This window comes from Bactrocera dorsalis, chromosome 1 (genome assembly GCF_023373825.1).
Source record: "Bactrocera dorsalis isolate Fly_Bdor chromosome 1, ASM2337382v1, whole genome shotgun sequence".
NCBI lineage: Eukaryota > Metazoa > Arthropoda > Insecta > Diptera > Tephritidae > Bactrocera > Bactrocera dorsalis.
In genome coordinates, this window is record NC_064303.1 from 70,818,119 (window position 1) to 70,890,207 (window position 72,089).

At 38.9% G+C, this 72,089-nt stretch overlaps 2 protein-coding genes, 1 long non-coding RNA gene and 3 pseudogenes across 3 annotated transcripts; 3 read left to right on the top strand and 3 right to left on the bottom strand.

Moving 5' to 3' along the window:
- Window positions 1-7,538: 7,538 nt before the first annotated feature.
- Window positions 7,539-10,534, top strand: LOC125775499 (NADH dehydrogenase [ubiquinone] 1 alpha subcomplex subunit 9, mitochondrial-like; annotated as a pseudogene).
- A 19,876-nt stretch (window positions 10,535-30,410) lies between these two features.
- Window positions 30,411-32,354, top strand: LOC125775564 (uncharacterized; annotated as a pseudogene).
- LOC109580053 (uncharacterized) lies at window positions 32,220-34,082 on the bottom strand (annotated as a pseudogene).
- A 12,037-nt stretch (window positions 34,083-46,119) lies between these two features.
- On the top strand, window positions 46,120-48,761 carry LOC105222307 (vacuolar protein sorting-associated protein 11 homolog). The gene has a single exon (XM_049462463.1). The coding sequence runs from the start codon at window positions 46,239-46,241 to the stop codon at window positions 48,609-48,611; it is 2,373 nt and encodes a 790-aa protein (XP_049318420.1). The 5' UTR covers window positions 46,120-46,238; the 3' UTR covers window positions 48,612-48,761.
- An 899-nt stretch (window positions 48,762-49,660) lies between these two features.
- Window positions 49,661-52,269, bottom strand: LOC125777871 (uncharacterized). Its single transcript, XM_049453960.1, has 4 exons — window positions 52,251-52,269; window positions 51,643-52,179; window positions 51,406-51,579; window positions 49,661-49,929 (listed from the first exon to the last, which is right to left on the bottom strand). Exons 1-4 carry the CDS (start codon window positions 52,267-52,269, stop codon window positions 49,661-49,663), a joined length of 999 nt encoding a protein of 332 aa, XP_049309917.1.
- Window positions 52,270-53,092: 823 nt separating this feature from the next.
- LOC125775690 (uncharacterized) lies at window positions 53,093-54,204 on the bottom strand. The gene is made up of 3 exons (XR_007421295.1): window positions 54,078-54,204; window positions 53,326-53,514; window positions 53,093-53,232 (listed from the first exon to the last, which is right to left on the bottom strand). It is a non-coding gene; the product is annotated as an uncharacterized LOC125775690 (long non-coding RNA).
- Between the last annotated feature and the right edge of the window lie 17,885 nt (window positions 54,205-72,089).

Genomic DNA, 72,089 nt, shown 5'->3' on the forward strand with positions numbered 1-72,089 from the left:
CTTCATAAGAGATGGTTTGTGCCACAGCCCGTAAACCCCCCAACAATGCATAATTAGATTTAGAAGATCAACCAGCAATTATAACAGTATACACTCCTAAACTAGTACAACATAAAAAAAATAGTAAGCCCAAATTAAATGAAAACAGCTTAACAAATAAAGGAATGCATAATCAAGCAACCATAGATAAAAATAAAGAAAATATAGGAGAAAAATAGTAAGAGATATAATTTGATAAAAGAGGATGAGTTTGTTCCTTAGTAAATAACTTAATCGCATCACAAAAAGGCTGAGGAATTCCTATCAACCCCACTTTATTTGGTCCCTTACGAATCTGGATATAACCTAAAACCTTACGTTCTAAAAGAGTTAAAAAAGCTACTCTAACTAAAACACAAATTACCAAAATTAAACTTCCAATAATTGATAAAATAAATTCTATAAAAAACAAGTACTATTTGTAATATAAATTACATAAATAAATTCTAAATTTATTGCACTAATCTGCCAAAATAGTATAATATATTAATCATATTCCTTATATAAAATATTATTATTCTAATACCTGGTCCTTTCGTACTAAGATATTATAATATATTAAAGACAGAAACCAACCTGGCTTACGCCGGTCTGAACTCACATCATGTAAGAATTTAAAAGTCGAACAGACTTAACATTTAAGCGGCTACACCTAAAAATATATCTTAATCCAACATCGAGGTCGCAAACTTTTTTATCGATATGAACTCTCCAAAAAAATTACGCTGTTATCCCTAAAGTAACTTAATATTATAATCACTACTAATGTATCAATAACTCATAAATTAATGATTTTAAATAATTAAAAGTTCATTAAATTTTAATATCACCACAACAAAATACTTTAAATTATAAAAATAAAATTAATCTAAAAAATCTAAACAACATAAAGTATAAAGATTTATAGGGTCTTCCCTCTGCTAATGGTAGGCACCTTGTCGTGGTGCAGGGGCTTAAACCGCAGCACAGCACGGCATCTCCCATCCACCATGGATGATGCTGATTAGCATCTCCCCTGGGGGATGGCGGAGGCCGCATGTGTGCGGCGACCAAGAGCTACCTAATCCAGGGTGTTATGCGACCCGTGCCCATTGAATGATTTGCAGCCAGGAGGTAAATTCGGCTGTATTCGTACGGAGCCTTCCCAACACCGGGCCGCCTTGGGAAGTAACGGTGGCCTTACTGCGTCACGGGGCTCTGGCGCAGCGGACTTTTAGATTCCCCTTTCGAAGATTAGACCGGGAGGCCCACAACACAGGCCAAACGGTCGTAAGAACAAGATGGAACAACAACAAAAGAACAAACAAACAACGGCAACAACAACGGCAAAAACAACAACGACAACCGAAACAACAACAACAACAATCGGAGCAACGGACAGAAGCAGCAGCAGCAGTAGTACCACAAGCAAGAGTGGCCCAGGAGCTAGAAGAAAATTTAGCTTCCTGGATGCCCTGTCGCCTAAAGAGCGAGCATTCTTCGAGGAGCACGCACGCGACGACGACGATGTGCCCTCTTGCAGCGGTACACAGCGTAGTGAGTCAATAAAGACCACGGTAAATCGCGCAAATGTGCCCCCGCAACCCCCTCGAGCAGGATCGACTGCAGAGAGGAGGGTGGTTTCACGAAAGTGGAATCAAGGGGTGAACGTAAACGGAGACGGCAACGAGGGAACATTTCACGTACCCCGGAGCCAGGACAGCGGAGCGGAGTCACTCTTAAGTGGTACCTAAGATTCCTGGAGGACGGCATGACACCAGAGTCAGCTGAAAAGCGGGCTCTGAGTAGGAGCAGTGGGAATAACCCCTCCCAACAATGCACAGCGCACAGGTGCCAACGGTGGATCGGCGGCAACCAGACGCAGAAATCGAAGGCGTCGCCGATCTCGCGCTGCCTCGCTGGAGGAACGGAGCGAAGCAAGGCCGGCGCCCCAAGAGGCACCTAGAATGGAGAAGAGGAAGAGTGGCCAAATAACACCTCAGGAGCCACCTAGACCAAAGAGGGTAAGAGAGGACAAACCACAGGAGGCCAGTGGAAAGCGCTCCAACCCCAACCAGCAGCCAACCGCAAGCCGCAAATACGCAGAGGCTGTGAGCAGCATTCGGATGGCTGTGTTGCCCCGCAACTACCTGGCGGAGACCCTGGGATCCGAACGACTGACGGCTCTCCAGGACTGCATTGTGGATGCCCTGTCTGTCGGCGAAGGCTTCACCGGAGCCTTTAACGGCATATTTTTCAAGGGCGGCATGCTGCTGGTTGACTGCCAAAATGAAAAGTCGGCCACCTGGCTACAAGGGATCACACCAAAGTAAGGAGATTGGAAGGGTCCGGCCCTGTGTGTAAGAAGGGGTGAAGAGATTCCACAGCTACACAGCATGGTAGCGTTCTTCCCTAGAAGCGCAGACAAAGGCTACGACATCGCGCTCAATCTGGTAAGGAACCAGAATGAAGGTTTAAGTACCTCGGCGTGGAAAGTCGTATTAAGCAAAGTTGAGGGTTCTGGGTGGAACCTCAACATAACGATGGACGATGAGTCCTATAAGTACATTCAGCAGAAGGGATTCAGGTTGAATTTCCGCTTCGGCAAGATCGTTGTGAGGCCATGGAGGCCCAAGACCACGTTATCAAGCCAGGGAGCTACGACGGGGATGACCGAAGCACCGGCTCCACCCGTAACCCGCCCAGCAGCGCATGAGGCAACTGCGGCTGTGGTTTCGGGAGGGCAAACTGAGTCCCCCAACGAACCCATCTCGGCTGGGCAGGTTGAGACCACCGCCGCGGTTGTTGACAATAGCAACGAGCTCCCCAACAAGCAAGGAGGTACGCTGCCATCAACCCAGGAGCTTCTGGAGGAGCTGGAGATGCAGGCCGCGGAAGACATCGTGGACGAAGACCTGCCTCTTACAGAACCCATCTTATAAGCTCTAGAACCGGCATGGAAGTGGCTCAGGTGAACCTGCATCACACATCGGCGGCCTCGGCGGTCATCGTGAAGAGGTTCATCTCGGATAACCTGAGCATCCTTCTAATGCAGGAACCCTGGGTTTTCAGAGGAGAGGTAAGAGGCCTCAACACGAGAAATAGCAAGGTAATCTGGGATCTGTCCAGCGAGAGACCCCGTTCCAGTGTAGTCGTTAGAGCCGATATAGACTTTTTCTGTATTTCAGAGTTTCTAACGCAAGATCTGGTGGCGGCGCAGGTGAAGGACAAGGAAGGGTCTGACTTCGTCCTCGCATCCGCGTACTTTCCGGGAGAGACAGCCACAGCAGTGTTCGCAGGGAGGTCCTAGACATCACCCTAAGTAACGACAGCATGACCGGGCTGATCTCACAGTGGCGGGTGTCAACAGAGCCCTCACTGGCAGATCGCAGGATCATCCGTTTCGTTCTGGGGGTGGCAGTCGGGGACCGACCTCCGACTCGTACCACGCGAAATACGAACTGGGCTACTTTCAGAAAAATTCTAAGCAATAATATAAGCATAAGCGTAGTGGGGCAGGCGAATGGTAGGTCCACCGCAGATGGACTGGAGAGCAGACTGAGTGCCATAAACCAGTCCATTGTGGACGCCTATCATTGTGCCTGTCCAGTGAAAACGACCACCAGCAAACAAAGCTGCCCCTGGTGGTCCAGTAAACTCTCAGCCCTCAGACTTAAGGTGCGCAGGCTTTTCAACAAAGCCAAGCGCACAGGCAGCTAAGAGGACTACAAACGGCACCTAACAGTCTACAACAAGGAGATTAGGCTTGCCAAGTCAAACAGTTTCAGGAAATTCTGTGATAGCGTCTCCTCGACCCCTGAGGCAGCTAGACTGCACAAGGCGTTGTCGAAGGGTAAGACGGACACAGTATTATCCTTAAAAGACAAGACGGGACTTATACGACAAGCGCGGAGGAAAGGGCAGATACACTCCTACAAACGCTCTTCCTGGGGACAGTTCAAGCGGACCTAACGCGTACAGAGCGGGTAGATCCACGAACACTGCTCTGTACCAACTCACGTCTGAGCTACGGGGTTCACTGGACAATGGCGAGGTTGCGATCTGCGCCTTCCTTGATATTGAGGGTGCCTTTGATAATGCGTCCCACACTAGCGTTATCAAGGCACTCGAGAGAAGAAACGTCAACCCTACGATACGCAGACCGATAGAAGCCCTTCTGCGCACGAGGGTTGCAGAAACATCGGTAAGAAATAGTAAGATACGTCTTGGCACCACGAGGAGTACTGTCCCCTCTGCTATGGAGCCTGATAGTAGACGAACTACTCGAGCTGCTCACCAGCAATGGAATCCGCTGTCAGGGATACGCGGACGACGTTGTCATAATGGCGAGAGGCAGATTTGAGAACACTCTCTGTGACATTGTTCAAAGGGGCCTAAACCTGGCGAAAGGATGGTGCACCACGGTAGGGCTAAACATCAACCCAGCAAAAACCACCGTGATCCCATTCACTAGGCGGAGATCTCTTCCGGGCCTGAGGTTCCTAACAATTGGGGGCACAGAGGTGGAAATGTCAAAAGAGGTCAAATTCCTTGGCCTCACCTTAGACTCAACTTTGAGATGGGGCAAGCATTTGGACTTAACGTTGCCCAAAGCAACTAGAGCGCTCATGATATGCAGACGCCTGGCCGGCAGATCATGGGGATGCAAGCCTAATATCATCAGATGGCTGTATACCATGATAGTAAGGCCTATCGTCACCAATGGAGCGGTTGCCTGGGCCGGCAAAGCAGCACAGTCCTCTGTGATTCAGAGACTAACAAAGCTGCAGAGACTTGCATGTGTCTGTGCTTCGGTGGCAATGCGCACATGCCCCACGGTGGCACTGGAAGTCATACTAGAGCTCACACCGCTGCATCAGGTGATCAAGCTAGCAGCAAAACACACCATGCTGCTAATGTCAGCAGAAGGCTGTGGAAGAGGGAAGATAGTGTCCTCTAAACAGATGGATGCTCTAGCGGAAAGCACACCGAGAGAGGAGAGGGAGCGGTACTGGCGGCAGGCAGCAAGTATGCATCACGCCAAGCTGCTTCTAGGAGGATATAACTTCTCCAGGTTCAAAGAATTAATGAACCTTCCCCATGAGAAATTCCGTCTCCTCGTCGCAGTCTACACAGGGCACTGTACACTCAGGAAGCACCTGTCCAACATGGGCATGGTCTCCTGTGCTACCTGCCGGTTCTGCGACTTGGAGCTAGAAACACCAGCACACCTATTCCTGGATTGCTCAGCAATCTGTGGAAAAAGGCTCAAGGCCCTGGATTCCGTATATATCAGCAGGGATCTCATCACCTCACTGGCGCCCGGCAAACTACTGGAACTGTTCAGGCTGCTGGGGCTCTGGGAGGTCATGTGATATAGAGAAGGGCACGTTAGACCCTAGGTCGCGGTGCAGAACCTCAAATTTTATTCTATTTCTAGGGTCTTTTCGTCTTTTAACTAAATTTTAACTTTTTAACTAAAATATAAAATTCTACTATAAATTTATATGAAACAGCTTATACCTCGTCCAACCGTTCATACCAGCCTTCAATTAAAAGACTAATGATTATGCTACCTTTGCACAGTTAGAATACTGCGGCCATTTAAATAAACTTCAGTGGGCAGGTCAGACTTTAAAAATAACTCAAAAAGACATGTTTTTGTTAAACAGGCGGGTAAAATTTTTGCCGAGTTCTTTATACACACTTATCATATAAAATTACATAAACAAAAAAAATACACTAATTCTATCATTATTCCTTTTTATACTTAATTAATAAAAAAAATTTTATAAATAAATTAAAATATAATAAATAATATAATTCATAAAATAATTTATAACAAGCTTTATAATGATTGCTAATTCTAAGCATACATTTTATACTACCACTATTAGTTTTTAATAATTTATCTTAAGGCTTATCCCTTAAAATATTCAAATAAATAAATTTTTCAATTAAATAAATAACCAAAAAATCAAAAAATATATTAATTTAAAAACAAAATAAATTAATAAGTAAATTTTGATCAATTTATATTGATTTGCACAAAAATCTTTTCAATGTACGAGAAATGAAATGCTTTACTGAATAAGCTTTAAATTGTCATTCTAGAATCTAGATACACCTTCCGGTACATCTACTATGTTACGACTTATCTTACCTTAATAGCAAGAGCGACGGGCGATGTGTGCATATTCTAGAGCTAAAATCAAATTAACAATCTTTAAAATTTTACTATCAAATCCACCTTCACTAAACATTTCAAAATTAGATCCGTTTAAATAAATTTATTGTAACCCATCTCTACTTAAACATAAGCTACACCTTGATCTGATATAAATTCTTATAAGAATTATAGAAAATTATTATTCTAATAAAATATTCTGATAACGACGGTATATAAACTGATAAACAAACTTAAGTGAGGTTCATCGTGGATTATCAATTACAGGGCAGGTTCCTCTGAATAGACTAAAATACCGCTAAATTTTTTAAGTTTCAAGAACATAACTACTACTACCTTAGTGATTGAAATTACATTTTAAATAATAGGGTATCTAATCCTAGATTATAAATAAAATTTACAAGCTTCAAAACCTCCATAATAAAATTTTTTAAATTTAAAATTTCACCTAATAAATTTAATATTATTTTTATATAAATAAATTTTAACTCACACTGAACAAATTTTATTTGCATTATTTGTATAACCGCGGCTGCTGGCACAAATTTAGCCAATACTCTATGAAATTACTATTTCCAAATTTCTTTGATTAATAATACTATTTACTGAGAATATAATTAAATTTTACTTACTATTTAAATAAACAAAAATACACGCAAAAACTTACATATGAAATAAATCAATAATAAAATTCAAAGCCAAAATAAAACTTTAATATTAATTAAATTATTAAATAATATTAAATAATAATATAAATAAACATTAAACTAAATAACATTAATAAATCAAAAAAAAAATTAGATTAGATGAAAATAAAATGAGTTAGTAGTATCTCCTAATCAGCAATTACCCCCTAAGTAATATACCGTTTTTGATTAAAAAAATTAGATGAAAATTAACCTTTTATATAAAATTAATTACACATAATCTTAATGTTAATTTTTTAACTTAATTTTAAAACTAACATTACTAGTATCAATAAATACTAATAATAAAAAAAAATTAGTATATAAATTGAAATAATAATTAAATTAAATAATAAAAAAAAATCATATTGATCATTAGTAGTTTAATTAATATTTAAGTTTCATCTAATTTTTTTTTTTTTTTTTTTTTTAATAAATTTTATAAATATTAAATTTATTTATAAATACTTTATCATATATTTATTTTAGATGAATATTTATCTTTTATAATTATATAAATATTAAAAATAAATAAACGATATACCAAGTTAAGATTAATATATATATATATGTATATAAATATTTAATTAATTAATAGATATCTATATTCATATAAAAAAAAACCTTAAGATTCATAGATGAATAACAGTATTATCAATTTATTAGTATATAATATAATCTAACATTATAAACATTGTTATAAATTAATATTAAAAATAAATTTATTATAATCATTTATCTATTTATATGAAGTTGATCTTTTAATTCTCGGAAATGTCTATATTGGAATTTTAAATTATCTAGATTCATAAAAATTTATTTTTTAAACTGTACTTTTTTTATTTATTTAAATATTTAAATATATATTTACAATTAAGCTATATATACAACTTAAATATAAGTATAGAAAAAAAAAATTAGTTGAAAACAGCTTATTTCATTTGAAATAAGTTAATTTCATTCAATGAATTGCCTGATAAAAGGGTTACCTTGATAGGGTAAATAATGCAATTAGTATTGCATTCATTACAGTACTTGTCCAATAAACTACGAACGACAGCAAAAAAAAGAAAATATATATATATATATATGGCGACAAAATATTGAATATGATTCAATACAAAAATATAATAATTTAAGTTTAATGTATATAGCATATAAAAAATAATTTTTTTCTAAAATAAGCCAAATATTTATGTTTTTATTAATGATTAAAGTTAGAACTATTTTTTTTCTTCGTTCGTAATTTATTGGACAAGTACTGTATATTTAATAGAATTAAACTATTTCTAAAAGTATCAAAAACTTTTGTGCATCATACACCAAAATATATTTATTATTTATTACAAATAGTATTAATTATAAGAAAGTACATCTATTAAATCAATCCTAATATTAATTTCAATAAAAAGATAAGCTAATTAAGCTACTGGGTTCATACCCCATTTATAAAGGTTTAAATCCTTTTCTTTTTAATTTTTAATAATTCAGAAAAAATTATGTTTTTTTTATCTTAATAACAGGAACCCTAATCACTGTATCCTCAAATTCTTGATTAGGCGCCTGAATAGGGCTTGAAATTAACTTGTTGTCATTTATCCCCCTAATAAATAGTAACAATTTAACATCTACAGAAGCCTCATTAAAATATTTTTTAACCCAAGCTATAGCCTCAGCAGTTCTACTGTTTGCTATTATAATAAGGTATTTAAATAATTACCCGATTATTCAAGATAATTCTTCTTATAGTAATTTAATAATTATTTCATCCCTACTACTAAAAAGAGGGGCAGTACCCTTTCATTTTTGATTCCCCAATGTTATAGAAGGGCTTTCTTGAATAAACGCTCTTACCCTAATAACATGGCAAAAAATTGCTCCTCTAATATTAATTTCTTACACAACACAAAATACCTTTATATTTATAGCAATTATTGCCTCAACTGTTACAGGATCATTGGGTGGACTTCAAGGTATAGGAGGAGTAAGGTCACTATCAGCTGATGTTATGTAAACAAAGGCACAGCTGAGAGGTGCCACTGTAGAAACGCCAAGTGTAGTCCGGGGTTGAGTTTCTATTTGAATCCAAGATGGCCGACTTTTAACCGGAAAATGGTTGCATTGTGTTATTTTCTTAAAATTTATGGAAAAGTTGTCCCAAAAATATTGGTTATATGTAAAAGTTTAATATATTTTCAAAAGAAAATCGTTTTATTTTAATATGTATTCTTAAAGATGAGAACAATATGAGCAAATACATGAAAAATTAAGCTTTTTATTTATGCCTCTTTTTAACTGTGGTAAGTCAATAAATGTTCACCACAGAAAAATGTTACGAACAAATAAGCAACCATGCCGAATAGTGGGGTCTAGATTATACTCATTCACAACCACATTTACATTTTTGCCATCGTAACGAAGGTTTTTGCAAAGACAATTTGTTTTAGTTTATTTCATGGTTAAATCCTTTGCGATGGTTTATTTAGTTATTTGAATTTATAAAAAGTGTTTACAATTTTCATGGGACGATAAACAACAGATCGGCTGCGATTTTATTCCAATAAAAGTACGAAATAACCAAACATGGCCACGTTAATATTGCTGCGTAATGGGTCTGGTGCTGTTACAATTTTATGATTTAAGAGATGAAAAAGAGATACGCGATGCTATGAAGTACTCAAATGTAGTTATCAAATTAGTTGGTCGTGAATTCGAGACAGAATTTTAAATTCAATGACGTGTTCGTGGAAGGTGCACGTCGCATTGCTAGGTAAGCTAAAATTAAAATTTATTTTAAAAGATTTACCATGCATTTTTTAATTTTTTTTATAGAATCAGCAAAGGAGCTGGTGCAGAACGCTAGTCCCAAACCAATGAGCTTTGTGCTTGAGGGTGAAAGCAACTTTTTGAAGAGCAAATACTACGGTGAGCACATTCGGATGTTGCATAACCTATTCTAAATTACACTTAGAATCCCGGTACTGCTGGTCAGGTTTATCAGGCTGTTGGGTAGGTTTTGAACAAAATTGAATTTACATACTTACTAATAGCTAAACACCCACCTTGCAGACCAAAGCGTTACCAGTTGAGCGAATTAATTGACTGGTTTCATCGTGTTATGCGTAAAGATGAAAAATGGTGGGGATACCGTCATTAAGACATGTGTTGTGATCCTACCTTCTTATTGAAAGCCAAGTTCACGAATGTATTACCGATGTCGTTCCCTCCAACATACCGTGGTTGAAGAATTTTGGTGTACAATCCATGGAAGAGCAAGTACCATGAGAATTATGACCATATCGTGCTGCGCAATATTATGATGCCGAATTGGGGTGTGGGGGGAACCAGCTCCACCAAAACCGATAGAACATCGGGATAAACTACGCAAATAATAAACAACACTCATCAAATGAAAGTTGGCAGCGTCGGTGACTAAGCAGCGATTTGAAAAAGAAACATTTGCATCTACGCGAATTACAATTCGTCTTTACATCTAGTGAATTATGGTCGATTATGAATGGTGTGGAAGTTGATATTTAAACTTTAAAAAACAAATAAATGTAATTTGGCTAATACTGATATTTAAACTTTAAAAAACAAATAAATATAATTTGGCTAATAATGAGCCGCTATTAAAAGTTAAGGAATTTGAGTTGTATTTTTAATTGGGCCAAACAAGTTATTATCGATTTGAATAACTTCAAACGGAATATATTTCGAACAATCATTTATTTTTTTAAATACTATGCCGGTATCGCTACTGAGCATGGCAAAATAGTGTTGCGTGAGCTAATTTAAACTACTTTTTACTACTATATAGATATTGCAAATTCAAAAAATAATTTCTTTAAGAATCCTTTTTATTTAAAAACTTAGCTTAGAACTAAAAAATAGTGTGGTAAATCTGTTAGGATAATCAAACACTCCATTTGGGAATGAGTAGGATTCCTGATCGGCGGCGTATAGCTAAATTCTGGCATTTAAAACGTGTGCGTAGTTTGTGATTACAAAAATTTATAATTAAAATATAGAAAACATGGCTATTATAATTATCTCCTGATTTATCTTACAATAAAACAATGTGTTTTACTGTTCAGACGAATTGTTATGGTACGTAATATCAAATTTTTCACAATAGTTATCTCTTATGGTCCACTCATTATCAAATATAATTTCCATTTTGTCCATGAATAAGTTAACTAAAACGCTTAAAAATATATAGCATATTTTTCTATATCATGAAGGTATAATTAATTTTTGTTATAACAGCTAAAAACTTTACTCTATAACAAAAATTGAAAATAGTATTTATAAATGTACAAATATAGTACTAAAAATTTATAATTTAATATTATAGCATTTTCGCTTTCTGCAACCCGTTTTAACCTCTATGGCTGAGCTCAGGCCACCAAGGGTTACAGCCTGGCGAACTGTTGACGGCCTAAGTTCTTAGGTTAGCTGCGAATACCCAATAAGCAGTCCCTGACCAAGAGCGACAGGAGAGGAGGGTTCGGCTTAAAAGACCTGAAGCATCCTACGAATCTCCGGTGACGAGGTGACTCGATGCCGCCTCAAAATAAGCATCCACAACCCCATAGAGGGTGGCCTCGAGGGATCACCTACCCACGAGAGGGAGGCAACATAGCGACGAGGGACGCTACAACGGAAATCGTAAGGAAAATAAATCCCCAACTGTAAATGCTCGGCCGGGGCAACAGACCGCAGATAGCAAACCTGAGAAACGCAGGTTAGCTGTAAATAACAAATACAGCCCCCGACTAAAATAAAGAGCACAGCAGAGACGACAACGCAAGAAATCACGCAACGAAGTAGGACCACGATTTTGACACACGATTTGGAAACGTTTGAATTTGGGCTGACGGCTGTGGCATTCTGTTACCTCAGTATGCAAGAGTGACATCTCTCGCCACCCTTATTCACCAGAGGTGGCCATGATGTTGTTATTGCGAAAGTACACTTGAGGGGTAGGTTAAGGACTGTGAATGGCTTTTTTTCTATGGTGAATAGGACTTTCCCTACTCCTCTATACCGTGGTGGACTTAATCAAACTTCTCTACGAAAACTAATAGCTTTTTCATCAATCAACCACTTGGGATGAATATTAGCAGCCATACAAGCAAATGAATCAATATGATGTATTTATTTCTCTTTTTATACATTTTTATCATTCAGATTAACCTTTATATTCAACAACTTTAAAATATTCCACATTAATCAATTATTTAATTCATTCTTCAATTCTAAAATCCTTTAATTTATTTTATTTTTAAACTTACTTTCACTAGGAGGGTTGCCGCCGTTTATTGGATTTTTGCCCAAATGATTAGTTATTCAACTATTAGTGTTAAAAAGTCAATATATATTAATAACAATTATAACAGTTATAACACTTATTACATTATTTTTTTACTTACGACTATGCTTCGCAGCATTTATGCTTAATTATTATGAAAATAATTGAACTATTGATATAACTATTAACAACATTTCTTTTAAGCTAATATTAATTTTATCATTTATTTCTACATTTAGTCTAATCTTAATTTCTATAATTTGTTTATTCTTATAAACTATAGTGTAAGGCTTTAAGTTAATTAAACTAATAGCCTTCAAAGCTATAAATATAAGTATAAATCTTTTAAGCCTTAATAATTTTTTACTCCTTTAGAATTGCAGTCTAATGTCATTATTGACTATAAAGCCAACTTAAATATTAATTAAATTACTAATGATTAGATTAATATAATAATGATTAAAAAGAATAAATTCTTATAAATATATTTACAGTCTATCGCCTAAACTTCAGCCATTTAATCGCGACAATGGCTATTCTCAACAAATCATAAAGATATTGGAACTTTATATTTTATCTTCGGGGCCTGAGCAGGAATAGTTGGAACATCTCTTAGAATTTTAGTTCGAGCTGAACTGGGTCACCCAGGAGCATTGATTGGAGATGATCAAATTTATAATGTAATTGTAACAGCTCTTGCTTTCGTAATAATTTTCTTTATAGTTATACCAATTATAATTTGTGGGTTCGGAAATTGACTTGTTCCTTTAATATTAGGAGCCCCCGATATAGCATTTCCACGAATAAATAATATAAGATTTTGATTATTACCCCCTTCCCTTACATTACTATTAGTGAGAAGTATAGTAGAAAACGGAGCTGGTACAGGTTGAACAATTTACCCACCCCTATCATCTGTTATCGCACACGGAGGAGTTTCAGTTGATCTAGCTATTTTCTCACTCCACTTAGCCGGTATCTCCTCAGTTCTAGGGGCAGTTAATTTCATTCTTCTTCTTAATTGGCGTAGACACCGCTTATGCGATTATAGCCGAGTTAATAACCGCACGCCAGTCGTTTCTTCTTTTCGCAACGTGGCGCCACTTGGTCCTTCCAACGGAGTGGAGGTCTTCCTCTTCCTCTGCTTCCCGCGACTGGTACTGCGTCGAATACTTTCAGAGCTGGAGTGTTTTCGTCCATCCGGACAACATGACCTAGCCAGCGTAGCCGCTGTCTTTTAATTCGCTGAACTATGTCAATGTCGTCGTGTATCTCGTACAGCTCATCGTTCCATCGAATGCGATATTCGCCGTGGCCAACGCGCAAAGGACCATAAATCTTTCGCAGAACTTTTCTCTCGAAAACTCGCAACGTCGACTCATCGGTTGTTGTCACCGTCCAAGCCTCTGCACCATATAGCAGGACGGGAATTATGAGTGACTTATAGAGTTTGGTTTTTGTCTGTCGAGAGAGGACTTTGCTTCTCAATTGCCTACTTAGTCCGAAGTAGCACCTGTTGGCAAGAGTTATCCTGCGTTGGATTTCCAGGCTGACATTGTTTGTGGTGTTTACGCTGGTTCCAAGATAGACGAAATTACCTACAAGTTCAAAGTTATGACTGTCAACAGTGACGTGAGTGCCAAGTCGCGAGTGCGTTGACTGTTTGTTTGATGACAGGAGATATTTCGTCTTGCCCTCGTTCACTGCCAGACCCATTTCTTTTGCTTCCTTGTCCAGTCTGGAGAAAGCAGAACTAACGACGCGGGTGTTGAGGCCGATGTTGTCATTACAAATGAAAAATAAATTAGGTATTGAATTTCTCATCTGCAAGTATATTCAATATGTCTACAGTGCAAACGGCAATAATTCCAAATTTCAAATAGCTTCTACCCAAGCTACAAATTAAAATACAAAATATTTACCTACCATCAAACATAAAAATTTCTCCCAATGAGTTGAATACTGATACTAATTTTGCGAACAATATTATATTAGGCGATATAAACGGGTGACATGCACTATGAGGCCCCCACAATACCAACTCCAGAGGAATAATGTTTGAAAGTTATATACTACAAAATAATCTGTGTATTCTTAACAACGGAAAATATATTCACTATTCCACTCACCATACCATGGATAATATGATACGAGACTCTCGCATTGGCTCTTATTTTTTCCTCAAACGCGTTCCCTGATTATTTGACAGCGAAAGAGATCAGGGAATTTCGATCAGCTGATTTCAGAAAAGGCGAGATGCCAGAAGTAAACCGCTTTAATTACTTGACGAAATTAGTGTGAAATGAAATTTCATTGAACTGTGCGAACATATTTTGGCAAAATAAATATTTATGTAAATTAATTAATGATTTTGCATTTTAACATTTATATATGTATGCATTTTAAAAGTGTTTAATTTAGCGTTTTGTATAATTTATTAAATATCCAATCTAATATTTTTCAGCAGTGGCATCATTGGCAAATGTTATAAAAAATGTGAGTTTTGACAACTCTCTCTCGAATCAAAGAATCTCGTATCATATTATCCATGACCATACTTTATCTGCGATTGACATTTCAGCATGAGCATGTAGTTTTTTATCGAAAGAGATAAATTGTGACACGGTGGATGATACGCCCGGTAGTGATCATCATATAGGGAAAATTCTGCGAGTACTATCCACAACCATAGATTCAAAAGGGCAAACGCAAACTGGAATCCGTAATTAAGAAACGAGATTTACCATAAAAAATTCCTCTCTAGTTAATCGGAGATTAAAAGTTAATCTCAGATTCCCAACTAGATTTGCGGTGTTATTCCTAATTTTATCGATAATTTTTGCGAAAATGGGAGAAATGTCAAATGACAAAGTAAACAAAAATGGCCGACAGCGAGGGAAAGAGGTTAGTAAACTTCTTTTTAATAAAATTATTATTTAAAATATATGTGAATTTGTTAATTTTTCAGGAAAAAGAGATCAAGGTGGAACAAAGAGGAAGTTCAACTTCTTTTATGTTTGTGGGAGGAAAAATTGGCACAGCTTCGTAGTGTAAAACGTAATTCTCACATTTTTAAGGATATGTCTGTAGAAATGGCCACAAATGGGGCATGTATATTCCGCGAATGAAATTCGTGTGAAAATACATAATTTGACAAATAAATACAGGTAAGCTTATTTAATTGCATGTGCATTTACTCATATAAAATTTTCATAAAATTACAAGAAATTTTTACAGAGATGAGACATGGGAATTCTACCCTAAAATAAATAGTATCACCGGGGCTATAAAAGCTTCAATTTGGAAACATTGGTGGAGGAGAGCACAGGTTAGTAAAACAAAACAGCCATTTTAAAAGTTTATATTTATTTTTATAAACAAATTTATTACAGTTCACGAAGTTGTAGACTGTGCATCACCTGTGGAACCTGCAAGGAAAAGAAAATAAACATACTTCAAATAATATTCAAAATGAATTTTTGGAGGAATTCCGGGCTTCAAATAGAAAAATTAAGGCGAAAATTGAAGCAATTAAGGAGGATGGCAGGGAGGCCCTTCAAATTGAAAGAGAAAGAAATGCCATCCTCGAAAAATTCTTAGAAGCATTTAAGCAAAGCATATAATAACATATTCTTGAAAACGTGAGAATTACGTTTTACACCACGAAGCATATATCTAGTCCAGGAGAAGATTTTTGTATTATATATATATCTACATATATTAATATCATCGGCCACAACACCCGCGCCGTTAGTTCTGCTTTGGGTCTGGTAGTGAAAGAGGGCAAGACGAAATATCTCCTGTCATCAAACAAACACTCGCACTCGCGACTTGGCACTCACGTCACTGTTGACAGTCATAACTTTGACGTTGTAGATAATTTCGTCTATCTTGGAACCAGCGTAAACACCACCAACAATGTCAGCCTGGAAATCCAACGCAGGATTACTCTTGCCAACAGGTGCTACTTCGGACTGAGTAGGCAATTGAGAAGCAAAGTCCTCTCTCGACAGACAAAAACCAAACTCTATAAGTCTCTCATAATTCCCGTCCTGCTATATGGTGCAGAGGCTTGGACGATGTCAACAGCGGATGAGTCGACGTTGCGAGTTTTCGAGAGAAAAATTCTGCGAAAGATTTATGGTTCTTTGCGCGTTGGCCACGGCGAATATCGCATTCGATGGAACGATGAGCTGTACGAGATACACGACGACATTGACATAGTTCAGCGAATTAAAAGACAGCGGCTACGCTGGCTAGGTCATGTTGTCCGGATGGATGAAAACACTCCAGCTCTGAAAGTATTCGACGCAGTACCCGCCGCGGGAAGCAGAGGAAGAGGAAGATCTCCACTCCGTTGGAAGGACCAAGTGGAGAAGGACCTGGCTTCGCTTGGAATATCCAATTGGCGCCACGTAGCAAAGAGAAGAAACGACTGGCGCGCTGTTGTTGACTCGGCTATAATCGCGTAAGCGGTGTCTACGCCAGTAAAGAAGAAGAAAATTACGAGTATATACATATATATATGTGTATGAATTTTTTTATTTTATATTGTTATGTATGTATCAGAGACCTGCACGAGTAATTAAAAAAGTAACATGTTAGCAAGAGGCGATGCCGATGCGGCGAGTACACGCTACGTAACGGTACTTTGGCATCGTGGGCATCGGCATCGTGGGTATCGGCAGCGCGGCATCGCCGATTATTATTATGTTACTCAATTAGTATTGTGCGCGAAGAAAAGAACTGGCAAACAAATTAAGTTCATATTAAATATTTTTTATTTTTAATTCGTTGCTTATTTTGATCGAAAATAACGAAATATATTTAATTTATTTTTATTTATTGAAATAATTTATGTTTAAATGAAGAGAATTTTATTAATTTTTTCCTAATATAAGGTAAATACGAAAGAAAAATCACAAGAATTTGCTTTTATGAATGTATGTACTTCGTTTCATCTGCCATTGACGATACCAGATAGTAATCGTACGATGCCACGATGCCGCGATTCCGATGCGCAATGTTACCTTCGCATCGTGGTAATCGTCAGAAGTGTTACTTAGTAACGTAATCGTGCGATGCCTACCTTAATCGTGCAGGTCTCTGGTATGTATATAAATTTTAAGTTTTTATTAATTATTTTGTTTTTCTTATAAATTATTTTCTCTTGTTAATGAATTAATATTGTTATATTGTGATATATTAATATGAAAAATGAATTGACTGTAAATGAAAAAATTAACTGATAAAATAAAACACATAAACTTACATAGAAATAGAGCTATAGATTTTCTGATGTTCTCTGCATTAGGGTCGTCGGTTCCAGAAATGAATAATGGATCAGGTGCTCTCGTGGGTGTGCGCTTTCGAAATTTGTTTGCATTTGCAATCATTTCGTGTTTATGTTATCATTCATTTCATTTACAAAATTGTGCAAGACGCAAGAACATTTTATTATTAATATAGCTTTTTAATATCGTTGTCAATTCCTTTCTCTATCGTTCTAAACCTCGCCTTCAGCTGGCCAAAAGCGTTCTCCACAACCCTTCGAGATTTAGATAAGTGGTAATAGAAAATATTCTCGTGATCCTCAGCGGCTTGGTTATAGGGATAGGGCTTCATTAGAAACGGAGCAAAGCAAAACGCCGAGTCTCCAAGAACTACAATTGGGACATTAGTGTCACAAAGTTTTTTCGCATTCTCTTTAAGCAGAGAGTTTTGCAAAATTCTTTTCAAGTCGGATTTTTCAAATATTTGGGAATCATTACAATGACCAGGTGCTCCAACATTAATGTACATAAACCTATGTCTAAAAAAATGTTTTAAGTATTTTCCAAAACATGTATGTTGTTAACTTACCTGTAGTCTACGAGGGCTAGTAAAACCATTGAGTACCAACCTTTGTAGTTGAAATAGTCAACAGCATCAGATGCGGAGGGTCTAATCTCAATATGACATCCATCTGAAATAAATTGTATTTGCATGTTATGGGTAATTGCTAACTGACAACGGGATCCGCTGCCAAGGGTACGCGGACGATATTGTGATATTAGCAAGAGGTAAATTTGAGGATACTCTCTGTGACCTAGTACAACGCGGTCTGAATCTGGCAAAGGGGTGGTGCAGGGGAGTTGAATTAAACATCAACCCCTCGAAGACAACCATCGTCCCATTTACAAGGCGCAGGTCCCTACCCGGCCTGAGGAACCTCACACTTGGGGGCAGAGAGATTGAAATGACTAACAAGGTTAAATACCTAGGTCTCACTCTGGATTCTACCTTACGATGGAAGCAGCACGTGAACCAAACGGTAGCCAAGGCAACAAAGGCACTGATGGTATGCAAACGGCTGGCGGGTAGATCCTGGGGATGTAAGCCAAAAATCATTAGGTGGTTATACACCATGATTGTCCGACCGATTATTACATACGGGGCGGTGTCCTGGGCCTCCGTGGCGGCACAGGCTTCGGTGGGAACCCAACTGGCCAAACTACAGCGGCTGGCATGCTTGTGCATGACGGGTGCCATGCGGACCTGCCCCACGGCGGCTCTGGAGGTCCTGCTGGAGCTCACACCGCTCCATATAATAATAGGTCAAGTAGCCAAGAACTCACTTCTGCAGATAACAGCGGAGGGTGGTGGCAAAGGCAAGATAATTTCGTCCCAGAGGATGGAGAGAATAAGTGGTGATATTCCTATTGCCTTATGGCATCAGCAAAACGACCCACTTAACAAGGAAGTTTAAGGTTACCCTTGGTAGTAATAGTGAGTGGAACGACACCACTCTTGAGCAAATGCTAAGGGATAGCACACTGAGGTGGTACACCGATGGCTCGAAGACATCGGAAGGAATAGGTGCGGGTATCGCGGGTCCGCGTACCAAGCTCGCCATTCCGATGGGAAACTTTCCGAGCATTTTCCAAGCCGAAGTTCTGGCCATAAGCCGGTGTATTGAGATAAACCTTCACCGAAACTATCGCAACGAGCGAATAGCTATAATCAGTGATAGTCAGGCGGCACTAAAAGCGATTTCCTCTTACGAAATCAAATCGCTGCTAGTGCAAGAGTGTAGAAACAGGCTTGACAACCTAGCCGAAAAGAACCAGGTACACCTTATCTGGGGGAATAGCCGGCAATGAACTGGTTGACGAGCTTGCCCGCTCCGCAGCCTCCACTGCTATGGTAGGGCCAGAACCATTCACTGGAGTGGGTCCCCATACGGTGAAGGAACTGCTCCGCAAAGAGGAAAGAGCGTGCAGGGAGGCACACTGGCAGCGAGCGCACGGGATGCGTCATGCCAAACTGTTAGTGTGGGGGTATAACCAAAAGAGGTTCGAGACTATAATCAACCTCCCAAGAAACAAACTCAGGCTCCTGGTCGCATTCTACACCGGCCACTGCAAGCTAAGAAGGCATTTATCAAACATGGGCCTCTCAGCTTGCGCAAACTGCCGGTTCTGCGACAGTGAGCCTGAAACCCCGGGCACAATAGACCCGTGGTCGCAGTGCATGCCTCAATCAACAATCTATCTATCTATGTTATGAATATTTCAAATTCATAAACTCACCCACTGCGCCCAGATATTGGGGAAATCCAATTTTTCTAAATCCTTCAACGCACTCCGTAATTGCGTAAGAAATGAGCTGCCTAAATATTTAGGCGATAATATGTCCCACATTGCTCTGCAAAAGTATTTAAGGATAAAACATACAGACGCTTTGAAATCCCCGAATAGTCTTCCAACTCTTCTGTACTCAGCAGAAGAAAAAAGGGCATATAAAACGATAGCTATTCTTTATTCTAATGGAATACATTGCCTGTATGTAGTATCACGTTTGCCAATGTTTGTTAGCTCATTACATAAAATTTTGAATGATTTCCGACTCATTCTGAAGCTCTCCTTGAAGAATTTGTCACTATTGAAAGCATCGTCGAGCTCCCAAAAATTACGGTGCCTTTCCAACAATACAACCTCAAGGGGGAGTTTTATAAAATGACTAGAGGACTCGTCCACGCTTCATTGTGGCTGATACATAGATAATACTGCTACTACCATCTATATGATTTCTATTAGTTGGATTATAATTATTAGTTAATGAGATATAACATTTCTGTGAAGCAACTTGTGTTAGTTTACAACAAAATGGATCATGGAGCATTTCGTGTGTTAATAAATTAATGTTTTTTTAAAGGTTTTAAACTGTTGAATTTGGGCTCAGGGAAATCCACCGATGAAAAGATATTTGCTAAGCCTAAAGAGGCGAAAGCTCTATGCAAAGTGGGTACCTCGCAAGTTCATAATCCAACAAAAACAACGAATAACTGATTCTGAGAAGTGTTTGAGTTCTCTCTAATCGGAATAAAGCTCAATTTTTACGTCGGTGATAGAAACATAGCTCCATCATTTCCCACTGGAGTCCAATTGACAGTCATTCTAGTGAACTGCACATGATGAACCGGTTCTCAGGCGTGGAAAGACGAAAAAGTCGGATGGAAAGATCAGTATTTTGGGATGCACGTGGTATAATATGTACATATTCAATGACTGATTACTAAGCCAGTTATAATCTATTTTACATTTTTTCACTTCTTTTCTACTATTCCAAATACTTAGCAATTGTATTATATTTGAAGAAGATTCTGTTTAAAATTGTACAAGTTAATGTACCACTGTGGCTGGTCAATTTTGTATGCTGGGTTACGCCAAGAATAGCGGCGTCGCTACTTGTATGCTGGGTTGCGTAACTGTGCGCTTTGCAACAGCTCTCGCAGAGCGTAAAACTGCATACCACTTAGCAGCAGAAAGACGCCAACTCAAAGCTACGTAACGGGACATGATCAAAGAAGAAGAAGAATTGGACAGCGGCAAAAGACAGCAAGGAAAAAGTAAAATCATTCTAGAACTGAACGGCGAAGGCGACGAGTTAAATCGTCATATTACATATTTTCAATTTATCGGTTTTACTGTGAAATAAACATAATTAATTTGTGTGGCAAATAAACATAATTACTTTGTAAAAATAAACTTAATTAATTGGCGCCCAACTCGTGGCAAAGGACCATAAAATCCTAATAAGCTGCCCAACTCGTGGTAAAAGGATCATCAAATCCCGAGGAGCTGCCTAACTCGTAGCAAATAAAAGGATCATAGGACCCTGAAAAGCTGCCTAACTCGATGAACAGAGGACCATAGGTCCTGGGAAAAGGATCATCAAATCCGGATAATATAAAATAAATAAAACATGTAAGTGATTTTTCAAATTATGTTCAAGTGGATTAAATTTTCATAAGTAAGGTTAGGCTGTGGAAAACAGAAAAACAAAACGTGTAAAAGAAAATTTTTTGAATCGAGCACGTGGTTATAAAGTGCAAATTATGTTTAAAGTGGATTAAATTTCCATAACAAAGTAAGGTTAGGCTGTGGAAAACAGAAAAACAAAACGTGTAAAAGAAAATTTTTTGAATCGAGCACGTGGTTATAAAGTGCAAATTATGTTTAAAGTGGATTAAATTTCCATAACAAAGTAAGGTTAGGCTGTGGAAAACAGAAAAACAAAACGTGTAAAAGAAAATTTTTTGAATCGAGCACGTGGTTATAAAATACACGTTTTGTATTAAATTACATTTACTAATAACATCTTGAATTTATTAAGCTTAAAGAGCTTGAAATAAAATTTTAGTTATTTCGATATATTATAAAATTAAATGAATTTGCCACAAAGTCTTAGTTTTTTTTCGGCTTTAAAGGAATATTGGAAATCTTCCTGAAATAGAGAATATTAAACAAAAGGTTATTGTACCTTTGTCTTTTTGATATTTAAATTGAATCTTCTAAACTTCTTTTGTGGAGATTGTCTTGTGTTGGTGATTTCGTGTTCCTTCTAGTTAAGCCTTTTTCGATAATCAGAAGTATTTCTAGTTATATTAATTGTTCTTATCTTTTTGTGTGCTGATTTTTTTCTTTTGGAGCAAATTTCCCTTATCAAAGATTTTAAAACAAAATTCGTAAAATGAGTGTCAGTAGAGAGCAGGTGCTGCAAATCGTTAACGAGACCAACGAGCGCACTAAGTTGGAACTGGTAGAACAGATTCGTCAGTTAACTTTGGCAGTTAATGGCTTGCAGTTACCTAGTGTCAAACCAGACCTGCCGGTTGCGATAAACCCATTAATTCAAGACAATGCAAGTTTAGATTTGATTAAGTATTTGCCGGAATTCAAGGGTGATTTCGCTTCGTACCCGGGTTGGCGTAGTGCCGCGCATTTTGCCATGACTTATTATAAGGAGGGTTCGGAGAAGTATTATATTGCCATGGGCATTTTTAGGAATAAGATTATCGAATCTGCTAACTCCACCCTTGCGTCCTTTAACACTATTTTGAATTTCAACGCAATAATTGCAAGACTTGACCAGACTTATTCAGATAAAAGACCACTATATGTACTAGAGAATGAGCTGAGTATTTTAAGGCAGGACAATTTACCTATCACTGATTACTATAATAGGGTAGACAAAAAGTTATCCTTGATAATAAATAAACAAGTTATGACACACAGCGGTAACAATGAGCTCATAGCAGCTTTAAATGAACGCGCTAGGGAGAATGCATTACGCGTTTTCATATCTGGTCTCCGAAGACCGTTATGCGATATCTTATTCTCTGCAAGACCCAAGGACCTCCCATCAGCCTTAGCGGTTGCACAGGAGCTGCAAACCAGTCATAGGCGTTATGAATTCGCAGAGGCTTTTGCAGTGGGTAACGCAAATAAGTTTCATCGGCCAAGACCATTATTGCACCACTATCAGCCAATAGAGACCAGAAACCAGAACTTAAATAGCCCAACCCCAATGGAAGTTGATAACGGTTCAAGCTTCTATAGGCAGCGTAATAATTTCCAAAATTCCCCTTTTCAACATTCTCATTCTCCTAAATATACTACGAACACACAAAATCCAAACCCTACCCCGCTCGTGGCGTTTAAACGTGCTAATGACCGATTATCTTCTGACCGTTCACCGTTTCGTAAGGTACAGAAGGTTAACTTTATGCCAGAAGTAGGGCCATCTTTGATTGATCACGAATATCAAAACTATGAGGACGATTATAACGAAAATGTCAGAGATCACTATAATTATGATGAGGATGATGTCACATCGGATTATGGTGATCAAATCAATTATTTAAACTAGAATCGCTCCTGCCGTTCATAACAAAAAAAGGCAAAAACGGTCAGGAGCTTCGCATTCTGATTGACACTGGTACGTCAAAAAACTACATTAAGCCATTATCATTTCTTGAGGGAATTAAACCCTTGGAAAAGAGTTTTAGGCTAAAATCGATAAACGGCGAAAATATCATTAATAAAAAATGTCAAATAAACATTTTAGAAAATACCTCAACGTTTTATTTGTTGTCGAATCTAAGCACGTTTGACGGTATAATAGGGTACGATTTTCTAAAACAAATCAATGCAAAAATTGACACGGTTGGAGGCTATTTATTTTATCGTAACGGTAAGGCTAAATTACGCTTTCTTTCATGTGATCACGTAAATCTAATTACCATAGAGGAAGATTCAGTACCGGTAAAAGTTCAATCACAATTCCGTAAGATTATAAGAAAAAATGTTAACGCTTTTGCTGATCCAGACAGGAAATTGCCATACAATACAAGAATCCAGGCCCGTATCCGTACAACTACAAGTGATCCAATTTACAGTAAAAGCTATCCCTACCCCATATCAGTAGCTCCATTTATTAACAATGAGATTAAATTACTACTTAGAGACGGTATCATTCGGGAATCTTGTTCACCTTACAATTCACCCGTTCACGTTGTATCTAAAAAAGGTGTAGACGAGAATGGAAAGCCCAACTTGCGTATGGTAATTGATTTTAGAAAAATCAACGAAAAAACGATTCCTGACCGATACCCTATACCAGATACGTCTGTAATATTAGCTAACCTTGGAAATTCGAAGTTTTTCACAACTTTAGATTTAAAATCAGGCTTCCACCAAATCATAATGTGTGAAAGGGACAGACAAAAAACAGCCTTTAATATTAATAATGGGAAGTATGAATTCTGTCGGTTACCGTTTGGTCTAAGAAATGCGCCCAGCATATTTCAAAGGACTATCGACGACGTCCTACGCGAGGTGATAGGGAAATTCTGCCACGTTTACGTCGACGACATCATCATATATTCCCCAAATGAAGAATTGCATTTGGAGCACATCGACCGTATTTTGCAAAAGCTTGCAAATGCTGGAATGAGGGTGTCACCGGGAAAGTCTAAATTTTTCAAAACGGAAGTAGAGTTTCTAGGGTTCCTTGTTACTGAAAAAGGCATAAGAACCTCCCCAGATAAGGTGCACGACATCCTGAACTATGAAACCCCAAGAACACTGCGTGGCTTACGTTCATTCCTCGGTTTGTGCGGCTATTATCGACGTTTTGTGAAAGATTATGCCTCCATTGTTAAGCCCTTAACTCTTCACCTTCGCGGTGCAAACGGACAGATAGGTAGGAAAAACTCGACTCAAACAGAAATCAATCTTGACTCCGAATCATTACGTGCATTTGAAAAGATCAAGCGCATATTAGCATCTGAGGATGTTTTACTCCAATATCCTGACTATAAGGAACCGTTTGAGCTTACGACCGATGCCTCTTCTAAAGCACTGGGCGCGGTTTTATCACAATCCGGTCGCCCGATAACTATGATTTCGCGAACACTTTCGGCAAGTGAAGAAAATTATGCTGTCAACGAGCGCGAATTACTTGCTATTGTGTGGGCGTTGAAAAAACTTCGACATTATTTGTACGGAGTACAGCATATCAAAATTTTTACTGACCACCAGCCGCTTATATTTGCGATGTCAGAGAAAAATCCGAACAGCAAACTGAAGAGATGGCGGGCATTTATTGAGGAATTTTCACCTAAATTTTATTATAAGCCTGGAAGTGAAAATAGCGTGGCTGATGCGCTTTCAAGACAGTTTTCTCATAACCTAACTGACACCGCGTCTGTAGAAACACTGCATAGTGAGGTATCATCAACTAATATAATAAAGACAGTCAAGTGTGCGGTAAATCAGTTTAAGAACCAGCTATTACTATCTAAATCAAGTTCATGCAGTAAAAGTACAAAAATTCTCTTCCAAAAAATGATTAGACATACCATTACATATGATTCAGTCGAAAATCTCATTCAGTGTTTAAAGTGTGCTATTAATCCTAATGTTACCAATGGATTACACTGCGATCTCCCCACTTTAGGCGAAATACAGAACTCGATATGTGTAGCTTTTCCCGGTGTCAAGTTTGTTCATACTGAACTGCTTGTTACAGATTTAATCAATAAGGACGATCAGCTCGAAACGATAGCAACACAACACAATCGGGCTCATCGAGGGTTACACGAAAACTTCCAACAAATTTCTAGTGAGTACTATTTTCCAAACATAAAAAGATTACTGAAAGCAGTTATTATGAACTGCAAGATATGTTTGGAAAATAAGTATCAACGTAAACCACCTGACCCAGTGATAGGCCAAACTCCTATTCCCAGAATGCCGGGAGAAATCCTCCACATTGATATATTTATGACTCCTAAACAGTTATTCCTCACCTGTATAGACAAACTGTCTAAATTTGCTATTGTGAAGCCTATAGCGTCCAGATCTATGATAGATATAAAAAACGCCCTTTTGGAAATTTTACTAATATTTAAAAACGCTAAAACTATAGTTTCCGACAACGAAAAATCATTCAAATCGAATGCTATTATGACATTGCTTAGAGATAATTTCTCCATAAATCAGTTCTTTATACCAACTCTCCACAGTGAAAGTAATGGTCAAGTTGAAAGACTCCATTCCACGTTGCTCGAAATTATTCGATGTATTAAGAACCAGCAGCAAATTGATGATATTATAGAATTGGTATTACTAGCGACGCACAAATACAATTGCAGTATACATTCCGTAATTAATTCTAAGCCAATTGATGCACTTTACAGTAACTCAGAAGAAAGTTTTAAAAGTCTAAGGGAAATATTAGTTGCAGCTCAGGAAAAAACTTTAAAAAGGTGTAATGTAAATAAATCTTTGAGAACATATTATCCGGGGGAAAAAGTTTTTTTAAGACGAAACAAAAGACTTGGTAACAAACTGGATAAAGTTTTTATGGAAAAGATTATCGAGAAAGATCTTGGCACCACAGTTTTGATTGACGGCAAGCCGATACACAAGAGCAATCTTCGATAAAGTAAAAAAACAAGACTCCACTTTTTTATGCTTTGTATAACCATATCTCTTTTTAATATTACTGAAAATAAAACACAAAAAAAAGAATCCACTTTTTCATGCTTTGAATAATCACATTTTCTTTTTCTCTAATATGTATTACTATTTATCTTTCGAAAACTTATCATTATAAGAAAAAGAATAATATTTCGAATTAATGTTTTGTATCATATATGTAAGTAATATGTCGCATTTAAGCCTTATTAAATTAAATGTTAACGTCTGCGCCGAAATTCGTCCAATCGACAATCAATAGCAGTATGCTAAAATGAAGAATTTCCTGGTATGGAAAAGTTTTACTTCGACCCGAGGACGTTCGATTTTAACAACGGGGGTAGTTAATGTACCACTGTGGCTGGTCAATTTTGTATGCTGGGTTACGCCAAGAATAGCGGCGTCGCTACTTGTATGCTGGGTTGCGTAACTGTGCGCTTTGCAACAGCTCTCGCAGAGCGTAAAACTGCATACCACTTAGCAGCAGAAAGACGCCAACTCAAAGCTACGTAACGGGACATGATCAAAGAAGAAGAAGAATTGGACAGCGGCAAAAGACAGCAAGGAAAAAGTAAAATCATTCTAGAACTGAACGGCGAAGGCGACGAGTTAAATCGTCATATTACATATTTTCAATTTATCGGTTTTACTGTGAAATAAACATAATTAATTTGTGTGGCAAATAAACATAATTACTTTGTAAAAATAAACTTAATTAATTTACATGCGTACAATTCTGCTATTTAGACAATTGTTGTTTTAGTAGAACAATGCTTCATTTTTTTGTTGGTCACATATTCACATCTGTACGCATATGTATGTAGCATACAAACGCTTGTGCATTATTTGTTGGGAAGTTTATACAAATATATGTACATATAAGTATACACTTGCCCGCACAACTCTGCTTACAGCGCTAAAAAAACTAACTTTAAACGCGAATTTCTCAGGAAATCTGACACGTATCTAACCAAGCTTGATTTCAATTCATTATTTGTTGCTTTCAGTAAGTAAATAACAATACAAATTTTATTTTATTCAGATAATTACAGTTTAAATTCATTTTATTTGAAAACAATATGAGAAAAGCAACTGCAAAAGTCTGCGTACAGAAAGGTATTATTAATGAAATTAATGCCCTACGACTCTCTAATATCTAGTGGGATATCCTTTTCTCTGTAGTACTTCAATAAGACGCCTGGGCATTGAATCCATAAGTTTCACTGTATCTGGCGCAATTTTTCCTCATTCCTGCATTATAATATCCTTAAGCATATTTTTTGATGTTATGGCGTGTTTTCGGTTTCTACGCTCAAGCAAATCCAACAAATGCTCAATGGGATTTAGGTCCGGAGATTGAGGAGGCGTTCGCAACTGGTTTTTTACATTGTACAAAAGCCAGAGCTTGACATTTTGCGCAGTATGTTTGGGGTCATTATCTTGTTGGAACCGAAAATCTTGTTCCATCCCCAGTTGCCGAACACTTTGCAGAAGATTATCTTTCAAAATTTGTATATATAAATGTAAGTTTTCCAGCACCGTTGGCTGCCATACAGCCCCAAACCATAACACCGCTTCCACCATGTTTTACACTTCGTACCATATTCTCTTTTTCATACGCCTTTCCCGTCTTTCTCCATACCAGTTTCTTACCTTTTATTCCAAAGATGCAAAACTTGCTCTTATCCGTAAAAATAATACTATTCCAAAATTCTGGGGGTTTTGAAACGTATTCATTTGCTAAATCCATGCGCTTCTGCCTATTTATCTCCAAAATATATGGCTTCTTACGGGCTACTCGGCTATCATATCCAGCTTTTTTTTTTAATTCTACGGATTGTATCGTCAGAAACAACTTTCGAATACCTTTGCTTCACCTCTAGTTTCAGTTGATGAGCAGTCATCCTTGGATTTTGCTGAACTAGTTTTACGACACGCTTTTTTCGCGGTTTGTTAAAAGAGTTGGACGACCAGCACGTCGTTTTTATAAGATGGATCCAGTTGAAATGTAATTAGTTACCACCTTATGTACCGATGAATGAGTTCGGCCTACTATTTTTCCATTTTCCCCTAACGTTTTGCCCTCAACATGTAGTTTTACGATAATTCTTCTTTCATCAGTGCCAATTTCCTTGCCTTTTTTTCCATGGCTGTTTTAAAATGATCTTACTTCTGCAATCACTTGAAACACAATGAAATAGTTGCTCTAAAGTCCCACAAGTGACTGAGAAAAAAGCTAAACTAACGGTAGTCGCAAATTGCTATTCTTGTGCTGCTGTACGTAGAGTTTTGCGTGCATGAATTTTCATGATGTCGACGAATAATTCCCGTTAAAATGGAGATGTATGTATTATGGTTCTAAAAAGGTATGTTTATGCAATATATATATTTTTTATATAAAACAAATTCCAAAGTTTCTGAATACGTATCATATTTCGTGAGAAATTCGCGTTTAAAGTTAAGTTTTCGAATTTTTTAGCGCTGTACGCAGATTTATGCGGGCAAGTGTATATAATATGAATGTATGAACATGCAGATCAATGCGCGCACATGTAATATATTGATAAGTGATAACATCATTATTTGAATTTCTGAACGCGCACATGCGTATACATACATTCATATGAGCATGTGCAGATACATAAGCTTAACATGATAGAAGATGTATGTTTATGTACATATATTGTTGTGATAAATTTAATTTCTATTAGTAAGAAATATAATACAGTATACTCTCGAAAAGTAAATCGATTGGTATTTTTTAATTTACTTTTTCGAATAATTTACTTTTCCAAATATATACTTAAATTATCTGTTTTTATAATATTAAATGCATTTTTAAACTTAAAAAATTCATTCATTTATTTGCTTCAATAAAACATATGGATTTACATGAAAAACATATTTACATTTAAATACATACATATGTATTTACTATGAAGAGAAAAAATCTTGAATATTCTTTTGTTTTTTTTTTCTTTTGCAATATATTTTCTGACCATTTTTGTACGACAATTCAAAAAGTCTGACACCTGATTTGCATCGTTTTCATTTTTAAACCAGTGGATCAAGTTGTTTACGCTTTGAATTGCTTCCCCATATGTCAATTTGGGTTCCTAGCTGACTTCTTCTCCATCTGAAGTGTCTGACAAAATTTCTATTTCATCAGCAGTTTCTTTGTTTACTAAAAAGTCGCGATAAACAAGAAAGTAAGTGTTTTTGCAACATCGTAAAAAACGCTGCTTGCTTCGTTTCGAATTTTTTATCACACTCTCTGAAAAGTAAATTAAAAAATTTACTTTTTCGAGGTGCATGTGTAATCTTAAAGGTGATTTACTTTTCCGCGATTATTTACTTTCTGAGAATTTACTTTTCGAGAGTATACTGTATAAAAATATTTAATTAATATTATTAAAATAAATTATTAAAAGTGGAATATAAAAGAACTTATTTTTCTTCAATATTCTCTGCTTGGGCATACATACATATATGCCATGTCATTATATGCCGAAAATACATACATTTATTTCTCTTCTCTGTTTAAGTATGTGAGAGAACTGTTAAAAATGTTAACATTTCACATCGTGAATTCTGTGGTTGTGAGGAGAATTCCGTACTACAATCCTATAAAATGTTCGACATCGAACCTGCACCTTCTCTATGTTTTACCTTCTCTGCCTTAACTACCTAATAATAAAAATGTAACTAAGTACTATCTATCTCCTAACTAAATTTCATCAAAATCTGTTCAGCCGTTTAGGCATGATAGAGCAAAACTCCCAGTAAAAACCATAAAAAAATCACTAACTCAACTCAGTTTTCTGCCTACTTCCTACCCCCTAAGAAAGATGGCGTGATTATTTAAAGCCTATGACCATTTCTAGGTTATCATCTATCAGCATACCAAATTTCATCAACATCCATTCAGCCGTTTAGGAGTGAAAGAGTAACAGACAGAGAGAGTTACTTTCGCATTTATAATATTAATATGGATGTAATTGCTTACGTGTTTCCACAAACGTTTTGGCCTATTGTTATTTATTACAAAAAGCAATAAGGAATTTTGCATTTTTATCTCTGTTAATATTTTTTCCAATCTAAGTTGTCATCTTTTCCGTATTTCTGCCAACTTCTTATTACTGGCAGCAATCTGCGTAATCAAGTATACAATCGCGTTCTTTTGTTTTTCTTCCATATCTTTAATTTCTATTGTTTTTTCTTTTTTAGTTCACGAGTAAAAATATTGATTCACGAAACTTTACAATTCACCAAGAAGAACACAAATACAACAAATTTGACAGTCGATAATCTCATTTGCCTATGTAAACGGGTAGATTATTGAACAAGCTTATAAGGAGATTAAGTTCATATGTAAACGTACTTTTAGCCTTTGTCTGTTACAATTTTTATTAAAGTCACAGTCACAGTTTAAAATCACTGCTACTACAAAGTCACTATCACAAGTGGCATTGCTCCTTAAAAGTCACAACATCCCCCGCCTTTAAGGCGTGTTTTATTTGACCATCATAAGCTAATAGCTAAACCATGGACAAATAAAACGCATTTAGCTTATTTCACATTTTCGCTTAAAAATGCATTATGTTGGCAACGCGAGAAATAACAATCAGCTGATATTCAATTTATTGCAACGAAATGTTTGACATGGAGAAAAGGTAAATTTGAATTTTTAAATTTGTAAACGAACTTTTCACAAACTAAATAATTATTTATTTCGTTTATATACAGCAAAAGAAAAGTTTGGACAAAGGCGGAGACGCTCCTATTCCTAAAATGCTACAACGAAAGGAAGGATGAGTTTCTGCATGCGCGAAAGAAAAAGTTCGCATATGAAAACGTCATGGAGGACATGATATATCAAGAATTTACAGTAAGAATATTTTAAAGTTATTTTGTAAAAATTTATTACATTTGTTTCCACGGGATACAACAATTAATGCGGCTGCCCTTGTTTCAAAAATGCGAACGCTTTTGAATGCCTACAAAGCAGCGAAGGACAACGAAAAACAGACTGGCACTTCTCCGTGCACAGTACCATATATGCGCGAGATGGACGAAATTTTTGGCGAAAGTTGCTTGGTGTCCAACAACCACACCTTAAACATTGGGACAGATCCTCAAGAGGCATTGGTTGAGTCTAGTGGTTAGTTAAAATTTAATGTTCATTATGTATTGCTTATATTGCATTCGCTTTTTTATATTTTTAAACAGGTAAGGATTCAACCGATTTTCAAACAATCCTCGACGATATGCCAAGTACTTCGAGGCAGAGCCGGTTTGCACTAAGCCGTAGCATATGCAGACCAAATGCTGTGAATTCACAGGAGCCGAACGCAGCAAATTCTGTTCCAAATCGGCGTTACAGGAAAAGCGCTAAAGTACTATATTTTGAAAAAAAAATTGAACAAAAAAGGAAAAGTGCTGAAGTGCAGGCGAAGTTTTACGCAAATATCAAAAAACGAATGCAGGATGTGGCCGAAAATCAAAAAATTCTAATAGAAATTGAACAAAAAAAAAATGAAAATAGAAGAAGAAAAATTAAAAATTTTAAAACAGTATTTTATGAATAAAAATTAGAAAAGCTACTTGATTTCATAACGAATATACATTGTTTTATTTAACGGAAATATATAATCAAGCTTATCATAAAATAAACATTTTTTACATTCAAATCTTGAACAAATGCATACGTATACGTGGTTATATAAAACAAATATGTCGTAAAATTATAAACAATTTTATTGTTTGAGATTGAAAATGGAAAATGTTGCTCTAAAAGTGTATTTTAAAAATTAAAAAAATTAAAATTTATTAATTTCTTCGTGTTAAAATTGTAAACAACTGATTCCGGCGATCTCCACTTGCTTCTCTCGCCAGCTCATTAGCAGTTTCTGGCTCCGGTTCGGCACTTTCAATTTGATAGTCAATAATTGTATCGTCGTTAGTAATAATACATATATTGTGCATAATGCATGCACTTGCAACTAAATTCGAAATTACACATAAATTTCTGTGCTCCGTAAATTTAAGAAGCCTTCGGAAACGTCCTTTCAGTGCTCCAAATGCATTTTCAACAACTATTCTTGCTGAAGAATGTGTTTTGTTAAAGCTGATTTGATTAGGCGTTAACGAACCATAATCTTTAAATACCGGTATGAGATAATTTCTGCAAGGGTATGCCGAGTCCCCGAGAATAAAAGTAGAATTGGGAAATAAACTTTCCATATTACTTTCCGCTTTTCTATAAAATGCTGACCTTTTTAGCACTGTAGAGTCATGATATGATCCGGGTTCACCACAATAAATATCAATAAATTTTTTATCAGCATCGACAATGGCCTGTAGAACAACACTATAATTACGTTTTCGATCAAAATATATATGTTTGTCTTTTATTGGTGCATTAATTGTTATATGGGTACAATCAATAGCACCAATAACACCTGGTATTTGTTTCCTTTGTAAAAACTTGCGAGTTGAGTTGGCCACTTAACAAACTCATGACCTATTGAGATAACCCACGCTACAACCCGACGAACAATCGCCCATGCTGTGGACTTCGTTACACCAAACAATACGGCTAGTTGTCTGTAGGAAATTGTGTTACTTAAATACCATACATACATGTACATCATTGTTTTAGCAGGAATTTTGGTTTTTCCGGCCTTCGTAGCAAAGCGGGTTTGTTCACTTTCTTCATATCTTCCTGCAAAAAATACTCATACAGAAAAGTATCGTAACAAAATCAAAGCATACCTATTAAGTAATCTAAAGTGGTGCGGCTCAAACGAAAGTGAGATTTGAAATCCTCATCTTCAAAACTATCAATGGTGTCCACAAAATTAGAGCATTTTGGATGCTCTATCTGCTCTTGTTCTGAATCCTCCGATGACGAACTTGATTCAGCAGCTAAGCCAGCAAGGATGGTCAATATTTCGTTATACTCTTCAACATTTGAATTTGTGTACATAGTACCAAGCAACTAGAAAACACACAAATTTAATTTTCTCTTAATTTTAATTTAAAATCCTTACTTACCGCATCTTTTATAAAATTTTCCATTTCGTGCACTTCTATACGTTTCATTTATATATTTCCATTTGTTTACATTTTTGTCTGTCAAAATGGGGGTTGTCGCTATTGCCAACTACTTTTTTTGGGAAAAATCATAGCTATTGTGAATGAAAAAAGCATTTTAACTGGCAATGCCTCTAGCCCAATACACAAGCTATGAAAGCTTATGACAAGCCAACAAAATTATGTTGTCTAAGTCTTCCATACAAAATAAGCTAATAGCTTAATTTGCTGGTCAAATAAAACACGCCTAACTTTATTGTAATACTAATGTATCTGTTAGCAGAACTTTGGTGATCTTTGCCACTCTATTTTCCATTGAATACGAATCCTCTAAAGCAGACCGTTGCTGTGAGGCTTCAGCATCCACCATAAGAACTTGTATAAGTGTTATTGGGCGACAACAATAATTTAAGTTTTTAGTAAACTAATATCGGTATTCTGCTTGAGACGATTGTCTCATGTCTCTAATTGTCACAATAGTAATTCAGTGATTCTGTCAGTCAGGAGTCTCATTTTGGTATTCTGGCATATACAGTATAGTAGTATACTGTATAGTAGTCTACTGTATCTGCCAGAATACCAAAATGAGACTCCTGACTGACAGAATCACTGAATTACTATTGTGACAATTAGAGACATGAGACAATCGTCTCAAGCAGAATACAGGTATAAGACTGCAAACAAAATTACAATTTAAAGAACAGAAAACAAATAAATCGCTTACCGATTTAGCACGGATTATATTCGCAGGCAATGGTGCAATATCCTAAGAAATTGTCAGTGTACACATATACGAGTCTTTCTTGGCTTTTAAATCTGCAGTAAAGAAGTTTCAGTCATAGATAACTTGATATGAGACTCTTTGATTCGAGAGAGAGCTGCCAAAACTCGCATTTTTTATAAAATTTGCCAATGATGCCACTGCTGAAAAATATTAGATTGGCTATATAATAAATTTTACAAAACACTAAAATAAACACTTTGAAAATGCATACATATATAAATGCTAAAATGCTAAATCCTTAATTATTTTACATAAACATTTATTTTGCCAAAATATGTTCGCACAGTTCAATGAAATTTCATTTCACACTAATTTCGTCAAGTAATTATAGCGGTTTACTTCTGGCATCCCGCCTTTTTGACTAACTGCTGGTTGACGGCACCCTGATTGTGTTTTGTTGCCAGCTCAGAAAACAGATCAGGGTTCGCTGCCAGCTGACAATCGAGAGAGCAAGAAAAGAGATTCTGATCAAGTTATCTATGGTTTCAGTTAACAACGAATCACTTATATATTTATTCGCAATACAAATGTTTAACAAATAAGTACTTACATTAATTGTCCTTTCTTTAATATTAAATTAATATTCGATGAGCTTGAATGCCAATAGTTTTTCTTTCTCTTACCTAAACTTTCTACCATTCCAATCACACAACAACAAACAAACGCAAAAAATTATTTGCAATGGCTGTAAAATATGTCAGACCGAAACACAAGTAAAAAATAATTGCAACCTTGTGCCAGCTGTCATTTTACATAAAGACATATTTCAACATTAAATTGTTGAGGAAGATGAGTTTTAAATAGATTTTATAATTTCTACTGAAATTATAAGATTCGTTACAATTTTTTGTTAAGAATGAATACAGAAGATGCGCCAATTCACAATAGTCATTCTAAATAAATTAACCGAATCATCACTAGATTCTGTAATGGGTGTTCTTTTGGCCTTGCATATTTCGGTATAGGATTTTTGCATTTTGTGTCATCGTGCAATCTTGCAAGAGCAACAGAATTCCGTTAATGTGTTTGTGCACTCTGTTACGATGCACCTCGACAGGCTAAAGTGTATGCCATACTAACTGTCAAATATATTGCCATTGCCGTTGCCAAATCTATATGTGGGCATTTGTTATCATCACATAATCATTTGCGAAAAGGCCATGGATAATATGATACTTTTACGAATTTACTGCTTGCTAGTTTACTTTGTTAGGTTCGTATCTCTGGATTGACAAATAAAACCAAAACTGTTTAATTCAATTCAACAACTCTTTATTTCACAACTCGTCTACACTATAGCAGTTTACTCTTAGCACTGATTGATTACGTTGGCGTTGCCACGGCTTATATAGCCACGCACTTCTCGCTGATGCCGACGTGTCCTTCTAGAATATTGCGTCTGGAAATTACCAGAACATAATGCTATACGGCGCCAGACGCAAGCAGACAGCCGCGGCGCCAGACTCAGCAATTAATTAAGTAGACAAGCAGACAGTGCGGCGCCAGATGTCTATTGTTTCGCGGCGCCAGATGTCTACAACAAGACAAATGCTATTCCATATACCTACAGCTATTGTTCATAATAAGGGATGCATATAGCAATACAAATACATCTTAATACTACTTTTGTAACACTGCCCTCGTCCCGATTAGGCACAAATCCTCGTGAACCAAATGGGGCGAGCCTCTCCAAATGTACTACTTTCATTTTACATCGTGCTTTTCCATTTCTTTGTATGCGGTATACCACGTCATTAAGTCGTTTCATCACCATATAGGGTCCTTCCCAGGCTGTCTGCAGTTTCGGGGACAAGCCTTTCTTTCGAAGTGGATTGTACAACAGGACCAGATCACCTTCTTCAAAACCTTTTGAATTTGCCGCTTGATCGAACCGGTCCTTCATCTTATTGCTCATCAGATGCGTATGCCGTCTTACCATTAGATGCAATTCATTCATTTCTTCCTTTAAGGCAGAACAATAATCTCCATCATTTCTTACAGCTGTAGGATTCGTTCCAAACTTAAGATCAGCAGGGAGTCGCAGATCAGATCCAAAAATAATCTTTGCTGGCGTGTAACCAGTTGTCTCGTGCTTTGCTGAACGATACGCCAGCAGGAACATCTGGATGCACTTGTCCCAATTCCGTTGATCTTTATTAACGATTTTTCGCAGATGTTCTTCGAGCGTTCGGTTGAATCTCTCTACCATCCCATCTGATTGTGGGTGTAACGCTGTTGTCCGTGTCTTGTGGATGCCCAATAATGTACAGACTTCTTGGAAAATGGAAGATTCGAAATTCCTGCCTTGATCTGAGTGTAATTCGACGGGCACTCCGAACCTTGTTATTCAATTTTCTACAAACGCTTCGGCTACTGTCTTCGCTTCTTGGTTTGGTAAGGCATATACTTCTGGCCATTTACTGAAATAGTCCATGACAACCAGTAGATATTTCTTTCCGGCCGTACTGGTTGGGAACGGACCTGCAACATCCATTGCGACTCGTTCAAATGGTGATCCCACGTTGTACTGTTGTAGCCTACCGCGACTTTTGGCTTTAGGGCCTTTAGCTGCCATGCACTCTACGCAATTACTTATCCATTCTGCTATGGAATCTCGACAACCGATCCAGTAGAACCGTTGTTTAATCTTCTCTATAGTTTTTGTAATTCCAAGGTGCCCTCCACTAGGTCCATTGTGATATTCTTTCAATACTTTCGGGATCATGGACTTCGGTACTATGATCAGCAGACGAGACTGTTTGCCATCTTCGCTTTCCCAGGTACGATGAAGGTATCCATTTATGCTGTTCCATTGGGCCTAATATGCTTTTGCCGTTGGACTCTCGCTACTTATTTGTTCCTTTGGTGGTCGTACCCCATTTTCTTTGGCTATTATCAGCTTTGCAAGATCAGGGTCCTCCAGCTGATTGATTCTGATGCGGTGAGGAGTCCAATCATCTTCAGGTTCTATATTCAGTAATCGCACGTCGATTATACCTTCTTTTCCTTCTGATTTGGAGCAATGTTTACATTCCAGTGGACAAGGGCGACGTGATAATGCATCCGCATTTTTGTGGTGAATCCCCTTTCGATGTTGCGTTTCGAAGTCGTAATTCTGTAATCTTTCGATCCATCGTGCAATTTGGCCTTCCGGATTCCTAAACTAAATAACCATTTTAATGCTGCATGATCAGTCCTCAGCAAGAATCGTTGTCCATACAAATACTTGTGGAAATGTTTTACACATTCCACCACAGCTAGTAGTTCTTTTCGCGTCACACAGTAGTTTTTCTCTGGTTTCCCGAGCACTCTGCTGTAATACCCAATTACTCTTTCTTGTCCGTCGATGAGCTGAGACAGGACACCTCCAATTCCATAAGCGCTCGCATCTGTATCCAGGATGAATTTCTTTCCAGGTATTGGATAAGCTAACATCGGTGCCGTACAAAGTAGTTCTTTCAGCTGCTCAAACGCTTTTTCTTGTTCCAACTGCCATACAAACGGGCGATTCTTCTTTGTTAAATCATGTAAACTTCTAGCCACGTTCGCAAATCCAGGTACAAAACGGCGGTAATACGTGCATAAGCCGAGGAAGCTGCGGAGTTCATGTATGTTGGTGGGTTGAGGCCAATCTTTAACTGCTTTTATTTTTCCCTCCTCGGTGTGAATCCCCTCAGTTGACACTTTATGTCCGAGATATGTGACCTGCTTCTTCCATAATGAACACTTTTTGGGATTCAAGCGTAATCTGGCTGATGCTATTCGCTGAAAGACTTCCTCTAGATTTTTCAGATGATCATCAAAACTTTTTCCCATGATGATAATGTCATCAAGATACACCAAACATGTCTTCCAGTTGAGTCCTTTTAACACATGTTCCATCAGTCGCTCGAACGTTGCAGGCGCATTACATAACCCAAATGGCATCACAGAGAATTCCCATAACCCGTCGCCCATACTGAAAGCGGTCTTTTCACGGTCACATTCATCGATCTCCACTTGCTAATATCCACTTTGTAGATCTAATGTAGAAAACCATTTCGCTCCAGACAAGGTGTCTAATGTATCGTCGATTCTAGGTAGAGGATAACTGTCTTTCTTTGTGACATCATTCAACTTCCTATAATCTACGCAGAAACGGGTGCTACCATCTTTCTTTTTAACTAAGACGATAGGTGAGCTCCATGGACTTATTGAAGGTTCGATTACACCGTTTTTGTTCATGTCTTCAATAATTTTGTTAGCATCCTCACGTTTTGCTAGTGGAACCCTACGCGGAGCTTGTCGGATTGGTTTAGCGTCTCCGGTATTTATGCGATGTTTGACAATGTCGGTTCTTCCTGTGTTTCCTTCGTTTGCAAATATGGATGCGTATTTTTCTAATAGTTTTTCTGCTTTTAATTTTTCATTTCCATGCAGTTCGTTCAGCAAATTATCCTACACTCCTAGACTTATCTGCTGTGGCTCAATAGTAGGCTTCTGTTGTGACCGTTCGCATCGTGCTATTGCACTTATATTCTGGCACTGTCCAATTACTGCTCCTTTCTTCAGACTTATAGGCGTGTTGAATTCATTCACTACTCTGACCGGAATGTTGGCGTCTTCTCTAGTTTTCACAAGCGTTCTTCCTACCAATATGGGTGTATCTATTTTTGTTGGTTCCACAATCCACAACTCTTCAGTCCCACCTCCTCCATTCACTTTAGCCCATACAATCGCCTCAGATTTTGGTGGAATACTCTGATTATCATCAACAATCACCCTCTTACTTTCAACGTTGGTCACATATCCGGTGTTTATAGGCATCTCCATGTTCTGGCAAAACAGCATTTGCTTGTTTAAATCCAAAGTAACCCCGTGATCAATCATGAAATCTACTCCCATTATAAGTTCATCCGTGATTTCTGCTACGATGAAGGTGTGATTAACTTCCAGGGTACCAATTATGACTTCGCAGAACACTTTTCCCGCAACAGCTGCTTCCTCTCCAGTGGCCGTTCGAAGCTTGCAACCAACTAATGGTTCAACCGTTCCTCTCACCACATCCTGTCGGATAATTGAATGTGTGGCGCCAGTATCCAAAGTAAGCGTTGACAGTCGTCCATTTACGATGCCGTTGATAGTAAGATTGTTGTCATGGCGACCTATTTGTGATATCGAGATGGCGGGGCAAATAGTTGTGGGAACCAGCTCACGCCCCTTTGAACTGTTCCGCTTTAGTTTAACGACTTGTGAGATGTGGATGCTCCGTCCTCGTTATCTGTTGGTTGTTTCCGTTTTGATGGGTATACTTTTATATTGCAATTTCGGGCAAAGTGACCCGCTTTTCCACAGTTGAAACATCTTCCTGTTGTATTTACTCGCGGTGCAGCAATTGTCTTCAGAGTCTTCAATATTTCTTCCATCAGCGCCGGTTGTTCCATTTCAACTCTTTGTACTTTGTGTGCTGGTTTACTTAGTAGGGAAGCTGTTTCCTGTGTGAGGGCGTGCGAAACCGTTTCAGCAAACGTTCTTTTTGGCAATGCATATGTGGCGCGTTTGGTGTCCACATCACGAATTCCATTTATGAAACATTGAATTTTTACCCTCTCAATGTATTCCACAGGTGCATCTGCATTTGCCAAATGAGCCAGTCGTTCGATTTCAGTTGCGAACTCTTGTAATGACTCGTTCATCTTCTGACCCCTATTTTGCAGTTCGATCTGGTATATTTGTTTCCGGTGCTCACTACCATATCGTCTTTCTATCGCACTCATCAATGCCTCATAGTTGTCCCGTTCACAGTCTGAAGGATTTCTGCCGCCGGTCCTTTCAATGATACAAACAAGGACGCCACCTTGTCCGCTGCATTCCAATTATTGGCCATTGCTGTCTTTTCAAACTGAAGTTTGAAAATTTGAAATGGAATACTTCCATCGAATGTGGGAGCCTTCAGTCTTGGATTATTTGTTGATGGTGCAGGGCCATGCAGTTGCAGTTCTCGCATACCATTACTCAGTTGAAGAAATTCTGATCTTAAATTTTCTTCGTCATTTTTTATTGTGCTTAATTCGTCTTCAAATTTTGAAAATTTCTCTTGCACTTGTGTATTATTTTCTGTAATCTGTTGTACCAAACGCTTTTCTAACTGCGTATTATTTTCAGTAATTTGTTATGTAAGGCGAGACTCTAACTGTGATGTATTTTCAACTATTTGCGTTATTTGCTGTGCCAGACGATTTTCTGTTTGCACTACATTTTCTGTTATTTGTGATATATTTTCGGCTATTTGCTGTGCCAGACGATTTTCTGTTTGCACTGCTTTTTCTGCATTTTCAGCTATTTGCTGTGCCAGACGATTTCCTGTTTGCACTGCATTTTCTGTATTTTCAGCTATTTTCTGTATAGCCACTAACAGCATGTTCATGTCTGCACTTGATGATGTTCGTTGTTCTTCTACTTTTTCTTCTACCTTTGTAGAAGTTTCAGGCATATCAAATTCGAACTCGTCCACATTAATTCCATCCGCTTCCATTGCTTTACGTAATCGTGCCTGCAGATCCGCCTTTTGCCCACTTATCGGCAAATTACGCTCCTCCAGTTCCTTTTTTAATTGCTGAATTCTCAATTCTCCGAATTTAACCATCTTGTATTTGGATTATTTGACAATCCCACTTCTGACACCAATTTTTACGAATTTACTGCTTGCTAGTTCACTTTGTTAGGTTCGTATCTCTGGATTGACAAATAAAACCAAAACTGAATTAAATTCAACAACTCTTTATTTCACAACTCGTCTACACTATAGCAGTTTACTCTTAGCACTGATTGATTACGTTGGCGTTGCCACGGCTTATATAGCCACGCTCTTCTCGCTGATACCGACGTGTCCTTCTAGAATATTGCGTCTGGAAATTACCAGAACATAATGCTATACGGCGCCAGACGCAAGCAGACAGCCGCGGCGCCAGACTCATCAATTGTTTAAGTAGACAAGCAGACAGTGCGGCGCCAGATGTCTATTGTTTCGCGGCGCCAGATGTCTACAACAAGACAAATGCTATTCCATATACCTACAGCTATTGTTCATAATAAGGGATGCATATTGCAATACAAATACATCTTAATACTACTTTTGTAACAATACGAATCTCTCGCTTTGCCTTTAATTTTTCTCTCAAACGCGTTCCCTGATTAGGCTGGTAGCGATGGAGATCAGGGAATTTCGATCAGCCGATTTCAGAAAAGGCGGGAGAATAGAAATAAACAGCTATAATTTACTGACAAAATCAGTGTGAAATGAAATTTCGCTGAAATGTGTTCATATTTGGTAAAGTGAACATTTGTGTGATATGTTTATTAATGATTATGCATATTAATATTTATATGTACATATATGCATTTTCATGATAAAGAGCAGCCAAACTCTATAAGTTACTCATTATTCCCGTCCTGCTATATGGTGCAGTGGCTTGGACGATGACAACAACTGATGAGTCGATGTTGCGAGTTTTCATTGGCCACGGAGAATATCGCATTCGATGGAACTATGAGCTGTACGAGGATAACGACGACATTGACATAGTTCAGCGAATTAAAAGACAGCGGCTTCGGCGTCCACGCCAGTAAAGAAGAAGAACATATATATGTATATAATATGTTGTATATCGATGATATAGGCCCTCTGGGAAACCGAGTCGGTAGCGCTTTTTACTCCAGCGGTAGTGTGGCAATTGCAAAATACCCAGAAGTTATCAATAAAATGGCGGGTCTAATATTTTTCAGCAGTGGTATCATTGGCAAATGTTATAAAAAACGCGAGTTTTGACAGCTCTTTCCCGAATCAAAGAGTTTCGTATCATATTATCCATGAAAAGGCGTCGGGTAAGTAGGTTCGAGCTGATTTAGCGCATGTTTTAGCTCTTGAGAAACATATTTTTTGAGAAATACTTAACACCGTTCAAGAAAACAATTGAAAATATTTAGCCCAGCGTTACAGGGATTCGGCTGGACTTGAACCAGTTGGCAGAGAACAGCAGAGCAGTCTCGCAGCATTATAAGCAATTAGAAAAGAGGGTCGGCGCTGTTGAGAATAAATTAACATCGTTCGATGCACTTAATGTGGATACCAACATTATAATATCGGAGATAAATGATCGCAATAAGCGTGAAAGAAAGGTTATTGCTTTGAACGTTCCGGAGTCTGAGAAGCCGGTAGGCTATGATCGACGTCTGGATGATTTGGAGAAGGTTGCCGCATTATTACCACAGGAGATGTTAGAGGTTGGTCCGAAACTCGGTCTCCGTAGACTCGGTCGTCCTGTGGTAGGTAAGATTCGTCCGCTATTACTAACTACAGAGTCTGTAGCAGATGCTAGGAGTCTATTGCGTATCGAGACAGCTGGTGAGTCTGGCATCTCATTTAAGGCGAACCTAACTCGAGCTCAGCAAGAGCATCTCAGGAATCTACGGACGGAGCTTGATAATCTAACCAAGGGCGGAGATAACAGCAAGACAATTAGATACATTAATGGGCTACCGAGGATAGTCGATAAGCAGACTTTTCGTGCGCCAAAAGAAAAGCCTAAAGATTCGTAAGTTAGATATATACTATCAAAATACTCGAGGGTTAAGAACAAAAAAGAGTTCTTAATCTCATCAGCAGTGCATCAATGTGATCTGATTTGTGTTAGCGAGTCATGGCTTCATGAATCAATATCAGATAGTGAAGTGGTAGATAGAGACAACCAAACAAGCAATTGCACTAGAGCTGGAGGTGTTTTCATTGCGGTGAAGCTTAGTATTAATACTGAACTACTGCCAACTAACTGTAGCAGTGTCGAGCAAGCTTTTATTAAAGTAAAATGTACTGAGGGCGATCTATTAGTTGGATGGGTGTATCTTCCACCACTGTCGTCGTTGGATAAGTATGCAAGTCATATGTCAACAATTTCGTATTTGAAGGAAAAAATATCCCAACTGTGCATTGATTATCGTTGGCGACTATAATCTCCCCAGTAACTGTCCGCAAGATGAATGTGCAAATATGGTGTACAGTGAGATGAGTCAACAGTATAATCAAATTCGTAGTGTAAATGATCGTACGCTTGATTTATCCTTTAGCAGCATTGAAGTATGTGTGGACAGTACCGAGGCTATTATTGATGAAGATAAGCACCACCCGGCTATGAGTATAAGTGCTGAAATTAAGGCCAACCTGAAAATGAACGTGGCACCGACTTACGCATTCAAGAAGACAGACTACTTGGGATTGAATTACTTCTTTTTGAGGATTAACTGGATTGAACTGTATAAATTAGTATCACTGGATGACAAGGTAAACTGGCTATACGAGAGAATTAACCGTGGAATTGTGCAATTTGTTTCTGTCCATACTAACAGGAAAAGCAATTATCCATGCTGGTTTGCTAGGGAGCTGATAGGGGAAAATACAGCAGAAAAAGGATGCGCATGCAACATACAAGGGATTAAAAGCCAGTTACGCCTACAATGTTTTTCGTCGGTTGCGATCGGAATGCAAAAGAATCGGCAAAGGGTGTTACGGCGCATACACGTCCAGGATGGAGGAGCTTGCAGGGGTGGATTCGATTCAGTTCTGGAAATTCGTCAAAAGCAGGAATATGGATATTCCATCCTCCGTGTCGTGGAAAGATAGTGTAGCTACGACGGGTGGGGAAGTGAGCAATCTGTTTGCGTCGTTCTTTGGTAGCATCTATGCGAATAAACTTAATGACAATGGGGAACCAATGCCCACAGCTAAAGCTGTGGAAACATCGACTAGTTACGATGTGAAATTATCGGAACTCACCATCCGCTACTGTACGAGCAAATGTGCAAACTAGATGGAAAGAAGGGAGCGGGACCAGATGGAATACCGAACATATTGATGAAGAGCTGTGCTGTCGGGCTTGCCGAACCAATAATCCACATCTTTAGTAAATCTCTGGAGATGGGTATTTTTCCGTCGGCATGGAAACGCTCGTACATTTGTCCAATTTACAAGGCAGGGTCGAGATCTGAGGTGTCCAACTAGAGGCCAATATGCATACAGCCGTCAATGGCAAAGTTGTTTGAGAAACTTGTTTTGCACCAGGTGAATTTCGCCTTCAAGATTACGACCTCGACCAAGCAACATGGGTGCTTTGGCGGCAGGTCTCGGCTACAAACCTTTACCTGTATGTCGATTATGTACTGAGAGCGTTGGACAAGGGTGAAACCGTTCACACTATCTACACGGACTTCAGCAAAGCCTTCGACATGGTGGATCATGAGCTCTTAATAGAAAAGATGGAACGCAACGGAGTGGCGGGAAATGTATTGAGTTGGTTCAACTCGTACTTGACTGGGAGATTCTTGCAGGTGCGAGTCAATGGCTGTGTGTCGTCCGAGTTTAAAGTGTCGTCCGGGGTTCCGAAGGGTTCCCGTCTGGGGCCAGTGCTGTTTAGCATATTTGCCAACGACATTGGGGACAAAATATCGTCGGACTTTTTACTTTATGCTGATGACCTCAAGATTTTCAGAAAGATAAGCACTGTGGATGATATTAGTGCATTACAGCAAGACTTTGATAGACTTGAAGAGTGGTGCGACGAGAATAAATTGAGTTTAAATATAAAAAAGTGCGTGGTGATGTTCTTGTCACGGTCCTTGAGGCGTCGTCTTGCTGTTTACCGTATCGCTGCTCATCAGCTAGAAGAAGTCACAGTAGTAGAAGATCTTGGTGTCATGATTGACAATGCACTAAATTTCGCCGGGCACATTGACAAAATTACATCACAGGCATTCAGGACACTTGGGTTCATATTCAGATGTGGGGATGACTTCAGGAATGCTGATACGTTCGTAAGGCTGTACTCGACTCTGGTACGTCCGATGTTGGAGTATTGTTCATTGGTTTGGTCTTCTCATACCGACTTCCTCATTGACAGTCAACTCTTTGAAGAACTACGTGCGGGGTGGACCGAGGAGCAGAGTTGTAGACTTAGTCAATAGACATTATGAAAATATTAATATGTTTGGTTGTACGTATGCGAGCTACGTCTCAAGTGTTAAGAAATTAATTAATAATGTATCAAAAATGTATGGTATACTAACTAATTAGTATTCCATAGGCAATATTACGATTTTTCCGGCGCCGCGATTTGATGGTACGGATGGATAGCGGAGGTCCTCAGCATTAAAAAATGTATACACATATACGGTCCTCAGACCCATAGTTTTCGAGATATTTAACTTTAAAGTTCAAAAATTTGTAAAAACAATGCTCGTTATTTCACTATGTTTAACCCACTTTTCACATATTTTTTAATTAATATATATTTAATTACACTGTACACATTCGTATTTATCAAAAATTTACACTAATTGTATATTTTTTAAGAAAATAAATATACTTTAAAAATTATTTTGCACATTCAAAGTTTCAAGTGATTTGCGTGTTTACATTTAAGACAAATAGCAGTGTTGCCATACTTTGTGTCCTGAAAATATAATCAAAAATGTGTATAATATATATTAAATAGAAAAAACGTATTATAGAATGGAAAGTTTTTCAGTTTTTCTCTCTTTTTGATTAAAATAGGTGTTCGATCGATGAGGGTTATTTTTTTTTTGAAAAATCGTAATCGTGCCATTCCATATATTGCTTTCCAGAAGCAATATGAAGTGTCTGCAGGCAATATGCACGGCAATACAGTTAGTATACAATAAATTTTAGCCTGCCGAGATGCCCCGTAAAAAAAACATCGATGGTTATCGACCATTACTAAATAATAATAATTATTATTAATTTTTGAAGAACTTTTGAAAATCTGCTCCGAAACTTATTTTGTTTTCAATTCCATAAATTATGATTGTTCATGAGTGGAAGAGCTGTGAGTTTTTCGACCTTGTGTTATTATCCAGTTGTTGTAAAGTTGACGTACAATCAGAAATCATTGCACATTGTGCGAATGGAAATGTCTATATTTTCTGTGAAGTGTTGGGTTTCATTCATGTATACATCAGAAACTCGTGGACCATTAGCTTTCGTTACCAATGCTCTGAGCTTCGTTTCTGCGCTCTCACAGCTAATAACGAATTCCTGGTTTTAGTAGCTGAGGAACAATCTAAAAAAATTCGTGTAGAAGTGTTAAACCTTGGAAAGCTTAATAAGCGTGAAGGCGCTCCATGTGTGGCTTCAGCAGTTCTAAATCAGTATGGACGTGTAACAACAATCCGCACATGCTTATTAAAAGAATATTTATGCATTTCTATTGGATTGGATAATGGAAATCTATTAATTCATCGTTCGGTTATGAATCTGGATATGTCATCAAATTTCTTTTGCATTTCAACCGGTAAATGCAGCATCATCGGTATAGAATTTCAATATAGAAAAGATTCCCTATATTTATTTGTATGTTCGGAAGAAAGAGTTGGTTTATATAATATATTGGATAATAATATTAGTGTCGAACAAAATTTGGAATATTTTTCGACTATAAGTTCTAGTTCAATTCTACATAATTCAGAAAATTCATTTTTCTTGGTCGGCAGAGAGGATGCCCTTTATTGTTTTACCCTAGATGGAAGAGGTCCTTGTTACGCCATTGGTGGGAAAAAAAAGTATATTACTTGTCTAAATAAAAATATTGTCATATTAATTGAATGTGAAGACAGTAACCGTAGTTATATAATAATAATAGATACATATAACAAGGCTATTGTTTTTCAAAAGGAAATTCCAAACTCAAACAAAGATATGTTGGTATCCAATGAAATATCTTGCTACATACTGATGCGTAATGCGATTTACATTACTAAGGAACGAAGTCTTCTTAACAAAATATTAACGTTAATAAATAATAATTTTTTTGACCTTGCATTAAGCCTTTGTAAGAAAAAAAAAGCTTTTGTTGGTCGTATTTTGTTGAGTTGTGGAGATTACCTACTGTCTAAAGGTGACTTGATATCTGCTACGTCCAAATATAAGGAAACGATAGGCATAATAGATCCCTACTTCATCATTAAGAGACTTTTAAATGCAGAGTACAGTTATCACTTATCGTATTACATAAGTTATTTAGTAAATGTTAATAATACTTCAAATACTCAAATGGAACTTATGAAAAGTTGTAATATAAGAAATAACTTGTGTTTTAACTCTAGTACAGATGTCGTCTCCTATGAAAGTGAATTTTCTAAAAACTGTTTTAACGGTACAACAATTTGCACATTGTCGGAATCTTTTGAGGATGAATTGTATTATGCGATAACAAACCAGCCTATGATAATTTCGAAACATTGGAAAAATATTTTTGCTTTGCTTAAGGTGTCAAAAAATCCGAAACGTTATATATCACCTTTAATTAATGCACAAGCAAATTGTATGGAATATTTGGAATACTTAATATCTGTCCATAATAAATCGGTAGTATTTGACGTTCTTTTAGAATTACATTTGCTTGAATGGTACAGTGAAAGAAAAAATATTTCGCCTATACTAAACCTTTTAAACAAAAATTCTGGAGCATATTCGGAACAAATTTTAATACACTTTGTAAATTATTCGTTCTGGCCAGGAGTTGTTTACTTGTGTGAAAATTTTAAAATGTTACAAATGTATTTTAGATATTGCATTAAGTATAAAGATTTAGATAATGCCAATGTGAAGAAAATAAGTATTATGAATAAAAATTTTGGTTTGCAGACAATAGATATAATGAAATGTAGCTCGCAAATCGCACAAGTTCATTTAGACCGTATAATAACAAATATGCTTAATCAAAATAAGGAAAATATACTAGCACTAGTTCAAGGAATATCGGTTGTAAAAATGTTTAATGTAATTCACCTAAAGCAACTATTTTGCAAAAGTCAATCAGACTTCAAAACAAAATCATGTATCGGTGTTAAAGTTATGGTTAATTCTCTGCGAACTTTTATTGCTTCCTTATCTAGTTTTAGATTGTGTCCCATTGAATTTAGAAACAGTGTGTGCGCTATTTGTAAATGTAAGCTAAGTCTGCCATCTATTTATTTTTTATGTCAACACGCTTGCCATTTAGAATGTGTTGAGCACAGTTCAAGTGATAAATTTTGCCCTAAGTGTTTAGATCCAAAAAAGTCAATCAATGAATCTAAAATCCAAATTATAGAACAAATTAAATGGACTATGCCTTATACAATGAAAACAGTTTCTTTTTTATTTTCAAAAAAATGTTTAAACACTTCTAGCTAATAATTTTGTACATTATATGTTTTTTTTTAATAATTAAAGAATATATATAATTTGTTACTGTGATTATTTTAGAGTATTTGCAATAATTTGTAAGCGCCGTGCGTTAAGCTTAGGACATAAAGTGATGCAAAAAACTAATTAAGTACAAAAAGAAAGGGGTCGGCTTTAGTATACGATCCCACGATTTCAGGGTTAAAAGTGGTATGGTTAGATAGATCTGATGCTCCAGATTAAGAAAATATGTAATTGTTGCCGCCGCAAACTTATAGTTTTCGAGATATGTATTTGCATTTAAAGTTGAAAATTTTACAAATTTTATCTTGCAATTTCTCGATTTCTAGTAATTATTTATTTCATATTATGCACTTTTTATGCACTTATACTTCATTACATTGTTTCTACATATTTATTTTTTAGTATTTATTTAGTTATTTGCTTAAAATAAGCATTTTATATTTTACACAAATTTCATTACATGCACAATAAAAAAAGTATTCCGTGTTGACAGATAATAAGTGTTGCCATAATTACACATTTATCAAACGAATAAAAATGGGGAAGGATTTAGTATACCATCTTAGGATTTCAAGGATAAAAAGGATATGGTCGGATAGAGGAGATTATCCTGGTCAAGGATATATATGATTATAGCCGCAGGAAGCTTATAGTTTCCGAGATATTCGCGTTTAAAGTTGAAAATTTGCAATATTTTAATCACATATTTTCGATATATAAAATTAATTTTTCACTTTTATATACACTAACACATCACTTATTCATTTGCGCACATTTATTTTATATACTATAGTGCAAAAATTGCTTTTAATACACATTTAAATTATTGTTGAACTATTATTATTTTAGAATAACAAACGAATTACAAACTGTCAAATAATCAGTGTTACCTTATTGACATCATTTGTAAAATAACTAAATGAAATAAAGGAAACAGATTATACCCCAAATACGAAAATCAACAACCTATAAAAAAAAATAACCCTGATTGGTCAAACAAAGAAATTATTTAAATTTAATAAAACAAATGTGTATTAAGGCTTGTATATAAATTTTATTGCCTCTAATAATTTAACAAAAGGATCCTCGTGTCTGTTGGCCACATTTTTCCGCCAAACGTACTCTACAATTAAATCGGCGAAGTTTTCCGGATTGTTGTGGTTGTCCCTCGCAAAAAACCTTTTTATTACACGCCACTGTGATTCAATACGCTGCGTATGTGTTCCATCTGCAGCCACAAATGGACTGTCCGGATCGCTATGGTTTACTTTTCGGTGCTCATACCCGTTGGAAAGAGGAAGTCCTCCTGATTAAAAAATATATAGGGTTATAGGGTCCGCAAACGCTTAGTTTACGAGATATTCGACCTTAAAGTCCGAAAAATCGCAAAATTGGACCATTTCAAGACGCTATTTCACCACATTAAACGCACTTTTTTCACATTTTTCACTTCAAATTAATTAATTTACACTATTAGCTTTTAAATAAAACCACATTTTACACATTTAACAGGTTTTTACCTAAAAAATCTTTATTTTAAAAATTACATTTTACGCTTGTTTGAACCTCATTTGTTTACCAAAAATTACGACGAAATGGAGCGCTGCCATGTGATGATAAGGCAATTCGTGAAATTCCTCTTTTTTCGCAAAATTCCTCTATTCATGCATATGGATATTTTCTTGTATAGATTTATTAAGCAAATAAGCAATATTATATACGGTAAATGTTCAGCAGAGCGGCTTTTCCGAAAACGTGCACCAATTTTCACGGGAATTGTCTTAAAAAATTCGTTTTTAATTCCGATTCACGAATGTGTATGACGCGTTATTTAATTTTATGTTATTAATTGGAAAAATAAAAAGAAATTAAAATATCGATATTCTCAATATTCGAGTCAGAAAGAAAAATTGTAAAAATGAGAAATACATATTATAAAAATAATAATAATTGGAAAAATAAAAAGAAATAAAAATATCGATATTCGTAATATACGAGTCTGATCGTGAATTGGCAAAAATGAGAAATACATAATAGGAAAATTTATAATTAATTATTATTGCAGAAAGAAGAAGAATTTGGACACAGAAGAATTTTGAACACCGGGGTTTTGGACCGACCAGGGATATTATTTTTCGAGCGCTCGTAATATCCCTGGTCGGTCCAAAACCCCGGTGTTCAAAATTCTTCTGTGTCCAAATTCTTCTTCTTTCTGCAATAATAATTAATTATAAATTTTCCTATTATGTATTTCTCATTTTTGCCAATTCACGATCAGACTCGTATATTACGAATATCGATATAAAAACGCTGTGAAACGCTAAAAAATTCTTCACTTTTGGTTTTTAAGGTGTGGCAACGCTGGTTTTCCTCGTAAATATAAACACTCTAAACTTTTCAGCCATAAATTTTATATGTGATTTTAAATTACTAAATTTGGCTGAAAAATTAAGAAATGAAAGTGAAAATCGAACTGATTTCAATGTTAAGAGTGTATATTTAATTATAGTGAAAGAAAAACGTGAAAAATTCTGTGAAACATGGAGAAATAACATGTGTTCTTAGTGCGAATTTTTGATTTTTTAAACGTGAATATTTTTAAAAATATTAGCTATTTTCACATGATTTTTGGATATTCCACCTCTATAGAAGCCCTATCCGTACATACCCCATTTATACGGAAATTCGGTTTTTTTACCCCGCCGCCAAGTAATCGGAATCGTGCCGTCCGGATCGCTATGGTTTACTTTTCGGTGCTCATACCCGTGATTCGCCAAACCATCGTACGCTTTCCAGCAATCCGTGCTAATTATAGTCCCTGGCGCAACATGCTTTTTAATCAGGGGTATGAGCACCTCCGCAGACCTAATATTTCCTGGGCATACCTCCAACCGCAGGTCGTCGCTCCCATCCTCAATCATCCCCAACACCCAGTGACCTTCCACACTCCTGCCTAAAATGAGAAAAACTTATACATAAGTAATTACATATAAGTAATTAATATTTTTAACCTTACCTTTATTATATTTCCTTTTCCCGAATTTGCTCTCATCAATTTGTACCATTTTGCCAGGGCCACCTATTTTACCTACCGCCTCCTGATTTTCCACTTGGTATAAAACTACCGCTTCGCGACAGTAGTTATACCAGTCACATATGGTAGCGCTAGATAATATAGGTTCCCTGACAACGCTGTTTTTTCTAACTATCTCGTGCGACCAGTGCGATGCGTAGCAAAACATTAAATAAAATACTTGTGGCAATGGTATTTTAACATTTTCGAAAAAGGTGCCCACGGACCGAGATATTGCGGAACGCGTTCGGCAAGATCCTTTTCTGCACCTAAACGTACCGACGGTGCTATTTCCCATCACGGAGAGCACCATCGGCAGTCTATGCACCCTTTCCTTAGCAATCAGACCCTCCTCTTCGCAAAACGATACGCAACTCTCCTTCAATTGGAATTTGTGGAATATTTTCCCAATATTCCACATTTCCTTCACCTCCGACACGCTCAATTTGTTTGCTTTACAACCACGAATAGTCGCTTGTTCTACATATAATTGTAACAAAGTATGAAGTAAACTGATTTAAATATTCTTTTCAATATTTAATTTATCATACCTGATGAGTTATTTTCCATTTTCTTTAGAAATATTTCAGAAATTTTATTAAAAAAAACGTTCACGCAGCTTATTTTTCAAATACGAAATAATTATAAAAATGACAAAAAAAGCAACGGTATTTTGCTCTAAACATAGCAGTACTTATATCCGTTATATCGCATTGATGTAGGAGTGTTTGTTATACCCTCTAAGACATTGCTTCGGCCGCGCTTCAAAAAAAAATAACTATGGTCGGTCCAACACAAGGGTGTATCAAATTCTTTTCGCGTAGAACTCCTTTTTGCGTGGGTGGCCTTCGGCCGCGCTTCAAAAAAAAATAACCCTGGTCGGTCCAACACCGGGGTGTATCAAATTCTTTTCGCGTAGAACTCCTTTTTGCGTGGGCGGCCTTCGGCCGCGCTTCAAAAAAAATAACCCTAGTCGATCCAATACCGGGGGGTATCAAATTCTTTTCGCGTAGAACTCCTTTTTGCGTGGGCGGCCTTCGGCCGCGCTTCAAAAAAAATAACCCTGGTCGGTCCAACACAAGGGTGTATCAAATTCTTTTCGCGTAGAACTCCTTTTTGCGTGGGCGGCCTTCGGCCGCGCTTCAAAAAAAGTAACCCTGGTCGGTTCAGCACAAGGGTGTATCAAATTCTTTTCTCGTAGAACTCCTTTTTGCGTGGGCGGCCTTCGGCCGCGCTTCAAAAAAAATAACCCTAGTCGATCCAACACCGGGGGGTATCAAATTCTTTTCGCGTAGAACTCCTTTTTGCGTGGGCGGCCTTCGGCCGCGCTTCAAAAAAAATAACCCTGGTCGGTCCAACACAAGGGTGTATCAAATTCTTTTCTCGTAGAACTCCTTTTTGCGTGGGCGGCCTTCGGCCGCGCTTCAAAAAAAGTAACCCTGGTCGGTCCAGCACAAGGGTGTATCAAATTCTTTTCTCGTAGAACTCCTTTTTGCGTGGGCGGCCTTCGGCCGCGCTTCAAAAAAAATAACCCTAGTCGATCCAACACCGGGGGGTATCAAATTCTTTTCGCGTAGAACTCCTTTTTGCGTGGGCGGCCTTCGGCCGCGCTTCAAAAAAAATAACCCTAGTCGATCCAACACCGGGGGGTATCAAATTCTTTTCGCGTAGAACTCCTTTTTGCGTGGGCGGCCTTCGGCCGCGCTTCAAAAAAAATAACCCTGGTCGGTCCAACACAAGGGTGTATCAAATTCTTTTCGCGTAGAACTCCTTTTTGCGTGGGCGGCCTTCGGCCGCGCTTCAAAAAAAGAAACCCTGGTCGGTCCAGCACAAGGGTGTATCAAATTCTTTTCGCGTAGAACTCCTTTTTACGTGGGCGGCCTTCGGCCGCGCTTCAAAAAAAGTAACCCTAGTCGATCCAACACCGGGGGGTATCAAATTCTTTTCGCGTAGAACTCCTTTTTGCGTGGGCGGCCTTCGGCCGCGCTTCAAAAAAAATAACCCTAGTCGATCCAACACCGGGGGGTATCAAATTCTTTTCGCGTAGAACTCCTTTTTGCGTGGGCGGCCTTCGGCCGCGCTTCAAAAAAAATAACCCTGGTCGGTCCAGCACAAGGGTGTATCAAATTCTTTTCGCGTAGAACTCCTTTTTACGTGGGCGGCCTTCGGCCGCGCTTCAAAAAAAGTAACCCTGGTCGGTCCAGCACAAGGGTGTATCAAATTCTTTTCTCGTAGAACTCCTTTTTGCGTGGGCGGCCTTCGGCCGCGCTTCAAAAAAAATAACCCTAGTCGATCCAACACCGGGGGGTATCAAACTCTTTTCGCGTAGAACTCCTTTTTGCGTGGGCGGCCTTCGGCCGCGCTTCAAAAAAAATAACCCTGGTCGGTCCAACACAAGGGTGTATCAAATTCTTTTCGCGTAGAACTCCTTTTTGCGTGGGCGGCCTTCGGCCGCGCTTCAAAAAAAGTAACCCTGGTCGGTCCAGCACAAGGGTGTATCAAATTCTTTTCGCGTAGAACTCCTTTTTGCGTGGGCGGCCTTCGGCCGCGCTTCAAAAAAAATAACCCTGGTCGGTCCAACACAGGGGTGTATCAAATTCCTTTCGCGTAGAACTCCTTCTTGCGTGGGCGGCCTTCAAAAAAAATAACCCTGGTCGGTCCAACACCGGGGTGTATCAAATTCTTTTTGCGTTGGCGGCCTTCGGCATTGCTACAAAAAAATTTCCCTTGTCGATCCAACACCGGGTGTATACATTTTTTTTCTCCCGTAGAACTCATTTTTACATTGACGGCCTTCAGGCCGCTTAAATTTTTAATATATTTTTTATTGTTTATCAACGATAATGTTTCCTGTATTTAGGGTATAATATTTCCTTATATTTTTTTTGTTTTAGTTTGTAAAATATTTCAGTATGGTAACACTGATTACATGAAACATTTATTTTTACAAATGATGTCGATAAGGTAACACTGATTATTTGACAGTTTGTAATTCGTTTGTTATTCTAAAATAATAATAGTTCAACAATAATTTAAATGTGTATTAAAAGCAATTTTTGCACTATAGTATATAAAATAAATGTGCGCAAATGAATAAGTGATGTGTTAGTGTATATAAAAGTGAAAAATATAAGTGAAAAATTAATTTTATATATCGAAAATATGTGATTAAAATATTGCAAATTTTCAACTTTAAACGCGAATATCTCGGAAACTATAAGCTTCCTGCGGCTATAACCATATATATCCTTGATCAGGATAACCTCCTCTATCCGACCATACCCATTTTATTCCCGAAATCCTGGGATGGTATACTAAAGCCGACCCTAAAAATGAATCAAAATGAATAAAAAATAAGATTATACCCCAAATACATAAATCATTGCCCCTTTTCTTCATAGATCATAATTTTTGATCGGGCAGGCCACCAACGCCAAAAAGGAGTTTTACTCAAAAAAATACCTGACACACCCCGGTGTTGGATCGGCCAGGGTTATATTTTTGAAGCGCGGCCGAAGGCCGCCAACGCAAAAAGGACTTTTACTCAAAAAAACCCTGACACACCCCGGTGTTGGATCGGCCAGGGTTTTTTTTTTTGAAGCGCGGCCGAAGGCCGCCAATGCAGAAAGAAGTGGGACGCGAATGGACTAATGTTTACCCTGTTTTACCTTTGTTGTGTTGCAAATAATCATTATGATCCTTTTATTAAATTATTAGATTAAACATACTTATACGCCTTAGAACTTTTCTTATTACAATGGAAAATTTATTTCAGATGGTATTTGTTTTCTGCGTTTGAGTTTTTATATCCATTCTTATTCGTTTGATAAATGTGTAATTATGGCAACACTTAATATCTGTAAACACGGAATACATGGAATGAAAATTGTGTAAAATATAAAATGCTTATTTTAAGCAAATAACTAAATAATTACTAAAAAATAAATATGTAGAAACAATGTAATGAAGTATAAGTGCATAAAAAGTGCATAATATGAAATAAATAATTACTAGAAATCGAGAAATTGCAAGATAAAATTTGCAAAATTTTCAACTTTAAATGCAAATATCTCGAAAACTATAAGTTTGCGGCGGCAACAATTATATATTTTCTTAATCTGGAGCATCAGCCCTATTCAACCACATCACTTTTAACCCTGAAATCGTGGGATCGTATACTAAAGTTTCCCCAAAGAAAGAATTCCCATCGTTATTCCATTGTACATTGGGGGCTGACAGATGTTCCAATGACGTTCGGGAACCATAACCGGAACGGATCCTGGTTTTAATTCGGCTAATGACTATCAACTCGGCAGCATTCTTCAAAATTTCAGGAATATTTTCTACCTTTAATAATTTGCGAGTTCGTTCCCTGTATGTATTAATACAATATTATAAATTATTCCGGAATAAGTGATAATCAAACATATAAAATATTACTTTTTTAATAAGCACATTTTGTCACACAATGCAATGAAGACGATAAAATATATAGAGAAATATGTTATATTATATAAATCTTTATACATAATATTATGTTATAACTATTGGTATCACATCTTTTATTAAAATAAAAAGTAATTGAATTGAATAAAGGCAATTGCCAAAAATATATCCTCAAATATACCTGCATACCTTATGTATCGTTTTTTGTGCATACTGTGCTTGCTGTGGTCGTAAAAAACAAGATTCTATATGGACACGTTTTCCAGTAGAGGGAGTAGTACGTAATTAACCCCTACAAGGCAAACATGCATTTTTCTCAAGAGTATCTCATACGTCTGCACTAATTGTTAATCCAATATTCTTTAGGGTTTACTATTAATGAATTTGGAGAAGTATATAAATATTGAGTTCTATCCGAATTAACAGGAAGGACTCCCCAGTGTTTGGCCAAAATTACACTAACTTGCAGTCATTTTGCGACTGTGGGCGTAAATTCTGTTTTTAGGTAATTTTGGGTTACCGAATATAGTACAAATTTTTAACACGAATAAATCATACCCGGAAATATCAAAGATAGTGTAGCATAGTTGTTCTACTATCTACTCAGTTATTGCTCGTTTTAAAAGTTCAGGCTGTGTAGAAGAACTCTGGATGACCTTCAATTCTCGCAGATGGCAATCAGCTAAAAATCAAGCAATTGGTCACATCAGATCCATTCGTAACTGCCCAAGAAATCAACACACAGCTTCACCAATTCAGTAAAAAAAAGGTATTCTCGAAACTGACCGAAAAGTATCAGTAATGCTAGGTTTAAACCTCACAAACCTCGTCGAAAACCACTCGAAAACATAATAAACCGTAGAAAACACATTAGGGGTTGAAAAATCTTTAGCTTTTTAGGATGAGTTAATTACTTGGGAATGCGTAAATTAAATAAATTGCCTGCGCCGAAAAAAATATGGCCGATCGCGATTGCTTTCTTACACAATTGAATTCTTTACTCAAGGATTTTTATGCCTTAAGCGCCAAATACACAATTTTCAAAGATATCGTCATTTTTCCGGACGATATGCACGATTCGTATTGGCCGCACGCCCAAGCAGGACTTGCGACACAATACGCCTACGTACTAAACCTTGAACTCCGTCGTCTTTGCTTGTACTTGGCCCACGGAACTGCCGTTAGGCATTACATCGTGGGACCAAGCTTAGCCATTCGGCTCTTCATTCACATATTTTCGCTCTAATTCTGATTCATCCTTCTGTTGTGGCTGCGTTGCCATTCTTTCTTTCTTAACTCTTGCATAGCTATAGCTGCCCACGCTCTCATTTTGTTCCAGACCACCTTCGATTCGATCATGTGATCTACTATATTCTCCGGAGTCACGCGATCGTTTATCACACTCTCTATTTCTTGTGTTTCCTTTTCATATTTTGGGAAAAAAGATATGTAATGCATTTTCATTGCTGTTGCTCAGAAGGAGCAATTTGTTTCGTCGTTATGTCCGTATTTGTATAGATATTCTCTATAACATCCACTGGGTAAGGTAAAAATCAGTTTCCCCGTGTTTCCGTCCTATCCATGGTTGTATGCTTCTAATAAGCCTGTGCGTCCATCTCCCCGTAGTTGCTTCGTCCCATCGTTTCTGCCATTCGTTTAGGCTCCTTTGTCTTTCCTGTTTCCGCTCTTCATTTGTTAAGCGATCGCCAGTGCTTTTCGTTTTGTCGAATACCCGCTTTATTTCCATGGCTATTATGTCTGGTGGCATGAGGCCTGATATGACTCCAGCCGCCTGGTATGATACAGCGCGGTAGGCACATGCAACTCTGATTGCATTCAGTCGTACTACCGATTTCGCCTTTTCTGCGTATGTTTTCTGCTGCAGTGCTATCCCCCATATGGGTAGCACTGCTTCCGTGAAGCTTTGTTATCATGAGCCATTCTTTGATTTTTTCCGCTGCATGATTGCACAGGCGCTCTATTTCGTGAATTTCCTTCGCTACCACAGTCACCGCGATGTCATCCGCGTACCCGATTATTTGCACCTGCTTGGGTAATGGGAGGCGCAGCACTCCATCATATAAGATATTGCACAGAAGTGGGACTAGAACTGAGCCTTGTGGAACTCCGCCCGTCACCCTATAGCGTTGTGGTCCTTCGTCTGTGTCGTATATCAGGACACTGTCCGACAGGTAGTTGGAGATGATCTTCAGCAAATAGGGAGGTGCTTTCTTTAGCTGAAGAGCTCTTATTATATTCGGCCAGTAGGCTGAATTAAAGGCATTCTTAACATCGAATGTTACTACCGCACAATACTCTTTGGAGTCATACATCCATCTGGTTCCTTCTATAGCTTTACCTGCGACGTCCGTAAGTTTTTTAATCGCGATTATTGACCTATGTCTGCGAAATCCATATTGATTATCGGCCAGTCCCGGTTGCTCTTTTTCGAGATGTTGCTCCAGTCATACGCTTATTATTCGTTCTAGTATTTTCCCCACTGTGTCTAACATGCACAGTGGTCGGTACGAGTTTGGTTCTCCAGGCGGTTTGTTTGGTTTTTGTATTAGCACCAAAGTTGCACTTTCCAAATTTTTGGAGAACCAAACTCGTACCGACCACTGTGCATGTTAGACACAGTGGGGAAAATATTAGAACGAATAATAACGCCCTCTCGTAAGCACTTTGCGAACAGTCTTGTGAACGGGTCAGTCTTGTGTTTAATGGCTATCTTTAGGGCCTTGTTAGGTATGCCGTCCAGCCCTGACGCCTTGTTATTGGCAAACCTTTCTGCTGCCTCTAAAACCTCTTTGTCAGTGACTGGGGTAGGTATTTATCCGTTTTCTTCTAAACGATATTCCTCTGACGGTTGCGCCGGAAAGAGGGTTTCTACTACAGTCTTTAGTAGCTTGGGGCAGGTTGGGGCTTGGCCTTTGTGCCCCTGGACTTTTGTCATCACTATCCTGTAGGCATCACCCCATGGATTTTCGTCAAGTTTACTGCACAGCTCTTTGAAGCAGGAGGCCTTTCTTCTTTTGATAGTTTTTTTTTGAGGTCATTTCGCTTCCTCTTAAAGCATTCCTGTAGCACTACGTAATTCGTCGATTGTCGCCTTCTTTGGCATAGACGTCTTGCTTTGTGACATTTGCTTCGTAGGACTTCAATTTCGTCATTCCACCAGTATACAGATTTTCTGTGCGCTTTTTCCTGCACATGGTGTTCCGCCTGTTGTTCCGTTTCCACAGCAGCGTTGTTCAGATTGCTATCTCATATCAGCTTGAATACCTCTTCATCAAGGGTGTCGACTTTCCAGCCTCTGGTTTGGGCTTTCCTTGATGGACTGAATTCTTTTACTGGCGTGGGGTTGTCTATTTCTATCAAGAGGGCCAGGTGGTCACTGTGCGTGTATATGTCGCTTAACTGCCAGTTAATCTTCCGCACCAGGGAGCTACTGGCAAAAGTTATGTCAATTACGGAACCGCGTCCGTTCTTTTCGAAGGTATTCTTGTTGCAAGTATTTAACAGCACAATGTCAAGCGTTGAGAACACCTTTAGGAGCGCATCTCCTCTTCTATTTGTGTGGGTGCTGTCCCATTCTATTGCCCATGCATTGAAGTCTCCTGCCACAATGTTCCTTGTTGTATTTGCGATGTCTCGTACCAGATTATCTAGAATTCTTTCGTATTCGTTTTGTTGGACGCTCGGTGGGATGTAGCAGCTGTAAAAGTTTATGCCACAGATTTTTGCACATGTGTAGTAGGCTTGTCCTGATAATGGCTTGCTTTGAAATGGCTTGCATGCGCAGGCCCACACGGCTGCTTTTTTTGTTTGGTCGGAGCTCCAATTTTCAGTACCCAGATTTCTGTACTGCTCGTTTAGTATTGCTATGTCCACTTTTTGCTCAATCACCGTTTGCGTAAGTAACTCTTGCGCTACGTGGCGGCAATTGGATATTCCAAGCGAAGCCAGGTCCTTCTCCACTTGGTCCTTCCAACGGAGTGGAGGTCTTCCTCTTCCTCTGCTTCCCCCGGCGGGTACTGCGTCGAATACTTTCAGAGCTGGAGTGTTTTCATCCATCCGCAAAACATGACCTAGCCAGCGTAGCCGCTGTCTTTTAATTCGCTGAACTATGTCAATGTCGTCGTATATCTCGTACAGCTCATCGTTCCATCGAATGCGATATTCGCCGTGGCCAACGCGCAAAGGACCATAAATCTTTCGCAGAATTTTTCTCTCGAAAACTCGCAACGTCGACTCATCCGCTGTTGACATCGTCCAAGCCTCTGCACCATATAGCAGGACGGGAATTATGAGAGACTTATAGAGTTTGGTTTTTGTCTGTCGAGAGAGGACTTTGCTTCTCAATTGCCTACTCAGTCCGAAGTAGCACCTGTTGGCAAGAGTAATCCTGCGTTGGATTTCCAGGCTGACATTGTTGGTGGTGTTTACGCTGGTTCCAAGATAGACGAAATTATCTACAACTTCAAAGTTATGACTGTCAACAGTGACGTGAGTGCCAAGTCGCGAGTGCGACGACTGTTTGATGACAGGAGATATTTCGTCTTGCCCTCGTTCACTGCCAGACCCATTCGTTTTGCTTCCTTGTCCAGCATGGAGAAAGCAGAACTAACGACGCGGGTGTTGAGGCCGATGATATCAATATCATCGGCATACGCCAGCAGCTGTACACTCTTATAGAAGATTGTACCTGCTCGATTAAGTTCTGCAGCTCGAACTATTTTCTCCAGCAGCAGATTGAAAAAGTCGCACGATAGGGAGTCGCCTTGTCTGAAACCTCGTTTGGTATCGAACGGCTCGGAGAGGTTCTTCCCGATCCTGACGGAGCTTTTGGTGCCGCTCAACGTCAGTTTACACAGCCGTATCAGTTTTGCGGGGATACCAAATTCAGACATCGCGGCATAAAGGCAGCTCCTTTTCGTGCTGTCGAAAGCAGCTTTGAAATCGACGAAGAGGTGGTGTGTGTCGATTCTCCTTTCACGGGTCTTTTCCAAGATTTGGCGCATGGTGAATATCTGGTCGGTTGTTGATTTGCCAGGTCTAAAGCCACACTGATAAGGTCCAATCAGTTCGTTGACGGTGGGCTTTAATCTTTCACACAATACGCTCGATAGAACCTTATATGCGATGTTGAGGAGGCTAATCCCACGGTAGTTGGCGCAGATTGTGAGGTCTCCTTTTTTATGGATTGGGCATAGCACACTTAAATTCCAGTCGTTGGGCATGCAAATGCCAAAATAAACAGGAACAGGTATACCCTCGGTGTCTTTGCTCCTACCCCAGTTCCCTGAGGCCTGTCCTTCGCTTTACCGGTCCCGGAAAACACGGACGGACCAGTGCTCGCCCGGCTGGTTACAGGTAAAATCGATTCCGGTTCCACTCGAGAATAGAGTTTTCTCGTTAAATAATCGATTTTTAAAAGTCGATCTTCAGTCGAAGTGGATTAAGAATCGGTTCTTGACATTCGAAAAATCGATTATTTTACGAGAAAACTCGATTCTCGAGTAGAACCGGAATCGATTTTACTATCCCTACTGGCCGCCGTCGCGTGCACATTAAAACCCCGCACAATAACCACCACAAAAAAAATGATTTCTTTCCACGTAATTTATATGGAAAACAGAAAATTTGAAATAGCCACCTCTTAATATTCTTACTAAGAGCTCATCTTTTGAGTGACTTTTTTTTACACATTTTCGAAAGTTTTGAGCTTGTTTTTCAGTTGAAAAAAAAGGTTGCCTCAGAATGACCCACCTTATTGGACAATTTAAAATGTAAAATTAATTCATTTCATTCATTTGTAATGCTTTGGGCAAGATATTTCCAGTTCTTTTAACAAATTTGTATGCGAGGGTGTTGGTCTTTTCTTACGCCAATCTTGCACCCAAACTCGTTGTTTCTTGCCACTTTTTGCAATTTCTTCCTCTTCCTCCATTTCTAAAATTTCTTCAATCAAAAGAGCTGCCAGGAAGGCGCGTGCCATTTTACTCGCTAAAAGCTGAACGAAAATGAAGTTCACACACATGCATGACCGTGTGAACGAAAACGTCTAACTTGTACATCAAGCCATGTTCGCGAGCATGTGTGACCGTGTAAAGGCCGCTATTCGTTACATTATGGAAGAACATTATGGTGAGTATATAAAACAGTATTATTAGGGTGAGTACTTTATATAAAATAAACTTTAACATTTTAATTCGCTTGACGCAACACCGGCCGCCTTGACAGGATCATGATACTTCAACGTTGATTGGTAGCAGGGCGAGCTTATGAATGGCTTAATTGTGCCTGCTTTCGTTGTCACGTCTGCCACTCGCACCTTGCCCTTTTACGGTTGCGCCGACTCGTCCTAGTACCCACTGCTGTGGTGGTGTGTTGTCTTCGTGTACGAGGACGAGGTCGCCGGCCTGCAGATTCCGCTCCGGATGTAGTGATTTGTTGCGCTCCTGAAGGCTCGTGAGATCGTTTAGGACCACTGCTGCCAAAACTGTTGCTTGAGACAACAAACAAGGTGCCATCTCTCGCAACAACGAATTATGTCCGCTGGCACTTATGCTGGTGGCAGTGCTCGTAGAGGGCAACCGATCAGCAGGTATGCTGGAGTTAGTGCTTCTCCATCGTTGGGGTCCTGGCTCAACGGTGCTAGTGGACGCGAGTTGAGAATGGCTTCGACTTCGGCTAGTACGGTTGACAGCTCTTCTGCGGTGAGAAGAGCGTTGCCGAGTGCGCGAACTACCAGGTGTTTGGCGGATTTCACCGCGGCCTCCCATAATCCGCCGAAGTGCGTCGCCCTGGGTGGTATAAAGGTGAAGCTGAATCCTTCTTCTGCGGCGAATCCCTTCACTTCCGTTGAAGCTAGAAATGCCTATTTCAGCTCGCGCAGCTTGCGGTCGGCGCCGACGAAATTGGTTGCGTTTTCTGCAGAATCCCTCGGCGACCAATGAACCTTTTTAGGGCAAAAATAAATGTATTAGTCGATAAGTCAGAAACTAATTCTAAGTGTACTGCTTTCGAAGTAAAGCACACAAATGCTGATATTGTCACTGACGAAGCGAATGCATTGGCGAGTCGAATGTTTTAGGCGAAAATTCGCCATGTTCATATTGTGACTGGCGAATGAACACATTCGTTCAACTTTTTTGTCGCCATACTAAAATAATTGAGAAATGTCACACGAGTTCATCCGAAATTGACATATTTGACGTATTATTGCTACTGTTTCGAAATTTTATTATTCGCTTATTTGTTATTGTGTGTTTTGAAATTTTACCGTGATTTTAAAAAAGTGAATAAAAATGTTTAACAACGTAGACTTATATTTCGAAGACATTTTTGTTGAAAGGACAACAACGAAATTACTTAGGCAGCGACGGTTCATCAGAGATCACTCTAATCCCATGGAACTTTCTTCAGTGTTGTAAGTATCTATTCCTATAAAAGTGCATAATCAAATATCACGTCACATAACTTTTTATTAACAGATTTAAAGAAAACTTTCGGTTAAGTAAGGATGCATTTATGTATGTGCTAGACAGCATAAAGGAAAAATATCCGACTAACCTATCGTCCTCAATATCGCCGATGTTGAAATTGTGCTGCGTTCTCATATTTTTGGCTCATGGGAGCTATCAGCAAACAGTGGGAAATGATTTCCAACTAGGTATTGTGCAGCCCACTGTTTCGTTGATTTTTAAGGAAATGCTTCCAATATTGGAATCCACTCTGTGCAGTGTCTGGATCAAAACAGACATAACTGAAGAGCAGAAACGAACAACACGAATGAAATTTTTTACCAGATTAGGATTTCCAAATGTGGTTGGTTGCGTTGATGGAACCCATGTTGCAATTATTGCTCCATGTGAGAACAAGCACTTATATATGAATAGAAAAGGATTTTACAGCATAAATGCGATGATTGTAAGTAGCAACTAAATAAATAAATTAGTACTTATTATTATTTCGTCTTAAAAAATTAATTTTTATCAGGCGTGCGTTCAGAATATGGTTATACGGTGTGTTGATTTTTTTTTTTTTTTTTTTGTTTCCGAAGGGGGAATCTTCTAAAGATACTACCAGGGTGGGACTGGTAGCATGCACGATTCATATTGTCCGCTAGGGTGCACCTCTTTCGGGACCACGCCCAGACAGTAATAATTACCTATTCTGGACTTGCGAGACAATATGCCTATGTACTAAACCCTTAACTCCGGCTGCTGTAGCTTGTAGTCGGACCTGCGGGACCGCCGTTAGGCACTACTTCGCAGGACCAAGCTGGGCGATAACTGCCCCTTCACGACCTACCGCTCGGGTTATTCATGTGGTCTTACGCTTCTTCGCTGCCTCTCTTTTGTTCTAAGTTCTAGGAGCGCTATTGCGGTCCACTCTTCCATTTTAGCCCACACCAGCTGTGATCGCAGCATGTGACTCACTATGTTATCGGGCGTTATGCTTTCATTTGTCAGCTTTTCTATGGTCTCTCTCTCTGCTACATACCTGGAGCAGGTGAAAAAGACGTGCTCTGCGTTTTCTGAGGCATTTCCGCAGAAGGAACATTGTGTTTCGTCATCGTGGCCGAATTTGTGTAGGTATTCCCTGAAACAGCCATGGCCCGATAAGAACTGCGTTAAGTAGAAATCTGTCTCCCCGTGCTGTCTGTCAATCCAGGCTGATACATTTTTAATTAATCTATGGGTCCATCTTCCTTTATCTGCCGCATCCCATTGCTTTTGCCACTCATCGAGACTTGCCTTCCTCTCCTTTTTACGCTCGTCGACCGTTCATTTCTTTTGCTTTGCGGTAGACTCTGCTTAACTCAGAGGCCATTACATCCGGTGGCATAAGACCAGATATGATAGCACTCGCCTCGTGCGACACCGTTCTAAACGCACAGGCAACTCTCAGGGCACATAACCTGGACGCAGCTTTTGCCATATTTACACAGGTTTTGTGACGCAGCGCTGTCCCCCATATGGGAGCTGCGTACATAAGCATTGACTGACTAACTTTGGCCAACAGAGTTCTCCTTCTTTGGCTTGGGCCACCAATGTTTGCCATGATCCTCGACAGAGCCGCAGTCACTTTAGCCGCCTTACCACAGGCCTTTTCAATATGCGCCTTGAAATTGAGCCTCGTATCGATCATAATGCCAAGGTACCTCAAAGAATTTTGCGTTACAACGTTATACCCATCAATGTTCAATGTGACCGTTTCTAGCCTTTTTCTGCTCGTGATGAGAACTGCCTCTGTTTTTTCACCCGCAAGCTGCAGCTTGTTACTCGTAAGCCAGTCTTTGATTTTCGACACGGTCTCATTGCATATGTTTTGTATTTGCAAGAGTTCTTTAGCTACGATCGTTACAGCAATATCGTCCGCATAGCCAATTATCTGTGCTTCTTTTGGCAGCGGTAATCGTAACACCCCGTCGTACAGCACATTCCAAAGTAATGGACCTAGTACGGAGCCTTGTGGTACTCCACCTGTCACCGTGTAGGTTTTTGGACCTGCATCGGTATCGTACAACAGTAGCCTGTCAGACAGATAGCTGCTAATTGTCCTCAGAAGATACCCTGGGTGTTTGGCTCTGATTTTCGCCATCACTATTTTATACGCATCACCCCACGGATTCTCGTCCACCTTTTCACATAGCTCTTTAAAACTCGAAGACTTACTTCTTTTGATCGCCTTCTTGAGCTCTTTGCGTTTTCTTTTAAAGCTTTCTCTCAATCTTGAATGGTGTGGCGTACCTTGGCTCCTTTGGCAGAGGCGTCTCGCTTTATGGCATTCGCTTCTCAATGCACTGATCTCCTCGTTCCACCAGTATGCGAGCCGTTGGGTTATGTTGTGCCTTTTCCTACACATAGCAGCATCACAGGCTTTGCTTATGTGCTTCACCAGTTTTTCAGCCTGTCGGTTAACGTTGATCGCACCATCTATGTTCCCATCCAACATAAGTTTGAAGATTTCCTCATCGAACGTTTCCACCTTAAATCCTTTTTTCCGCAATTTTTTTACGCTGGATCGAATTTGTGTTTGTTCGCGGATTTCCAGCAAGATGGCCAGGTGATCGCTATGCGTGTAGAAGTCGCACACCTTCCAATTTGCAGATCGAACCAGCGTGCTGCTGGCGAAAGTGATGTCTATTATCGATCCCCGTCCATTCTTTTCGAAAGTATTTCTACTGCCGGTATTGAGCAGCACGGCGTCTAACACAGAAAATGCTTTGAGTAGAGCATTACCCCGTCTGTTTGTGGAGCTACTACCCCATTCAATTGCCCATGCGTTGAAATCGCCTGCTATCACGTTTGGCGTGGTAGTGAGGGCGTCTCGTACTAGCTCATCGAGAATTCTTTCATAGTCTCCTTGCAGCACACTCGGGGGAATATAGCAGCTGTAGAAATAGATGCCACCTATTTTCGCTCGTACATAGTAAGATCTTCCCAGAATCGGCTTATCTTGGAAGGCGTTGCCCCCACAGGCCCATATGGCAACTTTCTTTTCCTTGTCGGAGATCCACGTGCCAGCGTTTATGTTTTTATACTGCTCACACACTATCGCCACGTCTATCTTTTTTTCGAATATTGTTTGTTTCAGCAGCTCTTGAGCCGCTTCGCAGTGGTTTAGGTTGATTTGGACAACTCTCATTTTGTCTTTTTACAGGCCGCTTGATATAGTGGACACTTCCAGCTTCCGATCCGGTGTCCGGTCTCTTTTTTCCCGCTGCTTTTGCATGCTGCACACGATGGGCTTTTGTCACATTCCTTTGCGAAATGTCCCTTTTCACCACATTTGGCACAACATGTGCTTCGATGTTCCTCACTCTTGCATGCCCTCGCCAGATGACCGTATTCCAGGCACCTGAAACACTTTCTGAGGTGCGGCTTTTCCCTTATTCTACAGACCACCCATCCAATCTTGAGCATATGAGCGTCAAGCAGCCGTTTTGAGTCCGCTGCGGAAGGCTGATGACTGCCGTCTGCGTGCCCGCGTATGCCTGTCTGATGGTTTTGATGGCATTTACATCAATGGAACTCAGCTCTTTAATTTGTGAGCGTATTGCCACCGCTATGTCCTCTTTGGTGGTGATTTCGTCCAGGTCTCTGATCTCCACTGATACCTCGTGGGTTAGGGTTCTTATTTTCGCCTGGTCGCCTAGGACTTTGCCTATCTCCCTTTCATATGCTCCCCTGTTTTCCATCTGGGCTTTCTTCATTTCAAGCAATATTTCGCCTTTTGCCGTTTTCCGAATCCGCGACACGTTCTCGCCAAGCCCATGTACGACATGTTTCCCGTGCGCGCAATGATAATTGCATCGGGCCTTGGACGTGGGGCAAAAACGGCCTTTTTAATCGGGTTTTGTGTTTTTCGTTTCACCTGCTTCCATTCATCTGCCTTTTCCTCTTCCTTCCGTTCTTTTATAGGAATGATTTCTTCATTCCTCTTACACGCGGTGCTCCTCTTTTGGACTTCCTCTTGGCTGGCTATTTTTTTAGGCGGGGTCTTTCGCGTCAGCTGCTCATCCTCGCGGGGTCTTTTCGGCGTTGAGTCTGTTCCTGTAAGCCTTAGGGGGCATTTCGTCTGCTTTCCTTGACTCTGTTGAACTCGCTTTGGGCGCGTGCGTGGAGTCTTGTGACCGAAGTAAGTAGATCACGGATCTGGTTATTAATCGTTCTTTGAGGCGGTTTCATTGCTTCTGTTAGCCTTTTGATCATTTCTCCTAGTTCCGACATAGTGTCGCCCTTCGGTTGCGTTGGTTCCAGTTGAGGCGTGCTGTCTTACAGCGCAGGTGGTGACGACCTCGCTCTTACAGGTTTTTCAACAACTAGTGCCTGTTTTGGTGAACGCATCAATCTTGGTGCACGTTTGAATGGATCCGCTTCGCTAGATCCGCTAATCGTCGACGTTTCCCTGGATAAATCAGTTTCTATAAACATACTGCCAGGGCTCTGAGTGCCTTTGCTCATCGTGCAGTCAAGTACACTGCTGCTATTGGTTTTGGTGTATTTTCTCAAATTATTCTCCATTGGTTTGTTTTTTACAGCGCATCGTGTGTAGGGCGGCGGGCCGAAATAGACAGGAACGGGTGTACCCTCGGAGACTATGCTCCTACCCCAGTTCCCTGAGGCCTGTCCTTCGCTTTACCAGTCCCGGAAAACACGGGCGGACCGGCGCTCGCCCGGGGCAACGCAGGCTACTACTCCTGCGCCCAATGCACACTCCCTGACCAGGGACCGAAGTGGCTGTTTACTGATACACCACGCGGCTAACACCTCGGCAGAGCAAGCTCACATCACCCTTTTTATCCTAACAGCGGGGACATCGCTGCTAAGTTATCCGTCGCGCCTGGATTTTTTTTTTTATTACACAACATGCCCTTGCCTGTTGTGGGGGACACATACTTCAAGGGGCGGTGTCGATTCGCCCACTGTCGCAGGAGTTTCAACGGTCTTGCTGGCTTTTATACCGCAACCTCCACTCCCACCGCTTCTCGTCGGGGATTGCTTATTCGTTTAAACTTATTTCGCAACTAACCTGCTACTACAGGCCGTCCGGCTATCCGCGACCTGCCGACCCCCCCGGTCGCTTAAAGCTCAACGACGGTGACTATTCCCATTGGAAATTGAAGCCCCCACCGGAGAGCGCTGACCGACCGTCTTAAAAATTTTTTTTTGCTTAATCTAATTGCGATCAGTCAAATTTTTTCGCGGATTTCGTTACTTCAATATTTATTGTAAAATACTGAAAAAAAAAAATTATTTTTTGAGGGAGAACTCATTAAAATGTTCATTTGTTAACTTAAAAGTTAATAAACAATATGAAAAAATAAAAATAATTAAAATTCATGCATATTTTCTGAAAGTACAAGTATTGAACTATAACTCCTGAAAATTTTTTCAAAAAATCACCAATAGTTTTTTAATAATTAATTAAAAAAAAGTAGTAAAAATTTTCAATTAAAAAAAAAGGTTGTTAAAATTAAAATTTAAAAAAACTGGGAGGGGGATTATTTGTTCATGGTGACTACTTTATGAAAAAATACTCACATTCAAATTCGATGACTAAGTGGAAAATGGGGGGTCCACTTGACGTGTTTTTACTCATATGCAATCAAAATTGTTTATTCTTACCACATTCGTTTCACTGCCACTACGTATTGGAGGGCCGATATTGTTTAACTTTGAAGCAATACCTTCCCACTACTCCATCCTATTTTTTTTTGTTGAGCCAAACGGCGTCATTCCTCTGGCTAACTCTGGATTTCTTTCCATCAACTTCATGAGTACCTCGAATTGCTTTTGAGTAGTTCGTTTTATTCTAAAAATAATTAAATTTGTAATCAATTAAATACAATAAATAAATTTTTAAAATTTTACTAACGTTTTCTCCATTTTTAATTAGATTCTCGAATCAAATAAACGTTCGCCAAATTTTGACAGTTGAGGCGAAGCGAATTTTATAAATTCGCAAGTGGCAATACCAAATATTCAGTGCGCTCGTTACTCGCAATTCGAATTAGCGAAATTTGCCTAAAATTTCATACGCTTCGCTAGTGACAATACCTGCAAAAAACTGCAATATAAGTTTTCGACCACGTAATTTTAATGTTGTATATATTGGAGGATGGAGTCATGTGTAGAAGTTCACGCAAGTGAGGAAAGTTCTCTGATTTCCATCCACTTGGGAGTGGCCAGAAACGATTCTTTTACATATGACTCAAGCAGCTCACGACTTCCGGTCTTTGACCAAGTATCCTCTGGGTAGCCTAAGAACAACCGTCTAAAGGCGAGCTAAAGTGAGAAGGTGAAACATCCCCTGCATAGGGTTGTGCGCTGGGTTTGGGACCGCACATGGACGGGACAAGGACAGAGACGAGTAGGTCCTTGTGACATTTACTACAGTGGCCATATAAAGGAGCGCAAGTTTGGTGTTGGATTCGTGGTGGGAGAGAGACTCCGTCGCCGAGTACTATCATTCACTGCGGTGAATGAACGTCTAGCCACAATCCACATCAAAACGAGGTTCTTCAACATATCGCTGATTTGCGTCCACGCCCCTACGGAAGAGAGGGACAATGTGACCAAAGATGCCTTTTATGAGTGCTTCGAGCGCACTTATGAGAGATGCCCCCGCCACGATGTCAAAATCGTGCTTGGCGACTTCAACGCCAGGGTGGGAAAAGAAGGTATTTTTGGCACTACGGTCGGTAAATTCAACCTCCACGAGGAAACATCCCCAAATGGGTTGAGGCTGATCGACTTCGCCGGGGCCCGAAATATGGTTATCTGTAGTACTAGATTCCAGCATAAGAAGATACATCAAGCTACCTGGCTGTCTCCGGATCGAAAAACCACCAACCAGATCGATCATGTTGTGATAGACGGAAGACACGTCTCCAGAGTTTTAGATGTGCGTGCGCTCTGAGGTCCTAACATCGACTCGGGCCACTATATTGTTGCAGCCAAAATTCGCATCCGCCTCTGTGCAGCAAAAAACCCACGCCAACAAACACAAGGAAGGTTCGACGTCGAGAAACTGCAGAGAAACAGACAGCCGAACTAGTCACCGATGCCCTGAGCATACTTAAATTATGAACGGAACACTTCTCCAGCCTGCTGAGTGGCAGTGAACGCACAACGCCAGGAGAAGCCGAACCCGATTCCCCAATCGATGACGATGGAGCAGACGTTTCATTACCCGACCATGAAGAAGTTCGAATAGCAATTGCCCGCCTGAAGAACAACAAAGCGGCAGGAGCCGATGGATTGCCAGCCGAGCTATTCAAACTCGGCGGCAAAGAACTGATAAGGAGCATGCATCAGCTTCTTTGTAAAATATGGTCGGACGAATGCATGCCCAATAAAAAAGGAGACCCCACAATCTGCGCCAACTACCGTGGGATTAGCCCTTCAACATCGCCTATAAGGTTCTATCGAGCGTATTGTGTGAATGATTAAAGCCCACAGTCAACAAACTGATTGGACCTTATCAGTGTGGCTTTAGACCTGGCAAATCAACAACCGACCAGATATTCACCATGCGCCAAATCTTGGAAAAGACCCGTGAAAGGAATCGACACGCACCACCTCTTTGTCGATTTCAAAGCTGCTTTCGGCAGCACGAAAAGGAGCTGCCTTTATGCCGCGTTGTCTGAATTTGGTATCCCCGCAAAACTAATACGGCTGTGTAAGCTGACGTTGAGCAACACCAAAAGCTCCGTCAGAATCGGGAAGGACCCCTCCGAGCCGTTTGATTCCAAACGAGGTTTCAGACAAGGCGATTCCCTATCGTACGACCTTTTCAACCTGCTTTTGGGGAAAATAATTCGAGCTGCAGAACTAAACAGAGAAGGTACCATCTTCTAAAAGAGTGTACAACTGCTGGCGTATGGCGATGATATCAAACGAGGTTTTAGACAAGGCGATTCCCTATCGTACGACCTTTTCAACCTGCTTTTGGGGAAAATAATTCGAGCTGCAGAACTAAACAGAGAAGGTACCATCTTCTATAAGAGTGTACAACTGCTGGCGTATGCCGATGATATTGATATCATCGGCCTCAACACCCGCGCCGTTAGTTCTGCTTTCTCCAGACTGGACAAGGAAGCAAAAGAAATGGATGAACGAGGGCAAGACGAAATATCTCCTGTCATCAAACAAACAGTCGTCGCACTCGCGACTTGGCACTCGCGTCACTGTTGACAGTCATAACTTTAAAGTTGTAGATAATTTCGTCTATCTTGGAACCAGCGTAAATACCACCAACAATGTCAGCCTAGAAATCCATCGCAGGATAACTCTTGCCAACAGGTGCTACTTCGAACTAAGTAGGCAATTGAGAAGCAAAGTCCTCTCTCGACAAACAAAAACCAAACTCTATAAGTCACTCATAATTCCCGTCCTGCTATATGGTGCAGAGGCTTGGACGATGTC

Coding starts and splice junctions, on each gene's coding strand:
- LOC105222307 (XM_049462463.1), top strand. CDS start 46,239: ATGATTGTTCATGAGTGGAAGAGCTGTGAGTTTTTCGACCTTGTGTTA.
- LOC125777871 (XM_049453960.1), bottom strand. Junction 51,580..51,642: donor GAAAAGGAAATATAATAAAG/GTAAGGTTAAAA, acceptor TTCTCATTTTAG/GCAGGAGTGTGGAAGGTCAC. Junction 49,930..51,405: donor TTGCTGGAAAGCGTACGATG/GTTTGGCGAATC, acceptor TTTAATCAGGAG/GACTTCCTCTTTCCAACGGG.